The 72,089-nt window shown below is 40.7% G+C and overlaps 1 long non-coding RNA gene across 2 annotated transcripts; it reads left to right on the forward strand.

Annotated features, from left to right (window-relative positions):
* Positions 1–12,415: 12,415 nt before the first annotated feature.
* Positions 12,416–58,936, forward strand: LOC116659784. 2 transcript variants are annotated; one of them, XR_004315130.1, is made up of 3 exons: positions 12,416–12,729; positions 53,180–53,231; positions 55,794–58,936. It is a non-coding gene; the product is annotated as an uncharacterized LOC116659784 (long non-coding RNA). The 2 variants fall into 2 exon arrangements; XR_004315129.1 differs by having other exon boundaries at positions 58,114–58,936.
* Positions 58,937–72,089: the final 13,153 nt, after the last annotated feature.

Genomic DNA, 72,089 nt, shown 5'->3' on the forward strand with positions numbered 1-72,089 from the left:
TATATTTTTGTTGTTGATTTGTTTTCCTGTAACCACTGACAACATTCAAGCTCCCCTCTCCCCTCTGCCTCACTCAGGTGCTTGCTGATTAGATAAACTGGCATGGTTTAGTGGGCATGTTACTTTGCCAAGCACCTTGTAATGGGCTGAATGGTGCCCCTGCCTCCCTTCCAGCCCCATTAAGAGATGTGTCCAAGTCTGAATCCCTGGAACCTGTAAATATAATCTTTGCAGATGTAATTTAGCAAGGATCATGAGATAACCTTATCTTGGATTTAGAGTGGACCCTAAGTCTGATGACAATTAATAGAGACACACAGAGGAGAGAAGAGGATGAGGCTGTGTATATATGAAGGCCGAGGGGTGCAACCACGAGCCAAGGAATGCCCGTGAACACCAGAAGCTAGAAGAAACAAGGAAGGATTTCCCCCCAGGACCTGTGTAGAGAGTGCAGCCCTGCTGACAACGTGATTTCAGACTTCTGGCCTCCAGAACTGTGAAAGGATAAATTTCTATTCTTTTAAACCACTCAATTTGTGTTACTTTGGAGGGCAGTCACAATGGATGGGAAGCCCTAACTAGCCCTGAGAGGGAACCTTTTGGCCCAGAGAGCATGAGATGAGCTTTAATTACAGGGTTGCATGGCTCCCTTTGACTGGTTCAACAGTCACCATTAAAGAGGTACTATCACACTGCACACAAAAATAAACTCAAAATGGCTTAAAGGCTTAAACATAAGACAGGACATCACAGACCTCCTAGAAGAGAACACAGGCAAAACGTTCTCTGATGTGAATCACAGCAGTGTTTCCCTAGGTCAGTCTCCCATGGCGATAGAAATAAAAGCCAAAATAAACAAATAGGACCTAATCAAACAGAAGCTTTTGCACAGCAAAGGAAATCACAAACAAAATGAAAAGACAACATACGAACTAGGAGAAAATGTTTGCAAACAATGCGGCTGACAAGGGCATAATATCCAGAATATACAAGCAGCTTATACAACTCAATAACAACAACAACAACAAAAAACCAAACAACCCAATAAAAAAATGGGCAGAAGACCAAAACGGACGTTTCTTTAATTAAGACATACAGGTGGCCAATAGGCCCATGAAAAGATGCTCAATATCACTGATTTTTAGAAAAATGCAAATCAAAACTGCAATGAGGTATCACCTCACACCAGTCAGAATGGCCATCATTTATAAGTCCATAAGCAATAAATACTGAGAGGATGTGGAGAAAAGGGAGCCCTCCCACAGTGTGGTGGGAATGTCATTTGGTGCAGCCATTAAGGAAAACAGTATGGAGATTCCTTAAAAAATTGAAAATAGATTTACTATGTGATCCAGCAATCCCATTCCTGGGCCTATATCCAGAGAAAACTCTAATTTAAAAAGATTCATGCACCCCAATGTTCATAGCAGCACTATTTACAATAGCCAAGACAGGGAAGCAACCTAAATGCCCATGGATAATATATAATATTATTCAGCCATAAAAAAGAATGAAATAATGCCATTTGCAGCAACATAGATGGACCTAGATATTATCATATTAAGTGAAGTAAGTCAGAAAGAGAAAGACAAATACTGTATGATACCATTTATGTGTTGAATCTAAAAAAAAGTGACACAAATGAACTTATTTACAACCGAAACAGACTTACAGACATGGAAAACAAACTATGGCTACCAAAGGGGAATTGATAAATTAGGAGTTTGGGATTTGCAGACACAAATGACTATATATAAAATAGATAAACAACAAGGTCCTACTGTATAGCACAGGGAGCTATATTCAACATCTTGTAATAACCTATATGAATGGTTATTACAATAAAAATAATATGAAAGAGAATATATATATATATATATATATCTGAATCACTATGCTGTACACTGGAAACTAACACAACATTGTAAATTAATAAAACTTCAGTTAAAAAAAGAGGCACTAGATGGTTAAGAAGTGCTACCTGCTTATGGGGTGTGACCAACACCCAGGGTTTTGCATTTCAAGGCAACAAACACCACAACTGAGGTCATCCCAGTGTTTGAGAATTTTTAAGGCTACCCTCCTTCCCCCCCACCACAGGAATGTTGTGGAGCCTGGTTGCTGGAAGTGTCCCCTGAAACATTTCCAAGTCTCTGATGGCTCTGAGAGGCCACGCTAAGCTTGGCTGCAGTAACCGGTCCAGGCCACAGACTGGGCATCCTCCTGGGAGTTGGTGACAGTTATGTCCCAGATTGGGACTTTCAAGACAATCAATGCTCTCTAATAGATGCCTCTGATGGATGTCCTCTGATCAGTGTCCTGATTGATAACCTCTGACTGATGCCTTTGCTGCATGCTTCTAATCAATGCCTCTGATGGCTGCCCTCTAGTTGATGCCTTCAATGCATGCTCTTCTGGACAGGGCCCCGGAGTAGATGGACATTAGGGCTGCTCTTCCTGCTACACCTGAGGGTCCCATGCACCTCCTCCCCTCACCCTGTCCACGCTCCTGCCCTCTCTAACTTGGCTTAGGTGAGTCAGAGTCATCCCTGGCCCTTTGTATCTCTCATGCTTGACCCTCCCTGAGGCAGGAACATTGTCCCATTGTTGCCAGCATGGCCCTCCACAGCTCAGGGAGCTCCAGGCTGCCCATGAGGTGCCCCCACCCAGCATCTTTCTTGCTCTCAGGGCCCCAAGAGTCCTTGCTGTGTGGCATGTGAAAGGAGGAGCTTGCCTTGGCAAGTGGTAGCAGGACTTTGAGAGCATGTTCCACTGTGAGCAGGGCTGAGAAGAGCATCATGAGGTTGCTGTCAGCCCAGAAGCTGGATGGTCCTGTTGGTCTGAGCCCAGGATGCTCACCAGCTTGGAGTCCTGTTGCTGTTCAAAGTGAATGTTTGCACTCAAAATGCCCAAGGAAGGCATTGTTCTATCTTTTGTTGCCCATGACATTCCTGCAGCTGTCACATAGTGCAGCCCCCACCAAGCCTGCATGGAGTGTGGGAGCATTGGCTTGGCTTGATGGATGCAGCACATTCAGTGCTTGATGCCAGGAATTGCCTGACTTCTCCTCTCCCATTTCCTTTCCTTTCCCCCATAGCCCCTCTTCCAGATGGGGGACTTAGAAATATTTGGCGGGCATGCTTCCTACCACTCGGCCTCATGTGTGATTGTGGCTGGGGCTAGAGACCCGCTCCTGCATTTCTCTCACTGGCCAGAGTTGGTCTTCACTGTGGAAGGAGACAGAAGAATTTTGAGAAGCTTATCTGGTGACTGGGCCCTCATGTGACACTCCTTGGGCCTCAGTGTCTGGCCTGGGCTGGTCCAGGTTTCAGGAGAGAGACTTAGAAAATTTTTCAGGAGGTGCTCCCCAGGAACCAAGGCTTAGCTCTGGGCACCCTTCCTGGGACTCCCTGCTGGCCTGTGCAAATGTGCCCATTCTAGAGGGTATGGAAATGAGAACAACAGAGGCTTCTTATTCAGAGCTTGCTAGAGCAAGGGGTCAGCCACTACCACCGCATCTGGCAGAGATTCAAAGGCAGGCAGGGAAGGGAAAGAGCTTTATGCCAGAGAAAGGAAGGCACAGGTGTGCCATTGAGGCTATTGGCATGAGGAAGGCAGGGGCAGATGATGAGAAGTGGGTATCCCATGTGATGGGTTAGAAGAGAATATTTGGCTTGGGGAGCAAAAGTCTTGAGTTTCTGGGACAATTGTTGCAAAGTTTGTGGATCAGAGATCCATCGTTATGTATGGTTTGGCCTTTGTCCTTTCATATTTTCCATCTCTCAAGGGTGACTTGAAAACTTTTGGGGAGGCACATCCCACAGTCAGGGCCTGCACGGGACTGTGGTCAGACCTGCCACCTTCTCCCTAGGCCTGTGCCTGGTTGTTTGGTCCCCATATTGGAAGGGGGTGGAAAGGCATTTCAGGGAGGTGAATGTAAAGAACGGTGCTCGTGTGGGCCAGTGGCTGGGCACAGGATACCTCTCTGGATGGCTCTGGATAATTGCCTCTGGAGGGAGACTTAGAAAAATTTGTGGAATTCTGTTCAACAAATGGGCCTCAAATGAGATGCCGCCAGGCCCAGGGCACCTCCCCAGGTCATCCTGCTCATCCCAAGCCATTGCCCTTCCTCCAGAGGGGGACTTGGAAAAGGTTTTAAAATTTCACAATTTATATATTTATTTACATTTAATTATAGTAAAATACACATAACATAAAATTTATCATCTTAGTCATTTTAAAGCATAGAGTTCAGCAGTGTTAATTAAGTATACTCACATTGTTGTGCAAAAGATCTCTAGAACTTTTTCATCATCCCAGACAGAATCTCTGTACTGATTAACCAACTCCTTGTTTTCCTCTCCCTCCAGCCTTGACAACCACTAGTCTACTTTCTGTCTCTAGGGCTTTACCTATTTCAGACATTTCACATAAATGGAATTATACATTACATGACCTTTTGCATTTGGCTTCTTTCTCTCGGCATAATGTCTTCAAGTTTCATCCATGTTGTAGTATCTTTCAGAACTTCACTCCTTTTAAATATACATGTGTATAAACAAGAGATTCATTTTAAGGAATTGGCTCACATAATTATGGATGTTGCAGTTGGCAAGTTAGAGCTCCAGGAAAGACAGTGGTGTAATTCCAGTCTGAATGCTGACAAGGGAGACCCAGAAAGAGGTGACATTTCAGTCCACAGGCAGGAAAAACCCGATGTTGCAGCTCAAAGGCAATCAGGCAGGAGAGAGAGGTTCCCTCTTGCTTACAGAGGACCAGCCTTTTTGTTCTATTCAGGCCTCTGGCTATTGGATGAGACCCATCCACGTTAGGAAGGGAAATCTGACTTACCTCAGTCTACAGACATACCAGAGTAATGTTGACCAAGTATCTGGGCACCTGGTGGCACTGCTGAGTTGACACATAAAATTAACCATCACATCAGACTCACACCATAGTGCAATTGATTGGAATTATAAATCCACTAAACATAACCAGGATTTTACCAGGGGGGAAAATATAGACATTATATAAGGATAAACCTGTTGGGAATCTGTCAGTACAACACTGTAATGTGAAACAGAGCAATAGCTCTGCCCACAGGAGCCTTGGAATCCCAGATTAACTGAGACCTGGCTTGTGATCTGTTCCCCAATCCGTGACAGCATATGCGCAAAGATTGACTTTGTTAAGAAGGCTGAGAAGATGCTACTGTAATTCAACTGATCTGCTTTGTAAGGATCTTAGACTACTTATCCTGTAATTGCATTTGGCGTGATACTGGGGTAATTAGTGACACAAATTTGATTTTACTGTTCTATTGGTATCAATGATGAAATTTATTGGGAAAATGAATTAAAACCCCTACAAGCTGTTCTTCTGATGAAAGCTGATTGAGAAAGAGAAAGAACAGATTTTGTTAGTCATCAATTAACTGTTTCTTAAAGTTCACATGGTGGAAGGAGGCAAAAGAGTTCTCAAGCTTGTACATAGTTATGAATAAGTCTGTGTTGGAATATTTGGTAAATGGAAAGATTTCTTTAAAGCAATATCTATCCCTTATTGGAAAAGACAAACAATCAGCATTTTGGTGTATATCTTTCTTTTTTAAAAACATTTTTATTATTTTTTAACATTTATTTAATTTTATTTTTTATTTTTTGGAGGACGGAGGTGATTAAGCTTATTTATTTAATGAGTTTTTTTTAAACCGAGAAATGGGGATTGAACCCGGGACCTTATGCATGTTAAGCATGTGCTCTACCACTTGCGCTATACCCTCCCCACTCAGTGTATATCTTTCTGTTTCTTTTAGACTATAAGCACTGAATGATGCAGAAGGAAGAATAATGATGCGTGGTTTGTAATTCAAAATGCTTGACTAAAAGTCAGAGGCGTGGACTGTGTAAATGCAGGTCTATTTCAGGTGCTCTATTTCAACCCTATGCTTATGTTTGGGATACCAGTGTCACAGTGCTTACTCTTGGCTACACCTGAATGAAATGTAGCTAAGTAATGATTGCTATAGCTCTGTGTAGGGGCTGCAGTAAATGAGGAGGCAACCTTAGCTGTTTATCAGCATTAGTTTTAGAAAATGTGCAAGATTGAAGGTTTGCACCTGGTTTCAGTTATGTTCTTTGGCTTCTGCTATTGAGATTGGCCATGCAACTTGGTTTTGGCTGTATGATCTGAAGGATATTAAAAACTCTTCCTCACATGAGACTGTGGCTCTGCTGCCACCAAGATGTTTCACACAACCTTGGTGATTCATGATCTGGACATAAAGTGTGTTCTGTGAGACAGAGAGGACCACAGGACTTATAACTAGAAACCTCAAATCTCTCTGATGTTTACATGTGCCTTATTTTTCCTGCTGTACCAGATAATGTCTTCAAGCTTTAACCAAGCTTTAGCATGTGTCAGAATTTCATTACATTTTAAGGGAATGATACTCCATTGTATGGATGTACCATGTTTTGGTCATTCATCTGTCAGAGGGGGGAGTTGTTTCCACTTTTTGGCTATTGTAAACAATGCCCCTAGGAATATGGGAAACCCTGCACTTAATTCTTTTGGCTATATACACAGAAGGGGAATTGCTGGATTATATGGTTCTATTTTTTAAATTTTTTTGAGAAACTGCCAGACTGTTTTCTATAGTGGCTGCACAATTTCGCCTTTTTACCAGCAGTGCATGCAGGTTCCAATTTCTCTACATCCTCGCTAATATCTGTTGTTTTCTGGGGTTTATTTTGGACCCCTAGCTGTCAAGAGTTTGCTGGCTGCTGCCTTGATGTGGCTTTTCCAGAGGTCTGAGCATCCCTTAATAGAATGGAATCTGGATGTGGTGACTGAGGTAGGACTTCAGGGGGCTAGCAGTGATGGCAGGATCATTCTGCTGTGCCCAGTGTGGCAGGGGAAAGCATTCTCCACACATTTACTTACATTTAGGGGATGGAAGCCACTGCCACTGTTCAGGTAGCACCTGGGGACAGTTCAGGAGGGTTAACTGGCATATGGAAGACCCTCCACTGGTCAGATTGTCCCAGGCAACCAGGAGTAGGATGTGTGGTGCTGGGTCATCTGATGAGCTTCCCAAAAATGTTTTCAAGTCCTCCTCTGAAGGCCTGAGCTACTCCCTTCCTGCCTGGCCCTGGAGTGGGACTCATGAGGATCCAGATTCTTCTGCCACTCCATGTGAGGAGTCGACCAGATGACCCACAGGGCTTTGGGTCTCTCATGGTGATGGGACTGTTATCGGTGGCCAGGCTGAAGTTCCAGGAAGTCAGCCTATAGGGCAGATATTCCACACTGACTGGGTGTGTGTGTGTGTGTGTATTTTCTGAACTGGCAGACCAGATTGGACCACCAAAATGGTGGTGACACATTGATCTTTGGTTACTCTGAATGATGGGCTACAGATAGTTCACCACCCAAGACAACTGCTACTTGAATTGTTTATGTATTGAGTCTCCTCTGTCCTCATGTCCAGACCTCAGTGCTACTTCTGATCCACCTGAGAGTGGCAGAGGTGGTGGTATGGGTTCTTTACCCCACACAGGATATGACCTTGAAAATTATCAAGGCCAAAGTCAATCAAAGGTCAAGTTTAAGGTGATGTTCAAGGCCAAACTCAAGATTGAAGCCAAAATTTCAAGCAGCAATACAAGTTGTGAGGATGATAGTCAAGGACACTATATGATGTGAAAAAGATCAAGGTCAGGGTCAATTTGCTAGTCAGTGACAGAAATAAATGTTTGATTATGGTCAATGCCAGGATTTGATCTGAAGTAGGGTCAATGTAAAAGTTCAGTTCAAGGTCCCATAATCACTCAGTAATAAAAATAGTCAGGATACAGGATATGGATCTGATAAGAGTGAAGGTCAAGGTCAGGTCCAGATCAAGTTCAGGGGAAAGGACGAGGTCAAAGTTAAATCAAGGACAATTTATTAGTCAGTAATAAAGAAGATCAAAACAATTGTAAGGGACAAGATATAGGTGAAAAGGGGAACACAGATGAAAAAGGTCAAGGTCCAGTTCACAATCATGTCCCAGGGTCAGGCCAAGGTCAAGTTATTAGAGGGAAAGTCAGGAAGATGGTCAGAGACAGGTTATGTTAGAGGGTCTATATCAAGTTCAAGATTATGTCAAGTTCAAAGTCAAGTCAACAAGACCAAGGTCAAATTCTCTGTCACTATTAGAAATGGTGAGGATGACATTTCTGCAGAGACTTAAGTTCTGAAAAGGGTGAAGATCAAAATTAGGCTATGGTCAAGTTCAGTGTCATAAAAGCTAAAATCAAGGTCATAATAACCGTCAGTGATAGAATGGATCAAGGCAATAGATAAGGACAGGATTTGTTTAAAAAAAAGTTCAAGCTAAAGTTAAAGGTCAAGGTTATTATTAAGATTAAAGTCAAAGTCAAATTATTACTCATACAGAGTGCTAAGATGATAGTTCGGGATAGATTACAAAACTGAAACTGATAACGGTCAAGAACAATGCCAGTTCAAATTCACATTCAAGGTCAGATTCAGGTTCAAGTTTTTGTGTTTTTGTTTGTTTTTTTAGTTAGGGGTAGAAATGAACATTGAGGATAATGAAGGACAGGATTTGATCTGAATCAGAGTCAATATAAAGATCAAAGTTAAGGTCAAATTAAAATAATTATTCAGTGATAAAGAGAGTTGTGATAATAAGGACAGGACATGGGCCTTGGTCATACAAAATGGGTCAAAGTCAAGGTAAGGTGAAGGTCAAAATCAAAACCTGGGTCAGATAGTGTTACAGATATCAGGAAGACAGTCTGACATAGGGTACTGGTCTGAAAAGGTCAAGATCAAGGGAAGGATAATGTAAAAGTCAAGAGGAATCAAATTATCAGTCAATGAGAAGAATGTCAGGAAGATAGGCAGGAACATACTATGGGTGATGTCTTAGTCTGCTGAAGCTTCTGTAATAAAATATCACAGACAAGGTGGCTTATAAACAATATAAATTTATTTCTCACAGTCTGGAGACTGAAAGTCCAAGATCATGGTTCCATGGTTGGGTTCTGGTAAAAACCCTCTTCCCAATTGCAGACTTCATGGTGGAAGGTGTAAGGGAGCTCTCTTAGGCCTCTTTTCTAAGAGTCTTAATCTAATTCATGGGAGCTCTGCCCCCATAGCCTAATCACATCCCAAAGGCCCCACATTCTAACACCATCACAGTGGGTATTAGGATTTCAATGTGTAATAGAGGAGAACAAATCTGACTCTATATTAGATCTGTTCCTTTGGCTTTGACTGCTGTGCCCTGTTTCCTAGGCTTAGTCTTGCTAGCTCTGCACTCAAGGAAAGATAACAAGTTGCAGAATAGAGAATAACATTTATTGGAGGTTTTGCAGGAGCACCATGAGCTGGCCCATGTGGACGGCTGCAGGAACAAAGAATTCCTACACCAAGAAGTTTGCAACAACCAACCACACCCCCTCCCCTGTTTTTTTGTATAAAAATGAGCCTGTATTCTGACTGGAGGAGGATGGTTCTCCAAGACATTAGTCTGCCATCCTCTCGGTCTGCCGGCTATCTGAATAAAGTCGCTATTCCCTGCCCCAGCATCTTGTCTCCTGATTTACTGGCCTGTCGTGCGGCCAGCAGAACGAGTTTGGACTTGGTAACAGAAATAGCGAATAAGTAGCCCTGGACTTTGCAGTACTTCAGAACCACCTACAAATTATAGAAGGAGAAAAAATAAGCAGGAAAATAAGAAAAAAAGAATACGGAAGAACAGAAAAGAACTAGCAGGAAGGTAGGTATAAGCCCATATTATTGACAATTCAATTAATTATAAATGGTGCAATTATTCCAATAGTCAGAGACAAAAAAATTAGAAGATCCAACTGTATGCTACCTATAAGTACCCCAGTTTTAAATTAAAAAAATACTAAAAGTGAAAGACTGAAAAAACATATATCATAAAAACCTTAATCATAGAAATGTATGGTGGCAACATTATATATTATATTATATATATTATACATTATATATAAGATAGAAATATTATATATAAGATAAAAATATTACAAGGATAAAGAGCATCATTTCATAATGATAGAGGAGTCAACCTGTCAACAGGCTATGAAAACACTAAATGTGTATGAAGTTGAACAGTTGAGCTATAAAGTATCTGAAGAAAAATATATAGAACTTAGTGTATCACATTTTCTTCACATCCATTGATCAATCTCATAAATATCCATTTATCACATCTACCATATATATGACATATATATACGTACATATGTATCTCCAATATCACATATATAGCACATCCCAAACCACTCAACAGCCACTCAGGGAACATTAACAGAGATAGAACTTAGAAATAAAATGTGTCTCAATAAATTTAATATGATTTATATCATAGTATGCTCTCTATCAGAGCAAAATTAATTTAGAAATCAATAGCAGAAAAAAACCCCAATAATTTTCAAATATTTGAAATGTAAACAACACACTTTATAATTCATGAGAAGAAAAATTTTGAAGTAAATTACAAATAATTGGAATTAGATGAAAATGACAATTCAACATATAAAATTTGCAGTGATAATGTTCAATAAGGTTCTATTAAATCATTGCTTAGTAGGAGTTACAATTTGTAATGCTTTTATTAGAAAAAAATAAAGCTGTAAACTCAAGAAAGTCTTGTACATGGATCTCTAGACGCGTGCATCTTTTGACCACCTTCACACATATTTGCCACCTCCGTATCACTATATCATGAGATACTCTTATAGGCCTGGAGTGACAACTAAATCTTAGGGAACACAGATCATTTTAAAGTGGTGTATTTTTACATAGAAAAGCTCTTGATTAAAAAAAAATTCCTGAAGAAATGTATTTTTTTCCCATAGTCAAAAAAAAAATTATCAATATGTCACAGGTCTCACAGCTTATTTCATGAACTTTTAACATTACTATCACATTTGTTAGTGACATATCCCCTTCCCATTGGCCACGTGGTAGCAGACACAGCTTCTGGGTGTCATTTGGCGGGGGCCAAACGAGGTCATACTTGTTCCCTCTGGGTCACTGAGCTTCTCTGTCTCTGCCTTGGTTTTAAGAACTATAAAACGAAAAGAAATCATCCTTGTGTGATGTGTTTCTGAGCGCTTTTGTAAGGACAAATTGAGATCATGGATGTGAAGGCATATTGCATTTTAAAAACATTATATAAGTAAAAGATCATCTCCCAACCTCAAATAGAAAAATAAGTAAGGAAAAACATGAATACATTAAGAGAACTTGGAAAAGTTCCAGCACGCTTTATTGGTGGCAAACTTAGCCCTCATTCTCACACAAACAAAAATGGTGGGGGAGGGGCGAGTTGTAAAATGGCTGTGAAAAGAGATGGTAGAAAGATTGTTTTGTAATATCTGAAGCATGCAGGCTGCATTTTCAAGACCGATTTGTAAAAGGATGGGCAGTGCTGGTGACACCTGGAGGGCTTAACCCTCCTTTAGATAGAGGTGAGAGAGATGCGAAGTAGCCCAGCACCAGCACCTGGTGAGAGAGATTGTCACTTTTCAAATAAGAGAAAGGGGGAAATCAGCCAGCACTGTAGTCACCTGTCTCCTAGTCTCTTCCTTCTTCCACATGCTCTCCCAAATCCTTCACAAACTGTGCTTAATTGATTGTATAGCTTTTTAGTTATAAAATTCAGCCCCTCCGAGAACCCTTCCCATAGATAGGAATTGGGCGAGGAGGGATGTACTGAGGGGAAGCAGAACTAAGTCAATACTCCAGTGACCGCACACGGAGGCATGTCGCTGTACAAGATAGCACAGGAGCTGCTTTATTTGTTAATCAATGGACATCCAACTGCCGGCCTGAGATGTAGGTCAGGCTCATTGGAAATACCAGCCACCGATCACATGCCATCTTCATTATATTTCCAGACCGGGTGTGCCTCTGATTCCTGCACACTGGGGTGCATCTGAGCTGCAGGAGGGAGAGGAAGCACCTGTGCCTTAGTGGCGCAGGTGAAGTCCCAGCTACCTTCCTGAGGCTTTCTCGGGTGCTTTCCCATCTCTGCAGCAGTCCCTCCTCACCACCATCTCCCCTGCCGTCTTGGCCCCCAGTCTCTGTTTAACCCATGCCTTTCCCGCTCTCTCCGGGCGGAAGACACAGAGGGCTCAACACAACCAGGCCTGCCTAACAGCCTGGAGGCCTTGCGCTGCAAGAAGAGAACACTCGCACCTTCCGCGCTCCCCTCCGCGCTGCAGCTGCCTCTTGCCACTCAGGCGGTTCGACGTGGGAATGGCCCAATTAGGGCCCGCGGTCTCCTCGGGGGCCCCGCCTCTCCCGGCAACTTCGCCAATGAGCGGCGGGCGGAGGCGGGACGCGCTCCGCTCTTACGTCTGCAGTTCTGGCGGCGGGTGTGAGCCGACGTGGGCGCGAATGAGGGACTGCGGCTGGGCCGGCGGGTGGCGCGGGGCTCTCAGCCCGACAGCGGGGACAGGCGCGCGGCGCGGGGCCGGGGAGGGCGTCAGACCCTGGCCGCGGCGGAGGGCGGCCTAGCGGGGCTGCCCGGCGACCTGCGTCCGAGCGCTCGGAACGCTGCGCCTCGCTGGGGACAGTCCGGAGTCCGCGCTGTGGAAGAGGAGGAATACTTGCCGGAGCTGATGGCGGAGAAAGAGCCTGGATCCATGGTTTGAGCACCGTCGCGCCTTTTGGCCGAAGGTGGGACTGGCCCCCTGCGCTGGGCGCAGAGCGCTGGCCCCCTCTTACCGCGGCGGGGTTCGGGGAGCGAAGGTGGGGAAGCCGCCTGTCTCCCTCGCGGGAACTGTCCCTGAAGGTGCTCCAGAGCTGCGGACAGAGCCCGGGTTCGGGCGGGCAGATGCTACGTCCCCTCCCTCCACGTCTGAAGCTGGGGAGACGAAAGCTGGGAGGTGTAAGGGCAGGGAAGGTGTGCCATTAGGGTCACTGACGGAGGAACGAGTAACAGGGCTATTTTCACTCCGCAGAGGGAAGGGAGATCAGTTTGGAGTGATCAATGTAGTGTTTTAAGAGCTTCTTAGCTACGAATCAGCATTTCTTTTACTTTAACTTATTTTTGTCTTACCTTTTTTCCTTCCTTCCTAGTGATTTTGATATCCTTTCGTCTAATTACAGTGTTTCCTATGGATGGTCTTGGGATAAACCTAGATTAAATGATGCAAGTTCAACCGTGTTTGTGAATGTGGAAGAGGCCGAAGTGCATATCAGTTTACTTGAAGTGTGGTGATTGGGGGCCCTGGGAGGTCTGGTCCCTGGCGTCGCTCCACAGTTGATCAGCTGTTTTACCAAGTGTGCATTTTCTTTCGTGTACTTGTATTGTTAAAAGAGATTTAGTTCTCAGAGGAACATAAATGTCTTGTCTTTTGCTGTCTTTTGAAAAGGTGGTTTAAACACAAACACACACACACTTCTATATGACATAAGTATTAACCAAATTACTCCATTATCTTGAAATAGTGCTGTCTAACTGCTCAAAGGTGCTCACGGTATCTGTAGCAACGTACATACACCTTTTTAAAACAATTCCAGATTTTTTTTTTGATTAATGCTTCATCAGTAATGAATTGCTTCATCATCAAATTGGCTACAGTGCAGTTTTGTAGGTTAGGTTGTTGTTAACTTACCTATAGGAAAACTAACAACTTTCTCTTCCTCAGCCCATCAGCATTAAAATAAATGCTTTTTTGAGATTTAGTTGACATTGGAAGGAAAAATCCTAATCTTCCATGTATGATTCAGATAGGCATTAGGCTTATTGAAATGCTTTACTGATGGATTATTATTTACAACAATAAAGTGTCAGGGTTTTTTCTATTCTGTACACCAGGCAACGAAGAAAAGCTTTATCATCAAACTATTGAACACGTGAAACAATGAAACTTTCTCAAGGAACAAGTTGTTTTTGTAGAGGATATGGAAAGGAAAATACAATCATGCTTACTACTTTCTTGGTTACTGAATGAAAAAAATAGAAATTAAACTTGAAAATAAAGCCAATTAAAAAATTAAATTCACCTTATCTATTAAAAATAATTACATAAAATACTAAGAATATTGAAAATTAATGGATTCATCAATGATTAAGAATGTTCAAAGAGATTAAAAATGCAGTTAAGTCTTTTTAAATCGTTTACTTCAATGTATTTTCCAGAAGTGTCTTAATCTAACTGATCATATCTTTAAAATGGAAAAAAAGAAGTTACAAATTGATCATTTTCTCAGATGGGCTAATTAGACTTCTTTCTCGGGACAGCAGGCTCGATGATTAATTCATCAGTCACTTAATGAGAGTTAGTGGGCTTACTATTGAAAACTGCCAAACTAAGTGCATGTGAGGAAGTCTAAATCGCATGTACAGGTATTTCTGCAGCTGATAAAACTGTCAGAGAAGGCTGTGCACCTGCTTCCTTAACATTTTATTTTTCTCAGGAACTTGAGTTTTTGCTCCTTAGGAACATGTTCCCAGGGACCTTGTAATTTGGTTTTTTCCCAGCAGGGGGAAGCATATTCTGCTTTCGTGAAGAATTGGGAAGAAAAAGCTCATAAGTAGAAAACCATCTAAGTAAGAAACAAAGAGAGGGTCCAAATTTCAGAGAAATCATAGGAAAAGAGAATGGAAGTGATGATAATAACCTTGATTATATAAAGAGAGAGGCAGAGAGATCTTTAAGGTTTAAATTAATCCTCTCATTGTACCTGAGACTCTATGCGTGCTTATTTAAGAGTAGAAGCTGAGCGTCCTTTTGAATCTCTGATAAATCGTTACATACATTTTACATTATAGATCTTTTGTTATCTTTTGAAAAGCCGCTTGCCAAGATGTGTAGGTTTTGTTTTGGATCTCTGTAGGAGAGGGCTGTTGAGATGATTTTATTTGCACACCTGGAAATGCACTGATGGAAGGCAGTGGCTGTAAATAAACCTGCCGTAGATACTCATTTGAAAAGAAGGTGCGCACTGAAGTGCATTTCAGTCGGCACTGTGCAGACGCTCTCAAGTCAGAGTGAATAATAAAATGATCAGAAGATTCCGGGCTTCAGAATGATTTTCTGGAAGCTAATATATGTAAGGGCAATGATGTAAACCAATGAGCTTTCACAGTGATTTATTTTGCTTTTTTGATTGATGGTTGATGCAAATCAGAGCTCAATTGTGACTACTTCACTTAGAACTGAAGGCCACTGGTGGAGTTAAAAGTGCTAATTTGTTGATTATTTTGTTATTTTTGTTGTAGTTTGTTTATTTCACTTGTTTCTGCTGTGTGTTTTCAGTAGGAATGATTCTGAGACAGCTAATGAAAGAGCCTGAAGATTGTATTTTGTTGCTACTTTGAAAAGACTGATGTGGCTTGAAGATTATTTACGTTTGAGTTGTTAAAATGATTTCCTTCTGTGATTATAATATTGTTTAATTATCCATTTGTACGGAAGGTGCTTTTGTGGATAAAACAGCAAATTCAGCATGAGCTTTAAAGTTCCACTCAGCCTCTGAATTTGCTTGCCAGATGAAATGAGATGAGGTTACTTATATCTATGCTACTTCTGGGAAATGCACCAAACTGTGAATCCAGATACCTGGATTTTAATTTAATTTAATTTACTCCTACTACTTATGTTATTATAATTAATGGACAGAATTTATTACATGATTTTTAAAACGTACACACAACGCTTAATATAACAGTTCCAAAGCCTTGCGTATCTTCTGTTCCAGACTATTTCAATTCTCTATTATTTCATTCTGTCAAGAAAAATGCTAATGTATACTTATGTTAATAATTAATGGATAAATTAATTTAAAAATTATCGAGAAAAATACCCTGTCTGCAAGGAATTCATAAATTAGTTCATGTGAAAAATAGTTATTTAACATTATCTGAGAAGTAATGTAGCATGATAGTTAACTGCTTTAATTCTGGACTCAGGCAGCCTGGGCTCAGCACTGCTGTGTTACACCATGGTGGGCGTGATCAGCTCCCCTTCCCAAACCAGTTCGGATGTCAAGGACTGATGGTGCCAAAGTCACACACAGCCAAAAATGTGTAGTGTTTTTATAATTCACGTTCTGAGGTTTTCTCAGGAGAGGTGGGCAGCATCTGAACTTGTCTTAAACATCTTGAGCTAAAGGAGCTACTGGCTTTGGTTTTTACTGCGGCCAGGCTACAGGACTAGGGTGAGAATTCCAACGTGTGGGCAAAGGTTTATGCTTACACCGCCCGCTGGTGTCAAGAGACCTATCCAGATGTGGAGCAAGAGAGGGTGAGAGAGGGCTGGGGTCCGAACGCTGCCAGTGGTCAAGCACGGAGATGGAGTCCGACTCTTAATTACAGCAGTCTAACCCCGTTACTTCCTAACTGCGAGAGCCTGGGTGAATTACTTCTCTCACTATATAATCAGCATAAAAGCAAACTCTTCCTCATAGATTTGCTTCATTTGCTTTATAAATGTGGATAATACAATTCCTTATCACATAGTTAAATGTGTGTTTTATGAGCATTAAATTTAAATGGGCATATGAGCATAATGGCATATATATATGTTTCCTTAGAAGCTTTTCTGGCACACAGAATGATCTCGGAACTGATTTTCTTCTTAGGCAGCCATTATGTGCTAGACCCTTTGTGCTAAGCAGAGGATGTGGCATTTAACTACCATCAAGAGCTCACACTGTCACTGGGGAGAGCTAAAAATAACCAGGATTAGTGCTATAAATGAGAGAAAGGAATAGTTTAGGTTTAGAGAAGGGGAAGCTTAATCCTAGCTATGGAGCAGTTAAAATTTGAGGTCCACTTTGGAGGCTGAGTAGCGGTCCCACAGGGAGAGGGGGTAGTAAAGCTCTTGCTCACAGAGAGGGTGTGTCCTAAGCAAAACGCTGCGCTGTGGGGCGTGTGAGGTCCGCAGTGGGACGGCAATCAGAGTGCAGGCTTTGTGGGGAGGACTGGATGCCCACAGGGCAACCAGCGCGCTGTGAAAGAATTCTAGTGAATTTCCAAATTGTGCTTTGTAAATTATAAAACCCATGTAAGATTTCAAAAACAGAAGTGAATGGCGATGGGAACAGCTGAAGAATCATTCATACATCCTGTTAGAGGTTCTGTTTCTCTAGTTGAATCCTGACCAATGCAGCCCCCTCACCAGCCTTTGCTGTATTTTGGAAACAGGGGAAATTAGAAGAAATGATACATTATATTACTCTGAGGTCTGAGCTGAAGTGGCTTAAGGTCCCAAGTAGAGAAATGAATGTGCTCTAGCAATGTTCTGAAAGAGTGACTTCAGATTGGTGGACAGAGCAAACAAAGGTTCTTTAAAGGTTCTTGAAACAAGTCGTAAGTAAACTGTTGTTTCGTTAAGTGAGTTTTCGCTCAGCTTAATAAGGACTGTGTGATTATTACAATTTTATCAATTCAATATTGTGTAATTATTCAAATAATGTAAAATGATACCTTTCTTTTCAATGTGCATCCCTTTGTACAGTATCATTCTACTACTAACATACAAATTGTGCGATCACCTTTGAATATTTAGTTTCAAAGTCTGAGAAAATCATGCAGTTTTGGTTCTATAAACACATCACTTATGCTGGAAAAGTCGTCACTATTCTTAGAAAAAAAAATCAACGGGATCCCTTGCTGCCATTGTGGTAAGGGTAGAAGGTGGCAATTTAGCAACTTCCTGTCTGTGACTGTTACCCGTATGTGCCCTGGTTATGTGTTGGCCAAGGCCACCTGGACAGACGTGTGACTGACTGGGATTTATCCACCATGAGCTGTTCAGGGTGCCACCGATGGCTCTGCCTTCAGTACTCTCCCCTGATGTCCATTTTATACATTTTGTAGATTAATAAGCTTATAGTGCAGATTTACCATTGTGATTTTTTTGGTTCATCTAAATAATTTTTTTTTTAAAGTAGCCACCCGTATGTCTACTGATTCTCAGATCTACTGAGGTTCTAAAAAAGCAAATGCTCCCCAGAATGGCGGGAGAAAAGGAGGCTCCTTGGAGGAGGGGTACTGCTTTTTTATCACTCAAAAGGTTTGAGTTTTAAAGAATTTCTGATCTGGAATCCAAAAATCTAAATTTGACGCCTTGCCATTTCAATGTCAATATATTAGTTGTCTGGGCATTTAATAGTATTTTAGGAGTATTTCAATCTTAATTTCCTTATTTACAAAGTCTGGATAAGAGTTATTTTATCTATCAATTAGGGCTATATTGATTATAGTCCTATAAGATAAAATACATGATAATAATTGTTCTTAAAGTGCTATGAAAATACATAGTCATATTGCACAGTGAGGGATTTTTATTCCAATAGTAATAATTATTAGGATTATCATAATTAAAATTAACTGTGTCCAATATGCCATGCAATCTTTTATGTGCTTTACAAACTTCTACTCTCACTATAACCCTATGAAGAAAGTACAGTTACTACCGTAATTTCACAAATGAAGGAAATTAGATTTTCCAAGGTCATGTACCTGACAAGTGGTACTTGTCTAGTAATTTAAAGGATGGATGATTGTTGTTTTTCACCCAAAATATAGTTCCTCAGTAAGGTAATATATATTTCTTAATTGCTTATTATGTCACCAAGAAGTATCCAAAATAGTATTGCGTTTTTGCTCCCTGTCTTTGCTAAGTAAATTTGGAGGCAGAATAAACTGGAAAACATGCTGTTGGCTGCTTACAATTCTTGCATTTATCTATAATAGATGATCAGGAATTTTCAAAAAAGCTAGAAATATTCATAGTTCTCAATACATGGAGCAATTGTTACCTTGATATAATGTTAAACTCAGAACTTTTCTTACTCATTTCTATAAGCTAGAGCTCACAGGGTTTGTATAAAAAAAAAGTCACTTCTGCAAATGTCAAAAACATTACAATTCAACTAGTGCTGTAAATCCCACAACACTATCTCCATTTTTATTCAATCTAAAGTAAAAGAAATTGGGCACACTTTAAAAAGATCCAATCTGGTAGGAAGGGCTTTAAAGAATACATTTTAATTACGTGTTTTAAAATTAAATGATGTGAGAAAGTACACAAACCTCATTTATCAATTTTACACTATGAGTAACAATAGGCTTGATAATGATGTAAATTAAACGTTACTGGAGAAAATTTTGTCTATTGAGGCTCAAAAATAGAAGACCAAAGATACAGTGGCATAGTTGAATGACTCAAAATCTAATATATTTTGTTAGTTAACATTCAGAAATACATGATTACTAAACTACCATGTAATAATATCATCTATGGTAGTGATGCAAAGAAACTCTGGCATTTGACCTAAGAAATGATGGAATATTTTTTAAGTCTAGGAATTAGTGATTATTGCCAGTATAAATCTAAATCCTTAAAGTACATAGTGCATTTGAGAATCTGAGAACAGATTCACATTTCTGTTCTAAAAGTTTCTAATCTTTATCTCCAGCCCCTAGAAGTACGTTTTAGAATAAGGATGGCAAAACATACAACCCAGATGACTAGGAAATGCTTTGTCAGGAAATATGCAGAGAGACAGCTGAAATCTACAAGTTTAGTCTGCAGATGAGCTTCTGGACCATGAAACACACCTGTTGGAGGAGGCTGCTTGTCAATACTTCCAACATAATCACAGATAGATTAATGCATTGTCACATTCAGGTAGTCAGTGTTGTATGGGAATATTATTTTCTCTAAACGGAGCCAATTCTTTTCTATTCCATCTCTCATACATGTAACAGCAAAGTTATGTATTTTGAAAAGGTTGTTTCCAGAAGACAGATGAGCTCTTTTAAGCTTTTGATGGCCTGTATAAATGCCTGCCTTGAAGCTGTAGGGATATAGCACAACTCGTGTCTTCCTCAACATATTTCAAAAGTAGAATTCTGAAGCAGCAAAGAAGGGCCTTAGAAGGGCTCAAGTGTATGAAATAACTGCAGGAAATTCACTTCATTTTTTAAACTTCATTAAATGCTCTGTGATAATGACTGAGTCACCTCCAGAAGAAATCTAGAGGAGTGCCATCAGACTCTGCCTTTGGTCATAATCTAGTGAAAATCAGTATCCAAACCAAATTCTTAAAAACACAGATTTCCTAGTTATCACATTGGTGGAATTATGTAAGTAGTGTCTATAAAACACAATTTTCAAAATTTAAAAACATGACTCTCATACAAATACAGAATAAACGTGTCAAAGATACTTGTTGAAAACATTAATCAATTAAGGAACTAGTAAGATGGTCATGCTAGTTCAAGAAATAATTTGAGAAATGAATATTTATATAATCACCCAGTCAAAAGAATGCTAAATTAAACACACTAATAGATACAAAACTGGTTAAAGTCCTACAGAACATTAAAAATACACCATTGAAGTTATCTTTTCAACCAGTAAGAAATCCACTAGCTAACATGTAACTCCATAATGTCTGGGTGCTAATCACCTAATAAATAGCAAAGATAAATACAAGCACACTTTCCTACATAATTAATAATAGTTCAGGAAGCCTGTTAAATAATACTTCATTATGACAGAGGAAGGAAATTAAGATATCTTCTCGCTTTATTTACAAATATTAGATACACACACGTGTGCACACACACATGAACACATCTCTCCCCTAACAACCCACAAAGTGGTTACTATGTGTAATTACAGTAAATAAACAAGTTTCATAGACATACATAAAGCATTCCTTCAGGGAAATCCAAGTAAATTTGCATGACATTTTAAGAAGGCATGAAAGTCACTGTGGTTTATACTAAACATACTAAATATAAAAGTGACCTTATTTATACTCACTGTATAGCTAACTGCAGTAAACACTGAATAAAGTTTAAAGTGAACATAGAAAAACATTTTGCGGAGTATTCATTTTAAAGCATGTACACAAGACGAATGTTTCATTAAAATATTAGCATTATATGTGTTTCTGTTTCTACATTGATGATACAGTTTAGGATCAAAACTTTGCTGTCACAACACTCTGGACAGCAACTGCATGTCATGGTTGTGCTTGGTGACCAGGCGGAGTAACATAAAAAAATTCCCATAAAGTCAATTTGACACCCCCTAAGTCTTAGTGTAACAGATAACTTTAGAATAATTTCCTAACTATATATTACATGTACACAACCAAAATGCTTACTGGTAATTACTGCAAGATAATTCCCAACACAATTAGTTATGCTTAATTGATATTATAATGAAAGAGATACAATCAATCAGTATTTTTGTTAAGTCCCTTAATTTAACAGGCTGAATATTTTTCAGTTTCAGTTGACTGATCAAGTTTGAAATATTTTCAATTTTCTCTAAAAATTAAAATTAAATGAACATCACAAAATAAGTTTTTTTAAGTTTGGACAACTTTAAAAATCCATCCCATTTGTATACACAGATTGAAGCACAGTATAAAAGGGGAAGTTAGATCATTTCCTGCAAAATAATTCCCTTTTCTTTGATCTGTGATAATCACAATCCATCAATAAATACTAATAGTTATCAATTTATCCCTTACAAGACTTAATACTCATAAATCTATAGGACTGTCAAATAAATAATGTCGAATTCCCTTTTCCAAGTACTTCATGTATCATGGATGCTATTTCACCTCTTCAGTATATTAAATCAATTGAGTTTTGGGAAAATTGTGTAAAAACTAAAATTGATATTTCCTAACATTTATTTCATCACCATCATGAAACTGTATGTAGCTTATTTTATTTTGCATTATTCAATAGATAAGTTTGGTTCAGTAAATACAATTAAAAGGATAATTTTGCTCACGTAAATTATCTCTCATATATAAGAACTCAGAAATGCTTACAGTCACTTTTATATAGAAGGCCAAAAGTCCATTTTACTACCATTTTCCTTTTTACAATAATATATTGTTAAAGTAAAAAATAAAGTTACCATTCTACTTAATTGGTCCTATATGGCAATAAAATGAAATAAATGCTTGAAAATACACAAATCAAAAAATGCTTCCTTGGAATTATACGTAACAAGCAAGAAAATTATTAAATGGTTATAAATATTTGACAAATTTTGTGTGCTCAGTAGCATTCTATAAGTAGTTAACAATAAGATCATTTTATAGTTAGTAGGTAATGATCCACTCTTTCTATAGGTTTATGCTTTATTTAAAATGAATGCTATTTGTTGACTTTAATATTAGGCGACAAGAGAACCAAATGAGCTATATATTGTGTTGCCTACTTTTTCTTTTTTGCCAAAATACTTTCCTTCATCTACATTTTCAAGGTATTTTTCAATGATTAACTGATTTTTTTTGTCATGCTCTATTTGTGAATTTTTTTCTTCAAATGGTTTAATAAAATGGTTTAATTAACACATGTAAGAGACCAGTTTTGTCCTTTCAAAACTGGGCTAGACTCATTATTCCATTTTCTATAGTATTTCCTGAATATATATAATCTCAAAGCAGGATGTCATACATAGATGGTACACTTTTTATGAACATTGTATTATTATAATCTCTTCCTCTTGTCTTATTACATTTCTTGTTATGCTGCAGTAGGAGCCAATATATAAGTAGGCTCATAAAAATTAGGCATTATGACCCAGAAGGACATCTTTGAAAATGAATTCTCAAACACAATTGGCTTTTAGCTTCATATAAATCTTGGTGGTTAAGTTACCTTTACTCCTAAAATCCAATGATACATGAATAAAAAATAATGTTTTCATACAGGGTAGGCTTAATTTTATATTTAAGCATAACAGTTTGCTATTTCACAATAATACTAGAACCAGAATACTGTGTTTTAAGACTTTATGGAACTAATTTATAGTGTAGGGCAGGCACAAACTTGATCTCATGGCAGCAAAGTTTTGTTTCCATTTCAGCAATACTGCCTAACACAGTATCAGGCCAGCAAATCTTAAATATAAGTTAAGCTAACATGATCCATTACCTTATAAAGCTAGAGCACCCTGAGGAGTCATGCTGCATATGCCAAGTGATTTTTCAAACTTTAATCATCTTAAATGTCAGATAAAGGTGCTTTGCTGTCATTCTTTAAAACTGGGGCAGAAATCCCAAGCATACCTGCAAGTTACAAAGAAAGCCTCGTCTTAATACTAGTATTAAATAAACAACACCCTTTCCAATCACCATTCATTTTGCCGCTCACAGTAAACAAAAACATGATAATGCTATAAGGCAAATTCAAAATAAAGTTATTTTTTAAAGGTAAAAATATAGACATCTCCCTAGCAAGACACAAACTTCTTATAACCATCAGGTCAATTTGAATTTCTGTTTTGGTCATTACCGGCGACACTGACAAAAGTTTGGCAGCTTTACAAACATCTTATTATGAGCATAGACCCAAATGTCCTCCACAAAAATACGAGCAAATGGAATCAAGTGATAAATAAAAAGACTAATACATCACAACAAAATAGAATTTCTTCCCATAATTCAAGGCTGGTTCAAGATATGTATATTAATCAGTGTAATTCATCATATTAACAGACCTAACAAGAAAAAAGCTCAAGATCCTATCAGTAAGTGCAAAGAAAGTACTTGAGAAAAAACAACAGCAACATCTGTTTATGGTAAACTCTCTGAATTTGGAATAAAAGGGAATCCCTCCACTTGACAAGGGTATTTGTGACAACCTGCTATCAGCATCATACTCAATAGTGGAGGCCTGTGTGCTTTGTCCCTAAGGTCAGCAGGAACAAGACAAGAACACACTGTCTCCTGAGTCGTATTCAACATTGTAGTACATGTGCTAACCAATGACAGGGAATAAATGAGAAGCATACAGAATATAAAAGTAGAAATAAAATGTTTTCTATTCACAGATGAAATGACTTTCTCTGTGGAAAATCTGAAAAACTTTTTTTCTAGAATACATAAATGAGTTTATCTAGTCTTAAAATACAAAGTCACCGTCGAACTATGGATTTTATTTCTACCTGCCAGCAATGAACAATCATAATTTAAAAATAAATATTTACCATAGCACTAGATAAAGTTGAAATATTAGGTAAAAATCTAACATTCAGAATCTATGTTAAAAACTATAAAACATGAAAGGAAATAATTAAACAAGAAATTAGTGAAAGATGTTTTTGGACTGAAAGACTCAATTTTGTTATGAAATAAATTATCTCCAATTTGATCTGTAGATTAAGTGCAATCCTAACTAAAATTACGGCAGGATTTTTATAGGTATCTGTTAGCTGACTCTAAAATTTACATGAAAAAACAATAAAAAATGAATAGACAAAAATTATTTTGAAACTGCAGAACAAATTTGGAAGAGGCACACATCTCAATTTAAATATTTACTTAAAAGCGGCAGTAATCAAGACAGCACGGTATTGGTGAAAGCAGAGATCCACAGATTGATGGAACACAATAAATAGATTAGAAATAGACTCCCCAAAGTTCAGGCAATTGATTATAAAGTAATCCATTTGACGCCTCCCTCTGCCGCCCTCTTTTCCTTTTCTTTTTCTCTCCCTCTTACCATACATAGACACACAAACACACGCACATTTCATTTATGCCCCACAAGTTCCATCTCCACCAGAATCCCAGTTCTGCATTTACCATCTGCAGGTTTACCTTGTGGTCCGCCAGCTGCAGGATATTGTTAATTATATACCGGGCCATCACTGGGCGCTCCAGGGGGAGGCTCAGGCAGTGACCGACAGGTTCGCGGTGAGCCGCGTGGGCAGCAGCATCTCGGGCAGAAGAGGCAGGAGTTCCGGGCCTCCACGCACCTCTTCAGGGCTTGGTAGGAGCTGAACATCTCCATGCTGGGCGCTGCATCAGGGTTTTAGGCTGGCCTGAAGCTCAGCTGAGGGTCACTGAGCTCGGGGAAGCACTCGGGCATGACGCCCAGGAGAAGGCCCAGGGGAGGCCGTGGTCAGCCACAAGCCCTCCATCCGGTGGGACCTGGCGAGGTGCATGGAGTCCAGGGGCTCCTGCAGGAACACACGAGTGGATGGAGAAGTGCTCGGCGGCAGTGGAGGGCTTCCTCTGGGCCGGGCTTTTTCCAGCCCGGCTTCTTCTGGGCCCGGCCCGAGTACGGTGGCGCAGGCTGACGGGTGTGGGTCCGCAGCAGGTTTCCACACCCCCGCCGCCTCCCGCTTCTTGTGCATATACCCCTGACATCCGTACCTGCCCTCCGGGCAGATTTTCTTCACCCATTTGGAGAAAGAATTAATTTATTATGGTTATCATCACAATCATTATTTTTAAAATTGTGTCTTCTAATTAAAGTTTGTGTGTGTGTGTGTATGTGTGTTTTAATGCGTAAGTTAACTCCCAAGTTGACTGGATAAATATTAGACAAGCAGATACACATTTAAAAGAATCCATTCTGAAAACACTAAATTATTCGGTAAACCTTCTGCAGATAACTTAAATAATTGTTTCTCAGAAATATTAACTACATTTTACATATAGAATACTAAATGCAAATTTTACTGTCAGAATTTTTCAAATATAGAATTAGTAATTTTTTTAAACCATTACTGGAGAATTTATAAGCATAGATGTTGAAAGAAAACCCAAGCCAGCATATAAAAAAGCAATAAAATAATTGGCTGATTCAAAAATCATAATTACTTAATTCAGTTATCATATATAAAATCATCTAAATGATTATATAACTTATGTGCCAGCAATTTTGCTTACATATCAACTGTGTAATATGTTCTAGTTAAGCAGAATATTAAAATTTGCAGATATAAATATCACTTTTTCAGCAGTAACACTTTACTGAAGTGTAATTTATATAAAAGCAAAACACCTATTTAAAGTGTATATTTTGACGAGTTTCAGGAAATGTATACAGTCATGTAAGAACCACTATGATCAAAATAAAGAATAATTCCTTCAGATCAGAGACAATATGTTATTACCTTTATTCTAATTATTAAAAGTAGTCTCCATTGTAGATTTGACAGTGTGAGCAGAAGATTTCTCTACCTTTCCACTTAGATTTCATTTCTGTGGTATTGTAGAACACTAATGAGTTTGTGATAAAGTGATTTGAATACTTCCTTTGACATTATTTATGTACTAGATGGCTCTAGACAGTTCCTTGAAACCCTCAATTTTCCTGTTAGATATGATACCTTCTGTCCTATCCATGAAGATCTGTACTTGATCTAAAAAAGTTTTCATGAAAGTCAAATGAGATAATGGAGTTAAAATATTATAAATTAGGAAACAGTATACAGATACATATTGTTTAGCATAATTATTCATTCAGCAAGAGGTTCACAGTTCACTCCTGATACAATTTTCTGTCAATCAGGTTTTGCCCCCTGCTTTTCTATTCACTTCCTGCAAATACAGGATAGAGAGAAAGCATGTTAGTTCCAAATGAACACGGAAACAATGTGTCCCAGGAGAACATTACTAAAATCACAGAAGTAGTGGGTGCACCCCCGTTCCTGCCTCTGCACAGAAGTAAGGAAAGTGTGCCCGCGACAGGGGTGCTACAGCTTGTTCTCAGCCTACTAATTCTGTAAGGTGAGCGGGAATTTGGAGTGAGGTGTATGTGATGGTTTCCATTTGGAAATATCTTGGAGATAATAAAGCAGAGTGGTGAAAATTATGGTGACTTTCTAAGCAGGAACTCTGGAAATCATGACAAATTAGACACAAAACTTGAGTTCTATTTAAAAGTTTACTAGAAAATGTTAGAAAACACAGAAAGAACTCTAGACGTGGTTATGAATACAACCTACCAGCAAAGGGAATCTCACGAGCGGTCATTACGTCTGCCCCCCATTATGCCCAGGTGTTAGAGGATGCATTCTCACTCACCCACAGCGGTACATGGCTGTTTGCTACATGTGCGGTGCCATTTTAGGGGGCTGGTCCTGCTCACAGTGATATGGCAGGGCTCCAACACCCACTCCGTAATTGCTAAGTGGTTTTCTGCAACTGGCAGTCCAAATATTTTGATGCTGCTGAAGCTAAGGGTGATTAATTGGGCCTTTCCTACTCAGTTGTTATGTGGCAACGTAGGTTTAATGTTTTGAGCAGGCTTTGAAAGGCCAGGGGATTTTTTCATTGTGTTAGAATTGTGACAGCACGGGAAAAAGTTAAGGTATGAAAATACATTTCTTTCCAATATGCAAAATGTATTATCCCTTAGGGACTGTGTTTTTCATATTTCCATCCAAGATGACTTAAAACCCAGTTAAATATTAACTGATTGTGAAAAAGAGTGAGCATGTTCTTTTTTTCAACTCCCTTTAAAGCCAAGTTTTACCTGAGCTTGGGCTCATGATGTCATTCTGTAGTATTTAAAATCTAATTTGAGTCCTGTTTCTATTTAAAAAGAGCATTGCAACCTGCTAATAAAGACTTACTTTATCTACCACATATTAAACATTTACTACAGGATAAGCACTTTGCTAAGCGTATACACAAAATAAGCTTATTGAGTATCCTTGTCATACAATAGAATTCACTTACTAAACTTTATACTTCGATGGGTTCTGACAAATGAATTTGGCTGTGTGATACTATCACAATCAAGCTACAGAACATTTCCTTCATCCCCAAAATTTCCCTCACAGCCCCTTTGCAGTCCAGACCCTCCCCTCAAGCCCAGCCTTTCACAATAACTAACTTGTTTTGTGCCACTATAATTTTGCCTTTTCTAAAATGTTACATAAATGGCAGAAAACAATATGTAGTCATTTGCATATGCCTTCATTCACACAGCACAATGCTTTTAAGATTCACCCATGCTGGGCTTTACATTAGCAGTTCACTCAATTTTAATCACTGAGTGGTATTTAATTGTGAGAATAAACAAAATATGCTTATCCATTCACAATTTGGTGGACATTTGGACTGTTTCCAGCTTTGAGCTAGTATGAAACAGTCTGCTATGAACATTTACATACATGGACCTATATTATCTTTACCCTCGGGCAAAAATCTCATAGCAGATTGTTGAGTGATTTGGAAATGTGTGATTAATTATATAAAAAGCAACACACTATTTTCCAAAATGGCTATTCCATTTTGCATCCCCATACCCAATGTATGGAAGTCCCAGTTGCTTGGTATCCTTGTTAATATTGACTGTCTCAGTCTTTTAAATTTAGCTTTTCTAGTATTAATTTCAGGTATTCTAATGGGAGACGGCCTTTCATTGGTTTAATTTGCATTTTTTGTAAAAACTAATGTTAATGAGCCACTTTAAATCAGCTCATTGGCCACTGAATTAAATTGTTTGATTAAAGTGTCTCAAATGTTTTACACATATTATAAATTGGTTCATTATTATTGAATTTATGAACTCTATATATAATTCAGATACAAATCTGTATAAATATATTATATATTATGTAAATACAAGTGGCAATTATTCTTCTACTCTATATGCTGACTTTCACATTCTTAGCAATGTTTGCAAGCATGTTTTTAAACTTTTGATGTTTATTCTATACATTTTTCTATATATCGTTCTTATTCTTTGCATCTTAAGAATTATTTCCCTAGCAAAAGTTACAACAGTTTTCTTCTATGCCCTTCTACAATTTTTATTGGTTTAGCTTTTACTTTTAGGTCTACAATCAATTTCAAGTTTTATTTTGTATATGGTGCAAGATAAGTGTCTTAGCTCAGATGCTATAACAAAATACCTTCGACTGGGTAGCTTAAACAGCAGATACTTATTTCTCATAGACCTGGAGACCTGGAAGTCCAAGATCAAGATGCCAGCATATTCAATTTCTGGTGAGGGCTCTCTTCCTCGCTTGCAGATGGCCACCTTCTTGCTGTATCCTCACATGGTAGGGACCAAGAGAGAACTCTAGTCTCTTCCTTTTTTTATACAGACACTATTCCCACCATGGTGCTTCACCTTCATGACCACGTAAACCTCTCAAAAGCCTCACCTCCTAGTATCATCACATGTTCCAAGATTATTCCATCCCATTGAATTACCTTGGATTATTTGTCAAAAATCAATTGATGGATCTGGACTCAATCCTACTCCATTGTATATACATACATATGTATATACACATACACACATATATAAAATATTAAAGCAATAAAGTATTTTTATTGAGATATATTTTTCATATGATTAAATTCAATCACTAAAGTTTATACTTTGATGGGTTTTAGTGACATTTCTGGCTACTATAGTTTTATAGTAAGTTTTTAAAACAGAGTTCTCCACCATCTTTGTTCTGTTTAAAAATTGTTTTGTTGTTCTGGTTATTCCATGTACTTTGGTCTTCTATATAAATTTTGAGATCAGCTTATCAATTTCTACAAAATGATTTTTTAATTTCTTTGAAATTAGAAATTAAAAATTTGGAGAAATTGGTAACCTTAAATATGTTGAAACTTTCAATACATAATTATGGTAGAAATTTCTATTTTTTTGGTTCTTATTAAGTTTCCTTCAACAGTGTTTAGCAGTTCTTAGTTTACAGGTTTTACACATATTTATATTGCTTACATTTAAATGTTTCATGTTCCATGCTGTGCATTTGGTCTACAAATGCTCTAAATTTTATTGGTAATATTTTTTAAAACCATCTAATTTTTAAATATTGACCGTCAGTACAATAAAGCTGGCAAATTCACTTAATTATAATAGTAGCTTTTTGTAGATTCCTTATTATTTTTGATATATGACTAAAAAGGGATATCTTACTTTATCATATTTATGCTTTCTTCTAATTTTTTCCATTTTTTACTTACTGGAACCTGAGTTCAATGATAAATAAAAGTAGAGATAGTAAACAACATTGCCGTGTTCCTAGTCTCAGGAGGAAAACTTTCAATCTTTCATTATTACAGTGTCAGCTGTAGATTTTTCATAGTTTCCCTTCATCAGCTTTAGAAATGCTCTTTCGTTCCTAGTTTGGTGAGATTTTATCATGAATGGATGTTGAATTTGAAGTGCTTTTTTTCAATGTCTACTGATAGGATTTTTAATTTTTTTTGTTTTTATTCTTTTAATAACATGAATTACATGGATTGATTTCCACATGTCAGTCTTGCATTTCTGGGATAAACCCTACTTGTCCTTGATGATTAGACCTTTTATATATGGATAGATTTGATTTCTTACTATTTAGATTGGGATTTTGTATTTATGTTCACAATAAATATCAGTATTCAGTATTCAGCTCTTGTAACTGTTTTTCTAGACTTTATTATCATGGTAACAGTAACATCATAAAATGAATTTGGAAAATACTCCCTCCTATAATTTGTAAAAATATGCAAGAAATTGATGTATTTCTTCCCCAGATAATTGGTAGAACGGACCATTGAAGTGATCTGTGCCTGAGGCTTTCTATGTGGAAAGGTTGTTACACATGAAGTCTCTTTCTTTAGTAGATATGGGCAATTGTGATATTTCTTCTTTAGTAAATTTTCATAGCATGACTATAAAGAACTTTTCTGTTTCATCTAATTATTTAATTAAACCTTTTTCAGAATAGACTTTTGAATTGGTAGTAATGTCTCCTCTTTCATGCCTGAAAATACTAATTAGAGGTTCTCTCTCTCTTCTTTTTTAATTGATCAATCTAGCTGGATATTCATCAATTTTATTAACATTTTTGTGAAACCAGATTTTGCATTTTCTATTTGGATTCCCTCTTCCTATTTTAGTATGCCTACCTTTGCCATTACTCTTTCCTTATTCCTGCTCCTTAGGGTTTAAATTGCTTTTCTTTACTAGCATAATAAGGTATACGCATAGTTTATTGAATTGAGAACTTCTTTTTTTCCTTGTAATATCAGTCTTTAAAGGTATAAATGTCTCTGTAGGTGCTGCTTGAGCTATATCCCACACATTTTGATATATTGTGTTTCCTTTGTTATTTAAATATTTTCTAACTTTGTTAGTTCTATTATGACACATCAACACATGAATTATTTTTAAAGATCTTGATTTCTTGCTAAATACTTGGCAATTTTCTGTATATCTTTCTGTTATTGGTTTTAACTTTGATCCCATTATGGTCAAAGAACACACATTGGATAATTTCAATACTTTTGATTCAGTTAAACTGTTTTTTTGGCCCTGAATATGGTCTCATCACAGAGTATTTCTGATGCAGCTCAAAATAAAGTACCTCCTACTTTTGAGAGTTGGACGATCTATGGCTATCAGGTAGGTCAGTGTTAGTGATCCTGTTTTCTCGAACTCTGTAGTCTTACAGATTTTTTGTTGACTTTTTATGTCAGTTACTGAGAGAAAGGTATCAAAATTTATTACTGTGTTTGTAGATTTTGTGATTTCTCCTGCATTTCTGTATGTTTCTGCTTTTAAGTATTTTGAAGCTTTGTTATTAGGTTACTACATACTACTATGCTTACTATCTTTTGATGAGTGTATTTTTATCATTTTGCAATGTTCTGTTCATGCCTGGTAATCTATCCACTCCAGCTTTCTTGAGTTTCTCTTAGTACCTGCACATACATATTTTTTCATTTCCTTATACTATTTTAATAACTTTTTATTTTAACATAATTTCAGATTTACAGAAAAACTGTAAAGATAATACAGAGATTTGCCATATAGCAAACACTCAGTTTACCCTGTTAGTAGAAATGTACATATTATGGCAAATTTGCATTAGACACTTGTATATTCTCCCTCATTCATTTATTTATTCAGTCATTATTTATCACTGTAGACACATGAATATGTATGTTATACTTTGGGATAACAGTTTTGGGTGATTATGAAGATGCTTTAAAATCACATGCTGGTTTTTGTGTGGACATAAGTTTTCAAATAATTTGGATAAGTACTTAGTATTCTAATTGTATGCTATACTATATTTAGTTTTATCAGAAACTGCAAATTGACTTCCAAAGCAGCTGTATCATTTTACAAAGAATAAGGGTTCCTGTTGCTCTGTGTCCTCTCCAGCAAGTGGCATTTTCAGTGATTTTATTTTTTAAGATTTTGGCCATTATAATATTTGTATGGTAGTTGATCTGAAAATGTTTTTATTTTCTCTTCATTTTTAAAGACATGTTAACTAGGTATAGAAATCTGGGTTAACAGTTTTTTCTTTTTCTTTTCTTTTACCACCTTGAAAAGATAACTCCATTTTCTGATTTGCTTAGTTTTTGATCAAACTAAGACGAGAGGGTGCATTCCCCATGGCTGGGCTTCATCTCCAGCCCCTGCAGCATCTCTTGCCCTGGAGATCAGGGCTGTGGCTCCCTAAGTGACCCCCCTTCCCTTCCACAGGACACCTGTAGTGTTCTTGGCCCGTAACTTTACCACATTCCCTTGGGTCTTCACTTGTGCCTTACAGGGAACAGGTGTGCTGACTTCTGTAGACAGCTTAAGGTTTCTGCTCCACTGGGAATAGAGGAGCCAGTCCTAAAGGGTCGTGCCTTTCCTTGTGCAGCTGCTGTTTGCCTCCCCAGGAGGAATCACAATGGAGACTTTCTCAGGGCTCCCATTCAACTCCCTAGCTTTCTTGGGAAAAGCAGGTGAAGTTTGTGGTGAAGAGACCACACATGAGGGTCAGTTCCCTCTGTGTCTGTGACTTCCAGGACTTCAATATCATCAGTCTAGTCTACGCTTAGCTTTTAAAACTTCATTACGAATTTTAACTGGATCCTTCTTACTGACTGTCACTCTGTCTGGATCTCAGCATCTGCCCCAGGCACTGCTCATACCATCTCTCCTTAGGAGTCACCTGTCTTTCCTTAAACTTCAGATGAGTTAGTTGTCCTGTAATCTCAGCTTTCTGATGTGTTTAAGAAGAGCTGTGGTGTGTGTATCATCTGGCTTTTTATGTCATAAATGAGAGCCTAACCTCAGCAGGAGCTGAAAGTTTATCAGGGCTACAGTTGACGTGGGTTAGCAAGTGTTTTAAGCACTATGCCAAACACATTCCTTCCTTCCTCATTTATTAGACAGTCTAAATTTATCACACGTCAAGTTTCCATATATACACTGTCTGTCTCCGAGGTCCCCATTCTAATACTGTGGCATCTGTTCTTAAATAGTACCAAAATATTTTTGTTACTATAACTTCATGGAATGTCTTTAGTCAGGTAAATACTGTTCTTTGCTTTAATTTTTTCAAGTCTACTTAACAAATCAGGACACAATCTTCTCCTAAAAAGTTTTGGACAAATATATTGTGTTATTCAAAATGAAATATAAAAGTAAATGCTATTGATTTATAAAACAATTGGGGAAAACTGATATCTTTTTAAAGTTCAGTTGTGTGATTGAGGACTGCAGAAAGATTCTATGCTAGAAAAGCATCATTTGTCCCTCCAAATGCACTCTCTGCCTCTCTGCACTCCTGTTACCTGTCTCAGGAGACTCATCTCGATACAGTGCAGGAACCAGGACCTTTTGCTCTCTAGTTTCTGTTTAGATTTTGTCATATGAAGCCACCATCTGAAAATCAGAGTGTGTGAAAATTGAGAGGTCAGGGTATATAATCCCCCAGCTACGACCTGGTGGGGATGTTTGGCCTCGCTCCTCTATTGAAGGCCACTGCCCCCACTGGACAGGCTTCTCCTATGGTGATGGCTTTCATGGGGTTGCAGAATCTGCTACATCATGTTACCACTTCAGATTTTCTTATAAATTTCCCTTAAATCTGAGCAGAGCTCTGTAGATGGTCTTCAAAGTCAGCTATCAACCAAATCTCCTATATCCTTAACCTCTTTTCAGAATGATCCCTCGGCTTTCCCCCTTGAACTATGGCTTGTTTCTTTAGCATAGTTTCCCTTCCAGCTTTCTCAGGATGTGACTGTTTCTTCTTCTGCTGTCTAAAATGTGAGTAGATTGCTTGTAACAGCCACCTTCTGTTTGCAGTTGTTTCTTTCTTCGTCCTAAAAACAGGAAACTCTGAATCTCATGACATCAGTTTAGCCATTGGTGTATCTACTTACAGCAGAAATCTGCCATCACAGAGTTTACTTTCTTTAAAGTTACTGGCTCTTGGCATACTATGTCTTTCCAACAAAATTTGCCTTAAATTTGACATCGGTATCAATAAATATATTTCCAGAACTCTGGTGTCTCACTTTCTTGATTGTTTCCTCTTTAAATATTGCTTCTTCCACCTTACCTAGTAACTTGACCCAGTGGTCCAAATTTAGACATGTCATTGCCAATAAATACAATGTCTCCAATAACTTGATTCAAGCATGTATCTTTGTGGCACTCCCTTTTAGCTTTCCTTTGCAATTCTTCTGGTAACTCAACTCTAATCATCCATTGACCCCACTGGGACATGTAATTAACTAATACCATCAATTTTTCATGCCCTCTCATTCAGTCATTTATTTATTCATTCAACAAATGTTTAGTTTGCATTTACTCTGAGAGAGGAATTTTCTAGTCAGTAGAAATAAAGCAGTAGATGAAATAGATAAAAAATATATGCCTACTTGTAAGCAAACTGAAATAATATATGCTTTTAGATAGTGATAAATAGGAAGATAATAACAAAATAAAGAAAGGGGTCTGGAAATGTCAAGAAGATAAATGCAATTGTACTTATGGTGGCATAAGAAGGCCTCACTGAGAAATAACTTTTACAGCTTTACTCCTGTGTAATTGTTGTGCAATAAACAACACATATGTAATGTATGCAATTTAGCTAGTTTTGATGTCTGCGAATAGCCATGAAACCACTATCACAATTGAAATAATCAGGACAACCAACACTCCTAAATGTTTGCGCATGCCTTTTTGTTATCTATCCTTCCCTCCTTTCCTCTCTCATCTCGAGCAACTACTCCCTTCTGCACATATTGATTAGTTTTGTACGTCTAGGATTTATATAAATTGATTCTTGTGGTATTGATTGTCTGGCTTCTTTAACATCGTGTAATTATTTTGAAGTTCATCCACGTTGTATCAGCCGTTCATGTATTTTTAAGAGTGAACACGTTTCTCTTACATAGAATAGTGTATAGTTTGTTCATCCTTCACCTTTTCAAAACTTTTTTTTTCCAGATTATGGCTACTAAAATTAAAGCTACTATGAAATTTCACATACAAGTTATGCACATATGGTTTCATTTTCTTTTGCTAATTGCCCAAGATCGTATTGGCTGGGTCATATGATGGATGTATATTTAACTTTTTGAAAAACTGCTGAACACTTTTCCAAAATATGTATACCATTGTATATTCCTACCAGCACTTAGTTCAAATCTATGGCGATATTTGCTATGGCCAGACTTTATAAAATTTAACCATTTTATTGGATGAGTAGTGGTATTTCACTGTGGTTCAACTTGAATTTTCTTAAGTATTAATGATGCTGAGCATATTTTCATGTGCTTATATTCTGTCTTTATCCTTTTGTGAATTTGCCATTTAAAGCTTCGGTGAATTTTAAAAATTGCCTTCTTATTAAATTATAAAAGTTATTTATATATTTTAGAAATAATTATTTCAAAAGATACATATGCTGCATATATTTTATGTTTTTCTTTCACCACCTTTTTCAGTGATGTTATGAACAACCAATCAACCTCACTATATTTTAGTTTTCCAAAAATGTTCAAAAATACCATATACAGATTTGTCTCCTCTTTTTTTTCCTATTTTTAAAAAATTTTTAATAGACTTTATTCTTTTAGAGCAGTTTCAGGTTTACAACAGAATTGAGCAGAAAATACAGAGTTAGCACATAGCCCTCCCCACCCACACATATATACTCCCCTACCCTCAACATCCCTCATCAGTGTGGCTCATTTGGTACAATCGATGAACCAACATGGGCAGATTATTATCAACCAAAGTCCATAGTTTACATTAGGTTTCACACTTGATGTTATACATTCTATGGGTTTTGACAAATGCATAATGACATTTAGCCACTATAGTATCATACAGAATAATTTCATTGCCCTAAAAATACCATGTGCTCCATCTATTCATTCCTCCCTCCCTCCCTCTCCACAAACCCCTGGAAACCACGATCTTTTTATTGTTTCTGTAGCTGTGCCTTTTCCAGAATGTCATTTGGTTGGAATCATACAGTTTTTAGCCTTTTCAGACTGGCTTCTTTCATTTAGTAATGTGTCTTTTAAGTTTCTTCTGTGCCTTTCATGACTTGATAGATCTTTTTTTTTATTGCACATATGTTTTTTAATTTATATATATGTACTGTTCATTGTTTCTAAGAACATTTAGAGCTTTAGCTTTTGAAACTTACATAGTTATCAAAGAAATAAAGCTAACCACAAAATAAGAACTAACTCAAAAAGATACATACATCTTGCTATTAATAGCAACATTATTTGTAATTGCCCAGACATGGAAGCATCCTAAGTGCACATCAATAGCTGAATAGATAATGGAGATACAGCATGTGTGTGTGTGTGTGTGTGTGTGTGTGTGTGTGTGCACGATAGAATACAACTCACCCATAAAAAAGATGGATATTTTGCCATTTGTAGCCCTTCATTCACATTTTTTTTTCACTTCAAAAACCAGAACTTTATAACTGGCAGAGACATTTCCATTACATCAAAAACAACAAAATGCCTACAAATAAACTTAACCAAGGAGGTTACCTGTACCCTGAAAACCGAAATGAAACAAAGAAAGGAAAGATTTCTTGTGCTCTTGGATTGGCAGAATCAACACTATCAAAATGGCCACACTACCCAAAGCAACCCACAGATCCAGCGCAACCCCCATCAACATACTTGCGACATTCCTCACAGAACTAGAACAGACAATTCGAAAATTTATAAGGAGCCACAAAAGACCCCTAATAGCCAAAGCAATCTCTTGTAGGTCTTTTTTTTTCTCTCTCTCTTTCTTCTTTTTGTTCTCTTTTCTTACTTTTTGATGACTAGAGAAGGTCCTTTAACATTTGTTGTAAAGCTGGCTTGGTGGTGCTGAAATCTTTTAGCTTTTGTTTATCTGTGAAACTTTTGATTTCTCCACAGAATCTGAATGAGAGCCTTGCTGGATAGAATATTCTTGGTTGTAAGTTTCCCCCTTGCATCACTTTAAATCTATCGTGTCACTCCCTTCTGGCCTGTAGAGTTTCTGCTGAAAAATCAGCTGACAACCTTGTGAGAGTTCCCTTGTATTCACTGTTATTCATTGCTTTTCTCTTGCTAATTTTAATTTTTCTCCTTATCCTTAATTGTTGTCAATTTGATGAATATGTGCCTTGGTGTGTTCCTCTTTGGGATGATTCTGTGCGGTACTCTCTGCACTTCCTGGACTTGGGTCACCGTTTCCTTTCCCAAGTTGGGGAAGTTTTCAGTTATTGTCTCTCCCAAAATTTTCTCAGGTCCTTTCTCTCTCTCTTCTATTTCTGGAACCCCTATAATGTGAATATTAGGGTGCTTCATGTTGTCCTAGAGTTCTCTTAAACTATCCTCATTCCTTGTTACTCTTTTTTTCTGTTCTGCAGTAGTGATTTCCACTAATCTGTCTTCTAGCTCACTGATCCGTTCTTCTGCCTCATTTAGTCTATTCTTGGTTCCTTCTAGTGTATTGTTCATTTCAGTGATTTTATTCTTCAACTCTGGGTATTCTTTATACTTTCCAACTCTTTGCTAAAAACTTCACTCTGTGCATCTATATTCCTCTTGAGTTCTCTGAACATCTTGGCCATCATTACTTTAAACTCTTTCTCAGATAAGTTACCTATCTCCTCATCACTTATTTCTTCTTCTGGGATTTTATCTTGTGCCTTGGCCTGGGAGATATTCTTCTGCTGCCTCATATTGTCTATCTTTCTATGTGTTTGTGGAATCCTTCCACAGGCTTTGGGATTGTTGTTTTCTTATTTCTAGTATCTGCCCCTGGTGGATGAGGCTGGACTAGAGGCTTGTGCAGGTTTCCTGGCATGAGGAGCCGGTGCCTACCCACTGCTGGGTGAAGCTCAGTCCTGGACCTCTGGTGGCTAGGGCTGTGTCTAGAGGCCTTTGTGGCTCAGGAAGTCTGCTGATGGGTGGGGCTGTTCCCACCCGGTATGTTGTTTGGCCTGAGGCTTCTCTACAGGCTGTTGGGTGGGACTGGGTCTTGGTGTTAATGATCCAGTCAAGATGTCAGCCTCCAGGGAAGCTCATGTAGATGAACACTCCTGGAATGTCTTCCACCAGCTTTTATGTCCCTTGGGTGAGCCACAGCTGTCCCCCACGTCCCCAGGAGACCCTCCAAATCCAGCAGGCAGGTCTGGCCCAGATTCCTATGAAGTCACTGCCTCTGTCCTTGGACCTGGTGCACATGAGTTTCTGTGTATGCTGGAATGGAATCTCCATTTCCCCCAGTTCTGTGAGGCTCCCAGAGCTAAGCCCCGCTGGCCTTCAAAACCAGATATCCAGGGGTCTCCTTCTCTTCTCAAAGCCAGGACCCGAGCTGGGGAGCCTGATGTGGGGAGAGCTCTCACTCCTGTGCAAGGGCCTCTGCAACTTAACAAATCTTCAGCTTGTGGGTCGCCCACCCCGGGATATGGGGCCCAGTTATATCACAAGCATGCCCCTCCTACCGTCTTGCTGTGGTTCCCTCTTTATGTTTCCAGTTGCAGAAGATCTTTTTTGCTAGGTTCCTGTCTTTTTTTGATGGTTGTTTAGCAGTCAGTTGTGGTTTCATTGTAGTTGTGAGGAGGGGCGAGCTCGTGGTCCTACCACTCCACCATCTTGACTGGAACTTTCTCTTTTGCTTTCATCAATGGAATGGTGGTACAGGCTAAGCCAAGGACAGGAAGGGAGGCTGGGGGGGTCCCAATGCCACTTACTTTGTCAACCATTACCCAATGATGGCCTTGGCATCCCAAATAGAAATTTGAACAGCAAATACCCAGGCAGGCTTTACATCCATAGCTGTGTGCTCTGCCTCCCTGCATTTCCCACATAACATTGTTTCTCCTTCGGTGCTGACAGATGCAGAAGCCTGTAACCCAGTGTCTCCTGGGAGTTACCGGTTCCCCTACCTGCTCTTCCTTTGTGTAGTATACTCTGTGTGGTTTGGTTAAGCCCACCCTAGTCTTGCCAAATTGCTGTCCTTAGAGAAAAATAAACAAGTGGTCAGTTTTTCAAATCCCTGAGCATGACTTTTCGCTCAAGGTTGAGATGGACGCAGTCTCATGAAAGCTGCAGAGGAGCCTCAGTGAGCTTGACTCTGAGATGTTTTTAAAGCAAAGTGCCTGCAAATCTTACCGCCAAGACTGTGGTGTCTGGAGCAGGAGAGGATGGAGAAGAGGAGGATGCTGGGTCCGTGGGATGGACCGAGCCCTCGGAGCCTCCTGGCTCTCATCACCTCTGCCCAGCCAAGAACTTGCGACCCGAGAGCAGACACCGCCCACCTGGAGGCGGGTGGTAGGGGTCATGTTCTTGCTCTTCTCCAGGGACCCTGCGGAGAAGCAGGCATCAAGACCACTGATGAGCACTGGGAAATCGCAGGGTTGTGATGTCCGCGTACGTGATGAGATGCCGGCGTGGCTAACATGAGGGCAGACATGTTCACAAGCTGGGAGTCCTGCTAATACTGGAGCGAAGTCAAAGCAGGGCTCCTAGCAGGAGGAAGCAGTGTGTCCTGAACCATCTGCAGCTTCCAGAAGCTGGTCCAAGAGAGTCTCTGAAATGGAATAAAAAAGAGCCACAGTCAATCTCAACAGGATCTGTAGTTGTCAGTGACAGAAATTAACTCCTGCTGATTTGAGTGACCATGAGTTCTTACAAGTCATCGTTTATGCTTTGCTCCCAAACACTCCTTGGAATCAAGACACCATTCCCCCCTGCTGGACATAGACACGTGTCAGGCTCCGGGGACTGCTGGCCACCAGCTGCACCTCTGCCCGGGCTGTCCCTTGGGACCAGGCCTCCCAGCCCTTCTAACCAGCTTTGGACCCCAGGCCCTTGTGTCTTTCTGAGACCGCATCACTTGACTGTGCTCATCACGGCTCCCTAGAGAAGGCCAGCATGTTCTGGCCCCCACGGGAAGACCCTGCAGAGGGGCTGGGGCCAAAGGAAGGATAAGGCGGTGCCATTGGACACCTCCCTGGGGTGAGGGGCTCACTCCCAAGCCACAGGCATGGGAGGTGGAGACACACTTCCTGTGTCCAGCCGGCTGGAGGCAGTGAGCATCCAGGCGGGGCAGGCTGTAGGAGTGGTTGCTCTCCCAAACTAGACCAGGAGCAGTCAGACTGTGGTTCCACCTTGAGATCAAAACCAGGCACTGAAAAGCTGAAAGTGGAATTTGCCAGTTCACCATGGACGTCAGACCTCCCAGGCTGATGCCACAAAGCGCCCATTCTGGGGCCTAAAGCAGACATCTTACCCCTGCCGGTTCTGGGGCCCAGGTGTGAGATCAGGTGTGGGCAGGTGTGGTCACCTGAGGCCCCTCTCCTCGGCTGCTGCGGACGCTGCCTTCTCCCCCCATCCCCCGAGCACAGGAGCCCCTGTCTCTCTGGCCCACATCTCTCCTAGGAAAGACACCATTCGCGTTGGATCAAAACCCATCCTCATGGCCTTGCTTCTGTCTTTAATTTTATTTTGTATTGAAGCATAGTTGATCTACAATGTTAGGTTCAGGTGAACAGTAAAGCAATTCAGTTATACATATACATACACATCTACATATATATATTTTCAGATTCTTTCCCACTATGATTTATCACAGGATATTGATTATTGTTCCCTGTGCTGTATGGGAGGTCCTTGTTTTTTTAATCTATTTTATATACAGCCATATGTATCTGTTAATCCCAAACTCCTAATTTATCCCTCCCCCCTTTCCTCTTTGGTACCAGTTTGTTTTCTATGCCTGTGAGTCTACTTCTGGTTTGCAAATGAGATCATTTGTGTCATATTTTAGATTCCACATCTAAGTGATATCATATGATATTTGTCTTCACTTAATGTCATCATTTCTAGGTTCATGGCCTCATTGTAACTCCTCAGTCACCTTCTGAAGGGCCCCATCTCCAAATACAGTCACGTTCTGACGCCCTGGAGGTTAGGGCTTCGACACGTGAGTGCTCCGAGCCCAGTTCAGTCTCTTGACGCGGCCTCCCTGCTTTTCCATCACCCAGGGCCCGCTCTGTGTCAGGTGCATGGCCAGCCTTCAGCCTGCCCCGCCCTCCCCGGCTCAGCCGTCACAGCTCACCCACCTCCTCCTGCCTCGCTCAGACTTTGTATCAGAATAACTCAATGTCACCAAGCCGGAAAAACCTAAAAATCTCATCTCTTGTGTGGTGTGCGTTTAGCACCGTCCCGTTCTGTTGGAATCGTTTCATGTGCAGTTAAATGAATGTTGGGCGTGTGATCAGCAAGCCATAAACAGAAAGGGCAGGGACTGCACAAGGTGGCTTGTGTACTGTCTGATCATGTAGATTAGGTATTATGATGGACAGATAATATATGTCAGATACAAACACAAAATAGGAAAGGACTAAAACAATAGCACTCATTTCTGCAATTTGTTACGCACCAAGCACATTTCTTTGTTTCCAAATTGATTTTTATTGGACCATGGGACTTTTAAAAGACCTATAGTGTGGCTGTCTGAGGTGCGCTGCATTGACGGGGAGCTTCTGCACAAACTGCCGATTTATTCACGGCCTCACCCAACTCCGTGACGTGTACAGGTCGACCCCACAAAGCACCTTTAGCTGTGGACCCACCAGGGAGGAAGAATGTTGGGTGTTGGGTGTTGGGTGTTGGGTGTTGGGTGTGGACTAAAGCAGAGGAGGCCTTCAGCATCCACCCTCCCACCCGCGGACCTTTCTCCTCTCCTCCAAGGACTGAGGGCTCTCCCGGGCTTCCTCTGTGGATGATGTACCCCCAGGATGGGTGAGTGAGGTTGCGTCTGGTGCGTCTTCCCTGTCGGGTGGAGATCATGCCAGCTAGCTCAGCCTCAGCCAGCCCTGAACAGTGCTCAGCCCCTTCCACGTAATCCCCGCCCCAAGCCCAGCTCCCAGCCGTCAAAAGAGTGTTGCTTTTTATTACAATTTCTACCCTGTTTTCTAAAACAGAAGTGGTTGGGCCCTACCCTCCCTCTCTCTCCCCCTCCCTCTGTTTCTCTTCCTCTCTCTGTCTCTCTCTGTGCTGGGAGCAGAAGGGTTTTAAGAAGGATGAGATTATTTATATCTTAACTCCTGATTCTTCACTCTCTCAAACCACCATGAAAAGTGTGGCATGCAGAGGGGAGATTCACCTTTATCTTCTTAAAGAGATTATTTTAATAAATCAAATCATCTTCTGGAAGTGTGTTGTTGACAACAGTTTTTGTTGCTGGTTCTCTTGTAATACGAGTGAAGCATACTTATTTTTGAAACCCGGGAATACCTCTGGGCCTTGGTTTGTATATTAAGAATGAGAATATTTCAGTAACAGTTCACAGAATAACCCCTAGTGCGTATGTAGCCTTTCTCCGTCCTGACCTAATGAGATCATTGCAGATGGGACTTAGGGGAATCGGCCTTGACTTAACTTTAACTTCTTCTCAATTTTTTTCATGTATGGGTGACATTATTCTAAAAAGTAAATGTTATTCTTTTTGTTGGTGTTCATATGGTTTCATTTTGAAATTTTAAAATATTGAAATATTTAAACATGGAATTTGATTCCATTGTAATTTTGGAGGTAATCGTCAGATTTCCCTGTCTTATTCAGTCATCAATTACTCTCCAGTAGATTTATTCATACTCAGCGTGAATATACACCTGCGTGCTCCCTGTCCTCATCTGGGCTCCGGCGACAACGTGGAATACAGTCCTGGTTGAGTCTGACTTCATCCAGACCAAGCCTCCCTTCTATCCTTGTGGTCAGGGGCTGGAAGTGTGGGTTACAGATCCTTTAACTCTGTTAATGGATGTTTAGATTTCAGGAGCCAGACCTGTAGTGGCGTCAAGAATCCATTTGTTCTTCTCTGTGACTCAGGAGCCGGGTGGAGGGATAACTACTCAGGCCTTGATGGATGTGGCTCCCCAGCCTGCCTCCTGGCTCCGCAGTTCACGACACCGGTACCGGGTGCCAACACTCCTCGCAAGGCAGCAAACCCCGGTCCTCTTCCTCCCGCTCCCCTCCCTTCAGCTGTCCTACCGTCTCTTTAGCATCATGCCATCTACACCCCTGTCTCTAGTTCCTCAGCCACCATTCAGACATTCACAGGACACCCCTGTCACCCTGGGGCTGACAAGTAAAGAGGGCAATTAGCATCTTGGTTTGAACCTCCTTTTACTTCTGCATAAGTGGCAATTTTTAGTCACAAATCCAAGGTTAAATCGTTTCTATCTTTTATTTGCTATGTTAACATTACATTATGAATATTTTATGCATATTTAGCCCTCTTAAAAAATTTTAATGCCCGTGCAATGAACAGACCCGTGGAAACACCATCCGTGTTCCATTTAACTTTTAAAAATTTAGGATTGTAGGTGATACTGAGGTGGAAATGAATGTAGATAAATTTCACAATGTTTTGCAGTGGAATTGTTGGGTTAAAGCGTGAGCATATTTTTAAGGTCTTGAAATACATTTATTACCAAATGCCCTTCTGTAAATCTTGATCCATTCCTACATCAGTTTCACCAACAGCAGATGTTTCTGCTTGTCTTTAGCAAGACTGTATATTTCCTGTAAAACAGCTTCGTTGGAAACTTAAACCCATACAAAGTCATTCTTTTAGGTAAATTTGGATTTCCTTTATTATAGCAGAAGTTGGATGCTGAAGACACACAGGACTGTCTTCTCTGTGCAATTCCCATGTGGCTGGTGCCTGCCTTCCGGGCGGGTGCCCAGTTCCGGTCATTGTGTGTGCTGTGTTCTCCTTAGTTTGGGGGAGACCCCTTGCTGAGCATGTTAGCCCCTTGCTGGTGTGACAATGAGGAAATTCCATGCCCTCCCTGGCTCCAGTGTTCTTTTATCTAAGACACTTAACATTTTAGACAGTTAGCATCTTTATCACCCAGCAATGGTCAGTGTCCACCATCTCTAGAGCCCACTGGGACCATCACCACACCTGCAGGCTTCCCTCCACCCTGAGGTGCACACCCTGCTCACACTGTCTCAGCTCACTTTTACAGGACCACTGTGTGTTACACCTAAGTAGCTGTGGTTCACATACTAACAGAGTCCTGTGAGTTCTCTGAAGGCGGGTCCATGTGGATGCCCCCTTGTGTCGCACCTTAGCAGACACACAATAAATGATGAAGGGGACGTTGTGATGCCCAGAGTATCCTGAGAACTTCAGGGCATCTCGGAGGTGAGTTAGCCCTGCAGGACCCACAGCAGGTGCCAAGGCACCCGGGGACCTGTGGGATATGTTTAGTTTTTGAGGATAACACAGATATCCATGGCAGCTGCCACGCACCACACAGACCATAAGCACGAGGTAATCGGAGTTCCCATGTTGGATGGTGCTGTTTTTTCTCAGTGATGCCAGGCTCGGGGGTAGCTGGGTTTCGGTGGTTGTTGTGTTGGAGAGCAAGTGTCACATGAAAATCCGTGCAAATAAGAAGAGGGTGGTAGTGTCTGAGCTGATGCTAAGATCTGAGAAACTGTGTTGTGCCTAACAGGTGCAGAAATCCCCCCTGCTAGTATTGGCTGTTATTGAAGAATGGAATCAGATCTGTGCTTGTTCTTTGCATTATGTTTATTTTATTTCCAAACATCTACAGAGTTGTTAGCATGGAAATACTGATGGAGCTGCTGAGCCTAACCACCTAATACACTGAATGGTTAACCATTTCTTTCGGCCCAGCTGCACTTCGAAAGAATTGCCGAGACATGAGAGGCACCATAAGCTGAGAAAGTTTGGGAGCCTCTTGGCATAATCTAATTTGATGGCTCTTAACAGGGCGATTTTGCAAGCCCCCCTCCAGGGGACATGCACAGTTTCCTGATGCCAAATGTGAATCCCATTACCCCATAAAACTAATCATTGATTTGCACACTGTCAACCCTTGATGGCTTTTTGACACTTAATTTGTATATGATTGATGAGGACTCTTTATCCACAAATAAATGAACAAGGAGAGGTAACCAATCATGCAGTTGAACACAGCGCTAAGACGCACATCTTGCAGTGACACGCCTGCCGCTAATGGGAGGGGCATATTCCAAGTGCGTCAAATCTTAGGAGACCACTTAAAGTATAAATAATAAAAAACAGCATTCCTGGCTCTGACTTGGCTTATCTCAGATGAAGGTTGAGACAACCTGTCAAGATTTTCCTCTGGGCTTCGCTGCGGTGTAACGTCTATATTTTGTAACAAGGAATGATTTAACCCAACATGCTTTACATGATCCTATTCAGGGCTCTGGGCTGATAAGAAAAGCATTAATCATAAATATGAGAAACTAATACTTTAAGCCCTTACTCTGAGGATCCCATTAGCTCTGGTCCCAGAACTAATTACGCACAGTCAGGAGGCTCGTTCATGTAAATATGTGTTTTGTCACTAATGTGGAACCTGATCCCACTGTTGAAGATCCATCTCACTTGCATGTGCAAAATTTATGTGGGATCAAGTCAAAACGACCATGCCAAGCATAATTAAAAAGCTGATGGAAATGGAGTAGATGTGGCGATTCAGTCGGCTTCCCTGTTGTCTTAATTAAAATATAATTTCCCAAGCGTAATGTGTTTGAGATTGTAAAGATAATCGTTTCTCCCAAATCATATAAGGCTTGCTCCAAGAATAATACAAATTCTGTTCTTAATATGTAATCATAACAGTATTCTTACTCACCTTTATTGAGAGAAATCATTTAGACTCATCCCTTGCCTGCACACGTTGATTGTGACAATTTTCATCCTTGGGACTGAATCTAAAAATGTGTGTGTCTACTGTGTTGAGTCAAGGGAACAGTGTTGGGAAGGGTGGAAGGGAGAGTCTCTGAAACACAGCGCTCAAACATCATCTGACACGACTTAGGCACACCCCCGGGAAGGAGACTGTATCACACAGAAAGCCGGGAAGAGCTGCCTAACTCAGCTCCTGTACGTGGGAACCTTAAGTGAAATGTTGGTGATGGGCTGGGTCCTGGTAACGGGGGGAGGAGACAGCTTCTGGATCTTACAGCTGAATCACGAGCCTCAGACACGTTTGCATGGTGATAAAATGCACGTAAATAGAACTGGGCATTTTAACTGTTTTAAAGTGTCCAAACCAATGGCATTTGGTACATGCATGGTGTCATGCAGCCATCACCGCTGTGTGGCATTGGAAGTCTCATCGCCATTGAAGGAAATGCCATACCCATTAACCAGTGTACTTTGGGCTAGAAGTTTTCTAATGGTGAATATGATTTATTTACAGAATACTCTAATCCACTGAATGGCAAACTGTTATAAAATGGCTCTGCTGTGTTCATTTACAGTGAGTTTACAGGGAGTGATTCTAGGTTTCTGAGTCACACCAAGTTATTTTAATATTGTGCTGAGAAGGTCACTATCAAAAAACAGTGGCGAGCTTTGCTTTTTGATGGATTCACATGCCTGGGGTAAGATGATCTGCAAGTGACAACAGAGCTTAAATATGTCTGGGAAGCAAAGAGCAGTGTACCAGGCTTCACATGCAACATTACAGGCTGCTAGCAGCTGAAGCGGGTTTACTCTGAAGAATGGTAGATGTAACTTCTTTGAAAGAATTATAAGCAAAAGGATTGCATTTAATCTAATATCAGCACTAAAGCTGGTGGCAGTCTTAAGCAGCATTTGGGTGGTACCTAAGAGGGCCCTGAGTTAGCATAGCATACGAATCAGCTTTTCGATTTGTACCAGGTTACCTGCATTACTGGCTAACGTTGATACACTCAGTCACATGCGAGAAGCACCCTGCAGGATCATATTTGTGCTATAAAATACCCTCAAAAGACATTTTAATTGTTTTAACAAGATAAAGTGTGTTATTTTTGCATGAATAATATTATCAGTATTGCATCAAATCTCTTCATTTATTATCATTAATGGTACTTAAAAGAGATGTTAATAGAGTAATTCATTCTCTTGTGACCTTGGTCAGGAGTACATGATGGTTTGTATTCGTTATGCTGGCCTAAGAGAGGGCTTCTGTTATAACATCACTTAATTTATATTCTGGAAAAATGCTCCAGGGACAAGTTGCTCTCATGCATTAGAGTTGTATCTAAATCACAATCTTTGAAGACAGCTGGGGAGGGCAGATAACTAGTAAACAGCCCCTCTGGGTACTCTGGGCTCTTCGGAGGTGGAAATGAAAGGGTGCAGTCCCCGTGACCTCAGCTAAACACACAGCTTACCTGTGCACACTCAGCGGGCGCGCACGTGCCATATGCTGGGGTCTACTTTAGATCTAAAGTCCTGGCTAAGTTCTGTAACGTGTGTCCTTCCCGCCACCCCTCACAGAGCTGCAGGTGCCGTCCTCGTGCCTAATTAGGGGGACAAGACCAACGACTGCCTTTTAAAGTGTGAACAGCTCTAGTCCTTAGCTCCCTTTACCCTTGGTTTGAACACCAGCAGGTGCGTGTATGTGTGTGTGTGTGTGTTTGCACAAATGATCTGTAAGGGACACGTGATGATACACCTGCTTAGAAAAAATGGTTCCCCCGTCTTCTTATAAAAGGGGCTCCATATACATCTGTAATTTTGTAGATCACAAAAATGGGCATGTATACAACACAACTTTGAAATGTCAGTGTATTTTTCATCAGTTAATTAGATTGGCCATGGCTTTACTGTAATATAATTCTTTAGAGGTACTTTAAAAATAGTTTAAAACTTGCCTGGGGACATCAGAGTGGACCCGATAATTTAAATTTGTGATCTTCACAGAGCAGGTGTTACTGCTGGGACACATGATACGCACAAATCTGGATTTTAGAGCAAAGACGGACAGGTTACTTCTCTTTATTTTGCAGAGATGTGAACCAAATCCAACAGATTAAGTGACATTATCTAAATAATGTCATTATCTACATAACTTAAAAGGTAGTTAGTAAAAATTCACAGCAATGTGTAATAAATACAGGCATAACTCGAGCTGAGTGTGAGATACGCAGAGAAGATGGCAGAAGGGAGAAAACGCACAGGGGTTCAGAACAAAGTTCTAGAATTGGGTCAAGTCCTCCCTCTGCTACTCAGAGTCCAAGGGTGGGGCCGGCGGGGCTGGCGTTCCTGGTGTGGGTGGTGACGCTGGGGGCGTTGGCTGTGGTCTTGGTGGAGATGAACGTTATGGCGATGGTGGTGTTGGCGGTGATGTTGGCATTGCTGATGGTGGTGGTGTTGGTGTGGTGGCTATAAAAGATCGAGGAGGGAGAAAGATAAGCAGGTCTTTCAAACTGTCTAAGAAACAAAGTAAATGCAGCTGGCCCTCTGTACCCCTGACTCTCTCATCTCTGGACTCAACAAACCTTGAAGCCTATGGTATGTTTACTATTTGCTTTTGGCTGAACCAGGGATGCAGAACCATGAATGCAGAGGGCTGAGTGTGGGACCTGAGCATCTGTGGATTTTGGTCTCTGTGGTGGGTCCTGGAACCAAGCCCCAGGAAACTCAAGGGACAAGTTCAAAGTGCTGCAGTTTCCATCCATGTCTCTAGTGAGCAGCCTGCCCTGGTTTTGAAAACTGCCCCAAGCCTCCCTCTGAGTGTAGATGGCGTGAGCAAGGAGGAGCGCTGACCTGACACTGTTCTGTTCTGTTTTGTTTACCTACTTCTGAATCCTCTGTGAATGACAAAGTGAAATCAGAAAACCTAAACCTTTTGTGTTGCTGAATATTCTGATCTTTTTTTTTTTTAACTGTAAAGATGTATGATGAATGACAGTGAAAATATGATGAATTATAAACATGGAATCAAAGGATAAATCCTCACAGCACAGCTCTAAAATTAGTGGCAATAACTGACATTTTTATAACACTAAAAGGAAATATTTTAAGGTCAATATTGAATCAAGTCTTTTTGCCTTTTTAAAGACTTAGTAAAAAGTATATTACTGAAGGCACAATACTATGAAGAACATACTAAATCTTTTATACTAAGCTAAGTGTAGTTATTTTGCTCCCTCTTGGTCTTTGGAATCTGGATTCAGACATCAGCGCTGACATGTACTAAGGAAAGTTGTGTGTTTTTGACTATTCAGAATCTCAATTTTCTTATCATAAAAGTTAGGGAGAACAGTATTCCACTTAAAAGGCAATGCAAGAGTTCTTGCTAAACATAATAGCGTGTATCTGAGGTGTTTATCACAGCACCTAAAACACAACAGCTGATCAATAAATGCTAATTTCCACCATCTTTCCTGGTAAAGAATCCCAGGAACACAAAGAGGAGGCCAAGTTTTCCATGGTTAGTCATCAAAGGAAAAAAAAAATGTGGGCCTAGAGACAGAGCATTGTTTTCAGCCTGCCTTGGTTTTGAACATTATGAATTTCTGCTTCAATTTTAACAAACAATAAACATTTGTCAATTTGTTTTACAGATAGTCACACAGTAACAAAAGCTGCACCTGCTGTGAGAAGTAACATCAACTCAACTGTCCCCCTGTGTTGAGTTGTTTCATAATTTTAACTTCTATAGAGTTTATTATTTTTTATTGAGGTATAGTCAGTTACAATGTGTCAATTTCTGGTGAACAGCATAATGTTTCAGTCACACGTATACATACATATATTCATTTTCATAGTCTTTTTCATTCTAGGTTATCACAAGACACTGAATGTATTTACTTTAAATTTTGTTCTTCTTTCTGGTTTTTAGAAGCTGCTGGCATTCTCTGCTAAGTCATGTTTATTATAAAAAAGTCAATATTGATACTATATAATTAAAAAGACTTTTTTTCCTTCCTCTTTTCATCAAATTGTGTGCACTAATCCCAGGCCCACCCAGCACTCCGTGCCCAGGGACCCTTTATGGGGCATTTGAAACTCAGCTGATTCTCAATCTCAATGTTTGTTGAATTGAATTGAATTGAATTGAACTGAATTGAAGGTAATAAAGGGAGTATTTTATATTATGCTAGAAATAACATTAATTTTCTCAGAAGCCAGCAAACAGAACTACCTTATTGTAGTAAACTATGTTTGCAACTGACAGAAAAATTTGAAATATGCACTTTGAAACGTTATCGCTGGTTGAAAATGGCCAAAATTGTCATACTCGGCCACCAATGGGCATAAAACCACAACTGGTCAAATTACAGTTGATAAATAACAGCGACCAGTGATTGACGGCCATTACGGGGATCAAGTCTTGACAGTTCGGAAAAAAACCGTCAGCGTTTCAAAACAGCACTGCCCAGAACACCAGCATGGGCTTGGAAATTCTAACTTTGATTTGTGTTGCTTCTGAGCTCAGAGACGTTTAGATGGTGAGGAAATGTACAGTGTATTTGTGAAAAGCAATGTTTAGGGGGAGTAAAGAGGACACATACGTAAAAGGCATTTCATAAGTTTGAATTTTAGTGTTTTTAGATCTATTAAGTCACCCCTTTGGGGACTATTTGAAAATACATGAAAGTGGAAACTGTGAGCCTAATGGTATGGCAGGAAAAGGAGTAAATTGCTCCTCTGAGGTTGGGGAGGGTTGACGAGATATATTAACCCTTTCAAGACCCTTGGGCAGATTTCTTCCATGGATGTTAAAAAGTTTAGTGTCTTCAAACTTTTGTAATATATCTGCCAACATGATCAATGACTGTTAAATCCAGTGTCTTGAGAACTAGTTCTGTTTTCAGGTCTGGAAGAAAGCACATTTTTCTGTGTTTTCTTCTTAAAGAATATAAACACATACACTCCAAACTTTAAACACATAAGAATATTTCTTTAGTGTTATACTGTTTCCGTGTTTTACCTTGTTATTTTTAACTTTTTAAAAAATATTTTGATGATGCACTCCAAAGATATTTTAAAATGAAGGTATTGTTTAGTTCATATAATTTAATGCTTTCCCGATCTCACAGTTTTAAAATATCTGCAGCTCTGTGCATACTGTAAGTGTGGGGGAAATCATGGATGTAACCCCGAGCAAATACTGCTTTGTGCTGCCGTCCAGCCTGGGCAATAATGACCCCATGTAAATGTGCTGAGTAATTTGAGTTAAATATTGCATCCATGACCACCTCTTTGGGCTCTGCCTACCTTCTGTTTTGTTTTCACTCTGCTTAGAGTATTTATTACAGCATCACAACAAGTCGTGGACAGTCGGTGTTTTATTCTGCGCAGTCAGCTGTGGAGACGGACAACTCTGAGGGCCCCCTGATGTCCGCCCTCTTCTGTCCCACAACAGTTATCATCTCAAAGCTCGCTAGATTTTGAGTCCAGGAAAGCCCCAACTCTACTGCATACTTAAGATCACTTAAAAAATTGTTTGCAAAATTACCGACTTTGTGAGGAAATACTGGTATAATCACCTTATAAAACTTTTCATCGGCCAGATCGATCCATCATCTGTCTGTCAACCTATGTATCTTCTATCGATCGATTGATCGGTTTATCTGTCCTCCTCCCGCTCCTCTGTCTCTAGGCTCGTTGTCTGTCTCTCGCCTATAACAAAATGACCAGGAGGGCAAGGACTCTGTCCGTTTGGGCCACTCTACTCCCAGCTCCGAAAACAGTGCCCGGCACACAGCAGGCACTCGGCACACACGTGCGGGATCTGCACGAGGCAAGACTGGCCTAGCAGCGCCTGCTCGGACGCGGTGAAGCAGGACCGCGGATCCCCCACCCCACCCCTCTCCCCGCGCTCCGCCAGCGCTAGCGGGGACGCCCTTGCCGGCCGCACGTGTGCCTCCCGCCTCCGCCAGGAGAAGGTCCCAGGAGGGGCTGCAGGAGGGGCCCAGGAACCACGCAGCCACAACCTTGGGTGGGTGGGTGTCACTGCTGTCCCCACGCGGTGACGCCTTGCCCACCTCTGCCTCCCTTGTCACAAGTCCCTCCTCTCTTATTTCAGTGTTGAGCTAAATGACAGGCCCCCCTCACCCTTCCTCTGTCCCTGCCCTTCCCGTCCCCCCGAGAGCCTCGAGTCCCCCGGCGCTGCCCTCCCTCCCCTCTTTCCTGGGGAGCACGGTGTGGATTTGGGCATCCCGCTGGGGCAGCATCAGGCAAAGCGAGGCAGCTTCCCTCGCCCCGACCCGTGAACCGGGGTCAGGGAACTAAGACAACCCGAATCTTCTAGAGACATAAGTTCTGTCTGGCTTTGACCCTCTGCACTGTCTCACGAAATTCCTCACGAGAACATTTTCAAAAACACGTTGAATATTGTAGATTTCTCATTCTATTTGGCCATGCTGCCTGATAACATATTTAAGTTTTCAGAACGGGTGATTTAAGGAGCCAAGAGGGGATGCAAATAAGGGTGGCCGGGTCAGTGAGCTTCCCAGGAGCTCACCTGCATCAAAAGAAGGTGTCAAGTGTGAGTGCCCAGGCGTGAGCGTCACCGTACAAGGAACAAGATGGAAAGTGTGAGGATACCGCGCTGCTTTTTACCAATAAGCAACATCAGTACGCTGCTAAGTTTTATATTAATTACCTTCTCATTCCAAGTTTTCATTTTCTTTGACTGTTTTTATTTTTTTAGAATCCAAAGTAGTACGTCGGCAGATAGCAAGCGTTGCACAGGTATCAATATCTAAATGGAGACAGGTGTCTGTCTAGACATACGGTGCCCTGTGCGGATGAGAGAGTTGGGCACATTGTAGGCAGCCTGGACGCGCAGGTGTCCAGGCGGGTGTGACTCAGGTTGTTACACCGTGATTTACTACATCACGGCTGATGCTCAAGAAGGCGTGGTTTAGTAGTCACTGGTTATTTCAATTTACTCTTTTTGCGTTTTTAATTACTAAATGAATCCCTCATGGTCAAATGATTAATTGCCCAATAATTCACTGCAGTACTTTCTTTTCCTATTTGCGCAAAGCGCAGTGCATAAAGAAAGTATTTGGAATATGGGCTGACGTTATATATGATAGCAATGCATTCACACCACTCTCCTTCAGGGGCTGTCAGGACTTTCATGATAAAACTCCCATTTTCAAGGTGCTTAAAACTAAGCTGGGAAAATTCATTTTCAGCTGGCAGCTGGCATACTGGATGTCCACCAGAGAGCAAAGTTTTTAAACCAAATTTGAGAATTTATTGGGCCATTGTTACAATGTCCCTTTGTTGGAATCTGTCTAATGTTTCTTCTTTTTTTTATAGTTGGTGAACAATATTATATAAGTCACAAGTGGACAATACAGCGACTCACAAGGTCAGTTATAAAATAATGGTCGTATCCCCAGTGCTGTATGATGTATCTCTGCAGCTTACTTTATACATAATAGCTGGTGCCTCCGAACCCCCTGCCTCTGTACTGCCCCCCCCACCAATGCTTGTTCTTATGACAGGATTTATGGGAGTGGGGACAAAGGACCAAGCATATGGTGTCATCTCCATCACCTGCTGTCTCGGTACATCCCACCAAGTCTGCAGTCATTTTAGAGCAGACTACCTGACACTACTCGAAAGCTCCCTGCTTTTATGTGACTCCACATTCCTTCTTTCTGGACTCAGGTCCTGTTTTTCCACCCTCCCACCTTCCACGTGCTAATCCCCCTACGAAGGCTGAAGTTTCTGCCCTTCCAGGACACCCCACGCTCACCTGAGGTATTACCACTGAGAGCTGGCCTTGAGATGAGTTAAGGCCATGGGACCCAAGGCCACGATCAGAGCATGTTTGCAGTATGCAGTAAATAATGGCTGTACACATGCGTCAATTATGTAAGATTTATAACAAAGGAAATAGAAGCATGCATGCACTAGAGATACTCTGTAAGCCTAATAAACAAAGAAATTCACATTCCGTATGTGCTGACAGAGAACAGATTAAAAGCAGAACAGGTGCATCATAGGCGTGCACCTCCCTGTGGCAATAGAATAAAGTGTTGTTAACCCCATCATGTCTCCTGCTTAAGTCTGTCCAGTGGTATGGCAACTCCTCGTGCATTTTTTCATTTTGAGGCCGCTCACCTCCTAGAACCCCATGTCAGCCTCCCTTGGCTGACAACTGCCATGACTTACCCTGAGCATCATTCCTGCAAGAAATTCTGCTTTTCTTTTCAAAAAATAATTTAAATAATCATTAAAAATAATTTTTATATGCCAGTATAAAATAGATTAAATATACGGAAAATCAGAATTCATTTTCTTTTAGTCAAAAATCAGAGTCAGTTTTGTAAATGTCCATTTTTTCTAAAATATATATATTAAATTATATGAATTGATATTATGGTTGTATGATGTTTTATATCTATAAAAAGTTCCATATATAGTATACATAAAGTTTTTTATCTATAAAGGGTATATATATTAAAACTTTACATATAAACATACATATAAATTTTATACATGTTACTATATATAAGGAACTTTATATATAGAATACATATTTATATATATAATTAATTAATGATATAGAGTTATATGCTCTTATAATTTTCAAAACTTCCCACTCTTGTTAGGTACTCCTTATAATCCAAATATATATGTTTTCATGTGTCTTTTCTCACTTAAACAAGCCTGCCCATTTTGCTGCTTACTTCAAAGAACATGTTTTCCTGAGGTCGATCCTCTCAATCTTATCGTTCTTCCCCACTGGATCATTTTCTGTTCTTAGGTTAGTCATTTCTTTTATCCTTCTGGGTTTACTCTGTTACCATTTCAACTTCTCAGTTTGGTTACTAAGCTAATTCATTTTCTTTCTTTTAGTAATGTTTGTACTTAAGTCCCCAGTTTTCTTAGTAATTATTGTTTACCTATAGCCCAGAAATTTTGGTATGTCGGATGATTGCTGTTTTTACAGATTCCTCACTGCCATTCTGCCCATTGTAATGTTTCTACATGAGCTCTGGGCTCAGATTGGACAGGTCTTCTTGGGTGTCTGTGTGGTGACACTGGCTGGGAGAAGAACTCTCTAGAAGCCAATATAATGCAACAAGATCCCAGAAACACCACCACCACCACCACAACCACCAACAAAAATCCATAAAAACAGTCTAAATGATAGAGTAATACACAGAAGAGACATTTAAAATAACTTGATTCGGAAGAGAATTCCATCCCCATCACTTCTTTTGAAAATCATAGTGGAGACTTCAGGCAAGGAAAAAAATAGTAAAATAAAAGCATCCAGGGAAACACTGAGGTGAAAACTCGAGGACAGTGTGACCATCTAGATAGAGGGTTCGGGGGAGCCAACCACAAAGCACGGAACTGACGAGTCATCTTGGTAAGGTTGTGGAATAAAAGATCTATGTACAAAAATCCATTAAGTCTCTGCACTAGCAGTGTATGTGTCGGGTGTGCCTGTAGGCTCTTATTGCAATATATTGGTTTCCAGGGAGTTTTTCAGTTTTCACTGTTTTCATCTTTGAAGGGGATTGCTTTTTCTGTCCCAATTATGTATAGTCTGAACTGTGCAAATGTACCTCAGAAAGGTATTTTTGTTTGATCATATGAGGTTTTTACTAGTCCAGCATCAATGATCATAAATTTTTCTCCACTTGGTGAGTAGAATAAACGCAAACACTTAACCCATGGGAAATGCAGGTCCATGGTTTCAGATTCTTGGGAGCACTGCTTCTTTGATGTTCACCTACAGCCTGGAATAGGCATAAAACGTCCTTTTGGTTTCTCTGAGTCAACTGCTATGTTTTTTTCTGGTCAAAACTTTTAATAAAGTTACAAATTTTCAAGGGTTCTGGCAAAAGGCATTGCCCCATTTCCAACTGTCCATCTAAGCAGGCTGAAGACTTCATCTTCTGTGTCTTCACAGACAGTGAAGCCTACGTAAGAAGTGCCTCCACCCTCATCACCACCTCCATCAACACCATCATCACCTTATCCACCTCTACCACTATCCTCATCACCACCACCACCTTCACCACTGTCCTCATCACCACCTCCACCACCTCCATCATCACCACCTCCACCATCTTCACCACCTCCATCATCACCACCTCCACCTCCACCATCTTGTCCCCCACCACTCCCTCCATCCTGGGTCCCAGCACCATCTTTCATGCTGATGGTTTGATTTTCATTTCTTTCTTGTGGCTTTATTTTTTGTAACATCAACACTGCAATAAAGTAGTTTTACTTAGAAGTTTATCTAACATTTCTAGAGGTTTGTACTGAGAACATTTTTGTTTTCATAGTTGAGCAGATTGTTGTAAGTGTACATAGGGTATTATCTTTTTCATGGTGGAAATTTCACTAGCCTCTAAGCCCCACAGACGACCACACTGCCACAGTGTTTCACTGGTGGTTGGCTCTTCCTGAATGTTGGATGACAGGTCATCACTTTTCCAAAGAAATCTTATGCAAATGACCTAATTTAACTGCCTTCAATAGTTATAAATTTGTTGCTTTAATAATTCCTTTTGACTGGCAAAATTATGCCTTTCATTGTGTCTGGTGTTTTATTCCCAGATTTATTATAAATGTGATAGCATCAACCATCTATTCTTTTCTTTTTGTTTTCTGCCATGTAAACTCAGCTAAATGAAAGTGCTTTCCCATCAAATTTTAATAAAGACTTAGTAACTTTCATAGTCTACCTTTGCTTGGAACAGATCCTAAAGTAACACCTGTTACCTGTGAAAGTATTTCTTATAAAAAGATAAGGCAGCATTTTATCACTGCGTGGGCATTGGGTCCAACCCGTTCCACCACAGGTTGGGGTGACAGGCCAATCATTTAGATAGTTACTCATTTCCTGAAGTAAGTTCTCAGATGAATTGGAAGGAAGAGATAAATTGCATACGTGCAAGAAAAGAGACAACCAGGCATCTAAGCTAGAGAGAGAGAGGGAGGGAGAATGAATGAGAAATTAAATATGGACAGTTGGGACAAAGAGAAAGAGACAGAGAAAGAACCCCCATTTCACATGAATTAGCCACATGCATTTGAAGAGATCAACATTTAAATGCATCTTTTGATGAGTTTTTTGAACAACAAAGAATCTTGTTTTTAACTAGTTAATCAAATCTTAATTAACACATACATTTAACTTTTACATTTTATATTACGTATTAAACAAAGTTCCTTTGTCCTTAAAGTAGGAACAATGCTACATTTTTATTCCTGTGTTCTATTTGCTGATATTCACTTACCTGTTTTATCAAGGCTGCTATAAGTATTTGTTGCATTTCACTGCTTAATTAATATAAAATTGTGAAATATACCATGTTGATGTTTTCCATAGACATTCCAAATGTTCTGTGTGTATGTATATATTATAAAATCTTCTTTAAGGAGTTCATTATTTTTCTGTTTTGCTCAAATACCTGATCTTATTGCCTTAACTTTTTAAAAATTGCTTTTGATGTCGACCATGAATCAACATCAAGCTATTTGACCAGCCAAATGATTAGCCAAAAAAATAAAATAAAATAAAGAGCACGTGATCATTAAAATGTAAAAAGAACAGGAGGTGTGCCAGTCAAGCCTATGTCAGTGGTGACCAGAATCAATCTGCTTGTTGGTGAGCGCAGCCTGTAAGGACCAGGGTGGAGGGCAGGCTCCTACACAGGTAAGCATCCCCCGGAAAGGGATGCAGGCACCGCCCACTGGGCCGCCTCCCCAGGGGCTGGACAGGAAAGGAGAGCAGCTGTCACTGAACACAGCACCTTCATCATCCACTGACCCTCGTGGGCCTGGGGCTGCCTCCAGCCCCCCCTCTCCCCTCCTGTCCTCAACAGCACACCATCCTCCAAGGCACAGTCTACCAGCTTAGTAACATTATTCCCTACAGCAGATGTCACTGATTTAAGACAATAATAATCAAAAGAGGTAAAAATGTGGCATAACCTGCTTATCTGAAACAATTCAGTGCATCTGGGGCCTGCCTCATCTGGTCTCCATCCAAAAAGGTGTGTTTGTTAACAGGGGCAGATGTAGACACACCTGCAGTGTTGCAGTGGTGATTGCTTGTGAGTTTACGGAGTGTTTTGTGGTCTTCAGTACACTGTCATACGAACGTGTGAGAGAAAAGCAAGACTTAGATGTCCTGGGTGGTCCCACGTGGTCTGGCCACGCTGGCCCTGCCTGAGGTGGAACTTTCTCCTGCACCCCCTTTTCTCCTCCTCATACAGGCATTTCTCTTGGAGAGCTAGCCGCATGTTTGCATCTATGTGTCGCACTCAGAACAGATCTTCGTCTGTCTGCTCATTAAAATCCAGGAGCTACAGCATAAAAGCATAAAGAAAAGGACCCTCACACTGCAGCCCAAACTTTGCTGCACGTGATCAATACACACCAGGCGGAGGTGCGTCTCCTCAATTGTCTGTTACAGATGTGCGTGATGCCCTGTGTCCAGGTAGCAGCCCCTGTGCCGCGCCGGCAGGAGTGCTGTTCATGGAAGGTTCACCTGCTACCTCGCCTCCCAGCCAGCTGGAGGCAAACCAGACTGATAGCCCTGAACCAGCGCGGCACAGCCCTGATGATCTTACACCAGGCAGCCTGATGTACTGCTCTGTCATCTACCAATCCCTTTCCAATATAGATCCGTTCCTAAATGAGCCGTCCCTTGTTTTGTACCATGAGCAGTAATTTAAAAAGCAGCACATTGGTTTTAACTAATATTATGAAGGCTTTGGATGTGCACATGCTTACAGCTGAGTGGGCTTCACTCATCTTTCACTGCACAACAAAGGATCCTGATTAAAGTTCAGACACAGGGAAAGAGAAATGTGTCTGCAATTGAATGTGTCAAAACTTATATCTGCTCTGTTTTATTATAAATCTCGTTTCAGTATCAGTGGTGATTTTCTTCCCTGAGTTTTCAACAAAATGGAAAGAGCATCCTTAAGCCCAGGAGAGAACATAAGAAATGGGGGGAAGTGCTTTTTGTAAAATGCTGTTGTCCTACTATAAATGCAGTTCGCTTTAAAAAATAAAATCATTTGCATTGTGTGTAACTCATTTGAAAGTGAATCATTTATTAATGGATGTCCAGTATTTGCTTTGGTACCAAAAGTGAAACTCTCTCCAGTTGAAAGTAGCTTCTGACTGTCCTGTGTAGTCAGAACTAACTTCACTAAACTACCTGTGAAAACAAAGAAAGTGGGATGCAGTTTTGCAACAGCATCAGAAATCAGAAGCCAATCTCTGTAGGTGTGGGTGGAATTTCCACTCACTGCAAAACTAAAAAAAATCTACATTTAAAAAATATGCCAAATTGCGCTCTGCTGGCTGAAGAAAGCAAGTTTTCTGATTTAGAAGTAACTAGGGGCGCTTATGCCCCCATTTCCTCTCTCAGGGCGGAGATGCAAGGTCCGAACCAAAACGAAGAGCACACAACTATTTATCCTCTCCAACCATCCAGGCAGCTGCAAACCTTGCCTCCACCCTCAGCATCTCCCTTCCTGGAGGACAAGATAGATCTCACGTGAGATTACCTAAGAATACATTCCAACACATGAGTAACACAAGTAACATTTGCAGATGTTAAAATATAAAGGTCTCATAATGTTTTTAAAGTACACTGTTGGTAAAGTAGTTAGCAGGCTATTTTAAAAGAGCCTCAAAGCTCCAAATGTACCTTAGTCTGTGTAAGACTGTAGCACAGTAAACGTGCAAGACACTTTACCCCCAAATACTGAAAACTCCGGGATAACATGCTGGGTACTGACACCTGGCCCCGGCCAGGCACAGGCCTCAAGTGGTGGGGAAATTAGTGCTGGCCTTCTGGTTTCGTTTGGTTTTAATGGGAGGTGGTTAGGGATATATATGATAAGAAATAATGAGTTCATGGCCTCTAAGGACTTTCTTAGTTTGTACTGTGGCCCATTATGTTTAAATTTCACTATTCTTTACTTTTGCGCATTGTGTGTTAGTACAGACTGAAACCAGTTCATTTTTATTACTTCACAATAACACAACCGTGAAGATGACACAATTGAAGCATGTTCACCTCATTTATTTTGGTGGGAAGTTTTCTGACACAAACATACCACCCAAGAGGAAAAATATTTAAAACTTGTTCTAACAGGGGGAAAAAAGATAGACCTTTTATTATACTGTAAAGACAAGTTAACTCCAAGTAAATTGACATGTTAAATACACCTCCCCCCAGACGCACACATGCCTCTCCCCGAGCAAGTGTGGGTGGGCAGCTACATCATCTGGGGACAAAAGACGTTTAAAAGCATAAAGCAATAGAGAAACGTGCATTCAGCCTACAGAGACGGCCTGCTCTTCTACGCGGTGTGTTAAGTGCTGAGTGTCAGCCGTGATCTGTGACGTGGACCTACTTTCTCCGCGGGGCTCAGTCTGCCGAGACTGAGGATAAACAAGTGTGGGAGATGCTTGGACTCCACCCTTTACCCACCTCACTTCATTCCCATGGAGGACGCGCAGACCGCCTTCCACTCGGAGCACACATTTAGAGTTTTGGGGCTAAACCCGTGGCATTAAGTCCTTTCTCAACTGATTTTCATTTCCCTGAAGCTTAAACAATTGAAAGATTAAATAAATTGCCCCTCAGCAGGAAGAGACCCAGAAAGGGGCCCAAGAGCATCACTGAGGCAAAGAGCATGCAGGTGAGAAGGTGGACCTTGTGCTGTTTGCACAGATGCCACGCTGTGTCCTGGGCACACATGAGGGTTAGGTGAGAACAGTTACACGATGCTCCCAGGATCACCTGGCCACTGGGAGTCACAGTCCTGCCAGGTGTTCTTGTCACGTGCATTGGTTCTCTCATAGACAACCTGGGCATATGGGCTCTGGTGTGTTCCAGCAGACAGGCAGCTGAGAGGATTTGGGAGGGGACCTGAAGAGGTATCCTTGGATGGGCTTTCAGGACCAGCTCCCACCCACACCCCAGAGCTGGGCCACCAGAAGAGCTGCTGCCTCTGAGGTGGTGGATGCCAGAAGCCTGAGCCAGGGCTGTCAGTCTGGTCCCTGAATCACCATCCCTGCCCTAGTCTGGAGCTGCCTTTCCAGCTGGTGCACAGGAGGTGTAGGTCAGATGTGAATGGCTCACCTGGCGGGTCTGCCCCATCCTGGGAAGAGCAGAAGCAGTGTGGTGAGACCAGCCACATGGGCTGGGCGGTGAGTGTAGTAAGTTAACATTTATTGATGCATGACTAGTTCCTCAAGGGCTTCTCCAGGGAAATTAAATTGACTTTAATACAACATCAATATTTTTTAAAAAATGAAATATTTCTTCTACCCACGTTTGCAGACTAAGACTTGTATTTGCTATCCAAGTAAGTATGTGTGTGGGTGGGTGCTTCAACGTGGTAAGTGCCAAAAAGTTCAGGGTACAATGACGCTTTGACAGTTGGGCATCTATATACAAAATGTACACGAGCCCCTACATCACACCATACACAGAAATTAACTCAAATGGATCACAGGCCTAAAAGTAAGATTCAAAAATATAAAACTCTCAGAAAAAAGCGCATGAGTAAGTCTTCCTAACTTTGGTTTAGGCAATAATTTCTTGGGTGTGACACCAATAGCACAAGCAATGAAATTTTAAATGGACAAATTGGACTGAAAACTGAAAACCTTGTGCTTCAAAGGACACCATCAAAAAAAGTGAAAAAATAGTACAAACACCAGAAGAAAATGTTTCAAATCATTTATCTTGTATTCAGAATTTTTTTTAAAACTTGTAACTCAAGATAAAAAGGCAACTAACTCAATTTAAGTGGGCGAAGGAGCTGAATAGACATTTCTCTAAAGAATATATATAAATGGCCAATCAGCACATTAAAAAATAAATCTCAACATCGTTAGTCATTAGGGAAATGCAAATCAAACCATAATGATACCATTTGTCACCCACTCTAATAGCTGTAATAAAAAAAGAGAAAATACCCAGTGCTGGGAAAGATGTGGAGAAATGGAGGCCCTGATACACTGCTCCTGTGAATGTAATGCGGTGCACTCACTGGGAAGAACAGTTTGGCAGCTCTTTAAAAATGTGATTAACCCTCTGACCCAGAAATTTGACTTTTAGGTATACAGTCAAGAAATGAAAGTATATGTCCATATAAAAACCAGTACACTAATGTTCATAGCATTATTCATAATAAGCAAAACTGGAGACAGCCCAAACGTCCACTCACTGGTTAAATGGATAAACGAAATGTGGCAAAGACATGCAATGGGAATAAAAGGATAAAAGGACAAGGTGTGGGAAGTACGACGTGGCTGAACTTCAGAAGGATCAGAAGCTCGGGGCAGGGGGAAACAAAGCAGCGCACGGGGTGTGAGTCCATTTCTGTGAAATCTCCGAAAGGAGAGAGAAGGGAGGTTCAGGGCTCCCCAGGGCAGGGTGCGGGGTGCGGGAGTCAGTGTCATTAGGTATGTGTTTTCTTTTTAAGCTGATGGAAATATTCTAGAATTAGATTGTGGTGACGTCTGTACAACTGTCTGTACACAGACTCATTGAGTGTGCATTAAAATGGGTGAAATTGATGACATCAAAGAAACTTTTCAAAAAGAAAGAAAGAGGCAAAGAACAGAAATATCACCTCTAGTGAAACCACAGGCTGACAGCTGACTTTCCAAAAGCAGAAAACTGAAACACCATCAAGTTGTTAAAAAATAAACTTGACTAACTACCACTGATACAATGTAAAACTGTTTCAAATATTACACATTTTTCCACAATTTTTTCACACATAAGCGCTCAAAATATTGAGTGTTTTTACCAGTAGATCCTCACTAAAATTACTCCTAAAAGTAAGCACTTGAAGAAACATCCTTGATGCAAAAAAGAATGGTGAGGGAAGAAAAGAGTAAATATGGACACATTGGCTGTAAAATAATTAAAATGTCTAATTTTGTGGAGTTAAGCTCAAAGTGAAGTATTGGAAAACAGTGGCGTATATGTCAGGGGGGTGACCGGAATGAATTATTACACAGGTCTTGTTGGATGTTGTATTTAATAATAATTTTCTAACATAGGTGGCAAAATGGAAACCAGGAATGGAGAGGAGCGTGTGTCATTGGTAATAGTCTCATCCTGAAAAAAAAAAAACTGGAGTCAGCTGATACTGTCAAGAGGTTATTGAAAAAACCCAGCTCGTCAGTGACGTGGTGTGAGATGTTATTCTGATGGGAGAAGAATGCCGGGGGTAGCGGGGTGCGTGGATCAAGGAACGGTTCATAAAGTGAAGAGGAGACAAACCTCTAGACGTTTTTGCATTGTCCTACTGCCCGTGTGCAGCGGGAGGTCACGCGTTCTTGTGCGCACTGTCCAGCGTCCAGAAAACCGTGCGTTTTCCTGAGTGTCTCCGTCTCGGCTGACCTGGTCTCCTCCTTTATCAAAGGGCCCTGCTGACCCCAGGAGGCCACAGCATTGAGCCACGGAGAACAAAGCAGCCAACAGGTGCAAACGTTTGCGGCCTTCGGTGGCGGTCAGGGAAGCTGAGCCCTGTTTGTTGAGCCCTGGGGTCTTGTCAGGGCGCCCTTCCTTTCTGATGTGAAAAGGTGGCTCTCTGCAATGCCGCAGTGTAAACCCGTGCAGGCCTGCCAGCAACCAGCGACAGGTGACTTCCAAAACACGTGCTCTCCAGTGACAAGACCTGCTTTCTTGGTACCTACTTTTTGGGGGAGAGGGGGATTAAAAAATACAGAAAAAAAATCCTTAAGGCAGTGGATTCATAGCAAACAAGAATACGTATCAGGTAAATTACAAAGACAGAGTTGTATTCTCCTTCGTTCTTTCAGCATGTTTGAACCCACCATTCGGATCACCTGCCTTAGGCAGTGAGCTCCCGTTTCTGGTCAAACCATTAGTTAAGGTCGGCCTTAGGCTGAGTGAACTTTCCATAGTTCCATGTCTTTGGGAATGGCCCTCAATTTGTGAGACTAATAATAATCCAGCTTTAGATGAAAAACGTTCTCTTAGAAGTGTCCAAAACCAGTTACCTCCTGCCCAATATATACTTTTTATAATGCCACAATTTGCAAAGCACACAATTTTTCTTATTTATATAACTGGTTTAAAGATGAAAATTGTTGTCCGGGTGACTTCTATAAATTATCTAAAATAACTAATCCATTAGTAGTCCCATTGCACCATGTGGATTATTTAAAAACAAATATATCTAGAAATTATTGGAGCTTTTAAAAAAAGCCAAATAGAGTTTTCAAGTGCCCTGATGACAAATACAGCCACATCTACAAACCTGAAATCAGACTGCAGGAGGGTTACAACACAACACCCAGCTGGTTTTTTGTTTGTGTTTGTTAAAACCTGTGAAAACCAGCCAATTAATTCCATTGTCTGCTGTTCCAGCTGCCTGATACGGTGAAGGTGCAAATGCCAGAAGTTAGAACAAGTCACCTATAATCGGATGTCAAAGTAATTTTTTTTTATTGAAGTGTAATCAGCTTACATTGTCAAAGTAATTTGGCAGGAACCAGGCGAGGCTTTGGCTTCTGAAGTCCACCACGTTTATGCGTGTTAAACGTTTGCGTGTGTTGACTCTGTGAAGTCACTTACACTAGTGTGCACGAAAGAGGTTCTGAGACGTTTTTCAGATTTCCACAACTGGCTAAAGATTTAAGAGAGGACCTGGGAAATTCTTACGTGTGTGTGTGTATTCAAAATCAGCTGTTAGTCAGCAGTGACCCAAAGAAGGTAAAAGACTTCATTTAACACAGGTTACTTATGAGGTAAATGTGTGAGCATTATACTTGTAATGAACTGCGTATTTAATCAGCATTCTGCAATTGAGTCATTATGGTTTCTAAAGAACCAGGCCAGTGAGAACCTAGGGGCTAAAATTAAGTTGTTAGGGTTTAGTTTTTGATGGCATGTTAAACGGCTGTGTATAACTTCTCAGTGGAGTGGGGTTTTAGAGCCAATGGTTGGCTGTATGTGGGAGTACTTCCAACAGTCATAAAGTATGGTCTAAAACAAGCCCACTTTCTTAAACAGGTGATTGCTTTGGGAAAGATTCTGGAGAGTTGCAGAGGTAGTTTCAGAACTGCTGTGGCTGACAGGAGAAACTGAAGGCATATGGCGCCTTGGGTGGGAGACAACATGGTTCAGCTTGCAGTGGGGAGACTCATGGGTTTACGTGACTGTGTCCATGACGTGCTGCGGGACCTCCAGGGAGTTCCTTACACCGTCAGACAAATGGAGTGGGTGGAGCCACTGTGGGATGTTAACATCTTGACATGTGAGTGAAGAGAAGTAAACAGTTGTCAACACACAGCCCTCCTTTGGCAGGTGAGCAGCTGAGAGATTTGAAAGTGACTTTTCTGAGCTACCTGGCAACTCAGTGGCAGGGTCAGATTGACCCACGTGTCATCTTTGCTCATTGTTAGTCCAGCGCCTTTACAGCCCCGCCCTGCTGTTCTTTTTCTCCCAGAGGCAAAAATACATGTGTCAGAAGGCTTACTTAATCTTTCAGTCTGTTCAAGGACAGACCAAGAGCAATGAGGTGGGAGAAATGGTGAACGGGGAAGAGAGCAGCAGGTGGTGAAGGGCGGCGATTCCCCCGAGGCTGCGGATCTAAACTGGGATCGCCAGGGGCAGTCAAGATCCAACCCCCCTGCATTCCAGGGAACGTGTGCCTTTTGTTGTGAAAAATCACTAATTGGAAATTTGCAGAAAAGAAGGGAAAAAATGAACAAACCCAAAGTGATAATGTGCAAAAAGTATACAATATAAATGAATGAAATGAAACAGCCAAGTTCAGAGGCTAATGTTAAGAATAATAAGTTGTATTTAATGTAACGTGACTGTCGTGTCAAGCGGATACTCAGAACAGACCAGAGAATGTGGTGACAAAAACGTATGAATCAAAGCAGAGAACTGTTGTAAGTTCTTTAATCATGGATTCTCTAGAACCTAGTTGAATAAAAATATTTTGAGGCTATTCCCTGTGGAGCTTGTTATAGAAAGTGAATGGGGTTATTTTATCCATATTAAAATGTGGGATTTTCTGTTTATGCCATCACCATTTGATTAGTGCTTAAATTTTATCTGAGAATTAAAAGTAAGTATGAGATCATAATAATATAATACTACTTTTAAATTGACATCTTAAGAAAAACTTGAGTAACTACAATAAACACAAGGTATTGACAACAATGAATACTTAGAGAAAATGGTTCCATGGAGTTTTTTTTTTTTTTTTTAAACTTAGAATTCGGTTTTGGGAGTGAAAACTCTGCCTTTGTGGTATGTCGCAGAGTCTAGTTTACCCCAGATCCCAGTATTAATGCTCATACTGCTTCAGCTTGGTCCGTTCTCAGAAGCCTGGGCTGCATTACCAGGGGTGTTTGGTGTTTCCATAAGCTGAAATTGTGCACCTGGGTGTGTGTGGAGATGACCGAACACTGTGCTGACGTATCCTCTCAGGCACTCGGGATCGAGGAGGAGGGCTCCAATATCTGAAGTGCAGAGTGCAAATGGGTTTCTCCACTTCATGATACAGGGGAAGAAACCGAGACTCAGCGGGCAGAGTGAGGCTTCTGTTAAGATATATCTGGAAATTAGTCATGTGTAGGTAAATTATCAGTCACACTTGAGATCAGACATCTTGCTTAGTCATTCAAGAAGTACTGGGTGGATGCAAACAAAGGTAACAAAGTGGATTCCGAAACAGGAGTCAGGCGCCGGTACCTTTCATTACCGATGTGATGGGTGGACGAGCATCAAGAACCCAGTCTCAGCTCCCAAGACCCTGGCTTTTAATCCACAAGCTTGGAAAACAGATACCATGTTGTTACACCTAAAAGGTCCTTCTTTTGTTTACTAATGGATAATAGCTGACAAGCTGATTAGAATTTTTAATATATGCCATCTACTTTCAGTAACAAAAGTGACATTTCTGGTATATGATTATATATTTGTGTCTATGTGTCTGTGTGTATACATATGAATTCTCTGTAAAGAAAAAAGACAATGAAAGTCAACTGTTTATCTACTTTATATGTGTTCAACATCTTGTAGTAACCTGTGGTGAAAAAGAATGTGAAAATGAATATATGTATGTTCATGTATGACTGAAGCATTATGCTGGACACCAGAAATTGACACAACATTGTAAACTGACTATACTTCAATAAATATATATATACAAAAATAAATAAAGATTAGAAAAGTCTACTGTTGTCTAATATGTTAATGTTTATTTGCAAAAGGTAATTAATATTAAACAGGATCATTGAATACATTTTAGTAAACATATTTCTTTAATATAAAGCCATTATATGCTAAATAAAATACCCTAAGTGATTGTATTTGTATTCTAAAGGGCATTCAAATTTCATATCTCATTTTTGTCCTTCATTATGAAAATTATACCCATTATGTGTTAGTTAGCATCTGCCTGTCCTGAGTCCCATTTTAGGTGGGAAATCCTAGTGGGAAACAAGCTAGAAATTGTCCCTGCCCTTAAAGGACTCTTATTCTACAGAAAACATAATATAGTGTTTACTTGTATTTTGTTGTTTGAGTGGCTCTGCTATTTTGTATTTCCCTCCTAAATTTGTGTTTTTTTTCTTCGCTGTCTTGCACTTCATTTTAGAACAGCTTCTGGCACATGGTAGGTGCTCAAAATAAATCCGTGTTGAACAGCAGATAAGGTGGGGTGATCATTGAGGGTGCAGTCAGTGCTCTCCGGGGAGAGTGGAGCCCAAAGAACAGGAGTGTCTCCTGGGGCAGGTGTGCAACTGAATGTAATGGGGACGATGAGGTCCCTTTTGGAAGATCATGCGGAAAAAAGGGGTTTTAATTCAGAAATTCCTGTTTGAGTCCCAAGTCTGATACCAAATGGTTTCTCATCATGTTACATCTCAATGCCTTACCGTTCCCATGCGTGAAGGTTCTCTGTTCAAAGGTAAAAAAAATCATTGTTAAATATCACTTAGCCAAAGCAAATCCTCAGTACACCGCAATTTATTCAGCTCTAAAGAAGAATGAAACTCTGCCATTTGCAACAACATGCATGGACCTAGAGAGTGTCATGCTTAGTGAAATAAACCAGACAGGGACAGACAAATACCGTATGATATCACTTATATGTGGAATCTAAGAAATAATACTAATGGAAGTATACAGAAAACAAACATAGACTCACAGACAGAAAACAAACTAGTGGTTACCAGCGGGGAGATGGAAGAGGGAGGGAAAGATCAGGGATGTGGGATTCACAGACACAAACTACTGCATATAAAATGATGAGCAACAAGGACACATTGTCGGCACAGAGGATTATAGCCCTTATCTTGTGATAAATTTTACTGGAGTGTAATCTGCAAAAATACTGAATCTCCTTGCTGCACACCTGAAACTAATATAATATTGTAAATCAGCTTTATGTCAATATAAACAGCATTTTGAATAGCATTTTATTTTATACGTCTCTCTCAGCAGGTAACTACAACTAGTTTTTGCTAAGTATATCCTAATAATAACCTGGATTCTTGCTATCTTTTAATCCCTAAAACCTGTGTCAAGCCCGATCCTCATGACTCAGTGAAAGCCTGGGTTTTAAGAGCCAATGACCAGTGCACCACCGATTAAGTAAGACACCCACAAAAACATGGAGAAGTCCTCTTTTAATACCAGTAGGTTCTGGAGATAAAATCATGGAAATAAGAAGAGAATCAGTGTCAAGACCCCAAACTTGAATATAAATGCTAACATAATTTGGGAATAAAACGATATTCAATATTTTATTTTGTTTTATTTTTGTTACAGAATGTTCTCCTCAAATGAAATCTGAAGAAAGATGGAAAATTAGTAAACTGGATTTTAAAAAACTGGGTAAAACCGGAGTAAAATAGTTGATCTTAGGGGCTTGGAGGCCGGGTCAGTGGTGGTGTGCTGGGTTGGGGGTACTTCTCTGGCTCAGGGAAGCTGAGTGTTTGTTTTTTAGGATTCTGAGGGATGCTTGGGGCCATGCTGGTAACTTGAAATCAGCCCTGTTGTGAGTATTTACATGGTGTAGTTGGCACAGTCCACAGAAAAGGATGGTTTCTCTCCCAGAGAGCAGGTCACCCATGGTAACCAGCACACACTGCAGATTTGGGACAGAAATTCAGCCTCTCTGAGGGTCAAACCCTATTCTGAGAAAATGAGGTAGTAACTGTGTTGTTGCAAGATGTGGGGCATGTGTTTCACAGGGAGCAGCGGGCAGAGTGAGCATGCAGGAAATGCTAGTTCTTTTATTGGGAAAACCACAGGGACAAGACCAGGTGAGCTCAGTTCTGCCTCCCTGCAGTGCTGTGTGATGCCACCTGGCCCCGTCACCCTGCAGGTACACAACGAGCCTTCACTCCCAGAGCGCCTTCCCCAGAGATGGTTTCTAATTCCCCACATGCTCAAGACTCTAAAAAGGGCCTATTCACAAGCTGCTCACCCAACACATCCTGACTCTACACGGTGGTTTCTGTTCCTAGCTCTGCCCCACCCGCCTCTCCTGATGTCTATCTGAAACCTTGAGTCCTCCCCGCTCCACTCCAGGAGGCAGCAGACAGTGGTCCAAGAGCCGGGCATGGCCCAGACCGCTTGGTGCTTGGTAAGGTGGGGTAAGGACATGTCATTCTGTCCTTGGTTGACTGGAAATGCACCAGAGACTTGGCTGTGGGCACGACCACCCTGTGGAGAAGCAGGGCGAGCATCCATGGACCAAAAGCGACCACTGATCAGACTGGGGCACTGAGACGGGCCGAGGGGCTCAGACCAGGGCACTGAGACAGTCTGAGGGCAGAGGGCAGACTTGCCCTGTATTTTCAAGGCAGAACTGAAAGGACCTGCACTGGATGTGTTGTCGGTTAAGAGAAAAAAATTTAAATGCCTTTATGAGAGAATTGGTGAATGGTGGTGTCATTAATTAAGACATTAAACATTTAGATGGAAATGGATTTGGGGGGCTGTGAGGGAATCCAGAGCCATGCTTCACGCATGTTAAGCTGGGATGACTGGTCGACTCAGGAGGGGAGCTGGTGAGCAGGCAGCTGATAAATGAATCTGGAATTCAGAGCAGAAAGGAGGCCTAGCGATATAAATTTGGGAACTGTGAGCACATTGTTGATGGTGAGAGGAAACAAAGATTTGGAAGAGATGTGAGGGCAGGACCTGGGCACTGCAGATGTCGGATTTGAGAAGAGGAGGCCCAGAGGAGGGAGAGGTCGGTGAGACAGGAAGGCTGCGAGGATGGTGCGGGTCCCCAGTGCAAATTTCAAGGAGGGACTCACTTTGTCAAAGCCCCTGAGACAGCTTCTGGTGAGTGTTGAGATTTGGCCAAGTCAGATGGGAGACTGTAGTCGCAGAAAACATGATTCAGTGGCTTCCAGAGAGGGCATGGTGAGGAAGGGGAGTCAGGAAGGGGGTAGTCCGCCTTTAACAGAGAACTGAAAGCTTGTTAGGTTGCTGGGTGAATGTCCTTCTTTGTCCCTCCCTTCTTTTTTTCCTTCTGTGGCTTCCGGGAAGAGTCTATAGAAGAGAGTGTTGAATCACATAACTTTTCCCTCTTGCCCTTTTATTCTTTCTTCCTGGAAAATGGACCAATTGCTACTGCCGCAGCAGCTGTCCTTTGACCAAGAGGTAACCACTAAGACTGGAGTACCATGCTCAGAGCACACGAGCAGAGACGCCGACGGATCTTGAATTAATGAATCCACCTTCAGGATGGGATGCGTGCCTTAGCCTGCCTGTCTCTGGGCTTTTTACACACACACACACACACACACACACAGTGCTATTCTTTCAGCCCAGTGTATTTCATTCCTTGCACATAAGCCTAATTATCAGATGTTTCTTAAATACCTGATTTAATCCCAGAAGTGGGATATCAGTTGGGATCCACCGTCCTCCCCCAATTAAAAAAAAAAATCAAAATCCAAGAAATTTCAAATTTTATTAAGACTGACCTTTGTTGAAAGAAAAAGACAAAGTAAAAGCCAAGCCTTTGCCATGTGTAGACGTGATTGGTGTGCATTTCTAGTACAGAGCGGGGTTTGTTTTGTTTGTTTTGTCTCTTAGACAGGATTAGTCATAAACTTCATCAGTAAGAAATTGTTTTGGATTTTCTCCAGATCATCATTGTTATCGACCACACAAGTTAGAGCAGAGCAAATCATTGTTTGATAAAACTGGGGGAGATTCCTGGGTCCCTACAGGCGACTTTAGGGAGACTTACTGAGAAGGAGGAGATTGCATCTGAGTGGCTCAGGATTTAGCTGAAGCAAGAGCTTCAGTTATTTCATCTTAGAAAGAGTATGTTCCCTTTGAAAATGAAAGGCGTGTATCTGGGCCCTGAACACCCCATCAAGGCCGTGGGGACTTATCCCAGCAGGACGTCCCAGGAGCTCACAGAGTGGCCTCAGAGCCCGCAAGTCGGTCACCCGATGGAAGGACAGACAATTTAGTCCACATGAAAGCAGCGAGTCTTGTTTAACGTTGCGGTAGGTTACCCTTACGCATTTGCTCCGCACTGTTCCGCTGTGCATAATTTAGAGAGGTAGGGGCTGCATTTTGGTATTAGTTACCATTATCAATATACTATTTGTCTATTAAATATTCATGCTGTCTGGCTTTTCAAGTGTGCACACGTGGCCCATGTGTTAAAATGGCCATGAAGTCCTACTATGAGGCTAGAGAGAAAAGCAGGCTTTTAGAAATGGCCCAGATCATTGCACTGACCCGGGGTGGGGGGGAGATGGGGAAGGGTGCTTCTGATCTGTCACCCTCTGAGGACCGGGAGCGAAGGTGTCCATCAGGACCCCCAGACCAGCCGGGCTTTCGGTGTCCAGGGTCTTCATCAATGCTTGTCATATTTTCCAGCACGTTACCTGTCAAGGTAAGGTGTGAAGACAGCTCTCTGCCTATTACAGAAGGGCTCCAAGAGCTCTGATTAAGCCCTTGTGAGAGCAGATGGCTCCACCCAGGAGAGGACGGTATTCCAGTGAAAGAAGGCCGGCAAAACTGGTAATCAGTGGAGACGCAGCCCCTGCTGCTGGCTCTGGGTGTCTCTCCCTGCTTCACCTGAGCTCTCAGAATCTTAGCGTATGGTCTTTGATAGGCATGAAATTACATCAAGGTCATTTCTAATAACTGTCAGTAGGTTGAGAGCAGCAGTCACTTTTA

Source organism: Camelus ferus, chromosome 25 (genome assembly GCF_009834535.1).
Source record: "Camelus ferus isolate YT-003-E chromosome 25, BCGSAC_Cfer_1.0, whole genome shotgun sequence".
NCBI classification, from domain to species: domain Eukaryota; kingdom Metazoa; phylum Chordata; class Mammalia; order Artiodactyla; family Camelidae; genus Camelus; species Camelus ferus.